Consider the following 72,089-nt stretch of genomic DNA (forward strand, 5'->3'; position numbering starts at 1 on the left):
AGCCCCATGCTATAGGAACAGGACTGCTGGGAGCAGTGCACTGCATGGTGCATGGCTCATCTTTATTTCAAAAACACAAGGTAGTGGAATACATTGGCCATAGGGTGTACATCCTAGGAAAATGCACTCACTGCCAGACTTACCCCCAGGCAGAATAAAGGACATAAAAACAATGGACACAAAAAAGCAATCACACACACACACACACACACACACACACACACACACACACACACACACACACACACACACACACACACACACACACACACACACACGTGTTATAGTTATAGTTAATTGCGGCACGGAAGGCAGATGGTGTGTACATATACATATAAGTTCCCCCTCATTCATTCCCCCTATGGACCTGATTCCGTAACGGGTCTCATGGTCGCAGCCTATGTATTTCCTGTAGGCGGAGACGTCACATCTGCGGTTTCCCCGCACCAATTGCTTCTACTACAGTGAATGGAAAAGTGACTGATGTTAGTCTGCCTGCCGGGATGCCAGGAATACCCCAAAGATGTATAAGTTTGTAGTATAAGGATATAATGTAACCTTAAGAGGCAGCAGGCATTTCTCTGGCAGAGAATGGGGATTGACACACATTTACGAAGTGAACACTTATGGTTATAGATGTGACGTGTAAATGGCTCAATTGAATAACAACATTGCTGTAATTTGCATCAGTTGAGTCCGAGTTTCAATGTATTGATTTATAAACAGTATGCAGGCAAATGGTTTGGGATACTTGGACAGTGGTTTATATGAGTTGAGTTGCTTAAAGTAACTTTGACTATCAACTTTCTCTGACTAGTGACTTTGTCTGTCTAGTATTGTTTCACTGGGAAAAAGAGTGTTAATGCTGTCTCTAAATTACTCCAAACCAAAGACATAGAAATGCAGAAGGCCTCAAACTAGCTGGAGAATATGATAAAGGTCTTGTCTGAGTACAGGAATGCTTTTGATGAGGCAAAGACAACAGCACAGACGCTTGCAGACAAATGGGGAGCTCAGAATACCTTAGAAAATACAAGAGTAAGAAGAAAGAAACGTCATTTTGACGAGCTGTGTGAAGATGAGCGACTATCCAATGCAGAAAGCTATTTCAGAGTTAATATTTTAACTTTAATATTTTATCTTAAAAAAAAAAGATATGCCCAACATTGGGATGTTAGGGTTTAAGTGGGCAAAGGTGCCTCGAAGAACCATAATTTATTTGTATAGGAACAATTTCTGATACAAAGGAATTGATTGATTGATTGATTGATTGATTGATTGACTAATCTAAAGATATTTTGAACTCATCTTACATTAACAACTCAGTGTCCGCCCTGAGACTGCAAGGTCGGGGTTCAATCACTGGCCGGGCCATAACAAAACTCTGAAAAATGGGACCCAGTGCCTCCCTTCTTAGTGCTTGGCACTCAGCATCATGGGTTGAATGGGGTTAAGTCCCTGCTTAGTGCTTGGCACTCAGCATCATGGGTTGAATGGGGTTAAGTCCCTGCTTAGTGCTTGGCACTCAGCATCATGGGTTGAATGGGGTTAAGTCCCTGCTTAGTGCTTGGCACTCAGCATCATGGGTTGAATGGGGTTAAGTCCCTGCTTAGTGCTTGGCACTCAGCATCATGGGTTGAATAGGGTTAAGTCCCTGCTTAGTGCTTGGCACTCAGCATCATGGGTTGAATGGGGTTAAGTCCCTGCTTAGTGCTTGGCACTCAGCATCATGGGTTGAATGGGGTTAAGTCCCTGCTTAGTGCTTGGCACTCAGCATCATGGGTTGAATGGGGTTAAGTCCCTGCTTAGTGCTTGGCACTCAGCATCATGGGTTGAATGGGGTTAAGTCCCTGCTTAGTGCTTGGCACTCAGCATCATGGGTTGAATTGGGTTAAGTCCCTGCTTAGTGCTTGGCACTCAGCATCATGGGTTGAATGGGGTTAAGTCCCTGCTTAGTGCTTGGCACTCAGCATCATGGGTTGAATGGGGTTAAGTCCCTGCTTAGTGCTTGGCACTCAGCATCATGGGTTGAATGGGGTTAAGTCCCTGCTTAGTGCTTGGCACTCAGCATCATGGGTTGAATGGGGTTAAGTCCCTGCTTAGTGCTTGGCACTCAGCATCATGGGTTGAATGGGGTTAAGTCCCTGCTTAGTGCTTGGCACTCAGCATCATGGGTTGAATGGGGTTAAGTCCCTGCTTAGTGCTTGGCACTCAGCATCATGGGTTGAATGGGGTTAAGTCCCTGCTTAGTGCTTGGCACTCAGCATCATGGGTTGAATGGGGTTAAGTCCCTGCTTAGTGCTTGGCACTCAGCATCATGGGTTGAATGGGGTTAAGTCCCTGCTTAGTGCTTGGCACTCAGCATCATGGGTTGAATGGGGTTAAGTCCCTGCTTAGTGCTTGGCACTCAGCATCATGGGTTGAATGGGGTTAAGTCCCTGCTTAGTGCTTGGCACTCAGCATCATGGGTTGAATGGGGTTAAGTCCCTGCTTAGTGCTTGGCACTCAGCATCATGGGTTGAATGGGGTGAAGTCCCTGCTTAGTGCTTGGCACTCAGCATCATGGGTTGAATGGGGTTAAGTCCCTGCTTAGTGCTTGGCACTCAGCATCATGGGTTGAATGGGGTTAAGTCCCTGCTTAGTGCTTGGCACTCAGCATCATGGGTTGAATGGGGTTAAGTCCCTGCTTAGTGCTTGGCACTCAGCATCATGGGTTGAATGGGGTTAAGTCCCTGCTTAGTGCTTGGCACTCAGCATCATGGGTTGAATGGGGTTAAGTCCCTGCTTAGTGCTTGGCACTCAGCATCATGGGTTGAATGGGGTTAAGTCCCTGCTTAGTGCTTGGCACTCAGCATCATGGGTTGAATGGGGTTAAGTCCCTGCTTAGTGCTTGGCACTCAGCATCATGGGTTGAATGGGGTTAAGTCCCTGCTTAGTGCTTGGCACTCAGCATCATGGGTTGAATGGGGTTAAGTCCCTGCTTAGTGCTTGGCACTCAGCATCATGGGTTGAATGGGGTTAAGTCCCTGCTTAGTGCTTGGCACTCAGCATCATGGGTTGAATGGGGTTAAGTCCCTGCTTAGTGCTTGGCACTCAGCATCATGGGTTGAATGGGGTGAAGTCCCTGAGACATACGTACTAGCGTCATGTCCATGGGATGTACATGTACAGGGGGTGTACATGTATACATCAAGCTGCCTCACGCTACAGAAACAGGAGATGGGCTCCTGCCCTATGGGTCTCAGAGTCAGCGTCTAGAGAACCAAACCATGACACAAGAGAAAAGGTCAGATAAAAGAGACATACTGTATGTCATGTTTGGTCAATGTGGATAGGGCCGTTTTCTAAGACAGAACAAACACTGAGGTCTACCACTATCTACCACTGCATTCAACAGCCCGATTTGTAAAGACATTACCCATCCATCTTGAAATCAAATATTGAACTACATCTAATGTGTTTCATTTAACACATTAGGCCTAATGGACACAGCTGTCTGACTAAAGTAACAAAACCATGTCCTCTTTGACTCAAAACAAACCCTGCTTCCCAACCCGTTTGAAAAAAAGGATGTGCTTTTGGCAAACAATAACACTGAAATGACAAACCAGACTATGATACGCTCTTTTTTTGTAGCTAGCATACTAAGCTTCTCTCTCAATATAATGTAACAGTTTGATGCAGATGCCTCCACCCACGCATGTATAGGTCCTCGTTGCCGTGTGTATTGTAGCAAGCACACTGAAATACAATAAACCCCACAGACAATATGCAGCTGCATCCTGACATTGGCGGCATGACAAGCACTCATACATAAATAGGGTAATCAACATTTCATGGGTTTAGATCGTTAAATATGCATCAGTGAGCCATTCATGGCAGGGATCACTGTGCCTGGAACAATAGCAACCCACTACAATGTGAGCAGTATTGAACAAAGAACTCTATGACATTGGCTTATAATGCATTGTGTCGATATAGAACTTGGCATTGCATGCAAGCTGTTTTGTTGTTATGTTATTGTGATAGTTGTGATGATTAAACTGCAGGAAAGAAAGTGTGTCCACAGACACATGTCATACAACTACTGTATGAGGACGTCTATTTAAAATTGCTCACACAAATGCAGTAAAACTCATAGATCTACTAGCCTGACCAACCTTCCCGGTCGAGTGGATTCACATTATCATGTGTCTTCTGCAGACCAGCCTGGTCCCAAGCTCTGGGTGGCTGTTTTGTAGGAACCAGAAAGTGGAACAGCCAATCAGTGTCTGGGTTCAGGGCCCTGTGATTGACAGACGCTGATTGGCTCTTCCACATTTTGTCTGATCTGCAGAAGACACATGATAATTTAAATTCACGCGACCGGGATGGTTTACCAGGCTACAGATCCACATGCTTGAAAGGCATCTCGATGCAATGCGTTGTGTTTTAGTTCTGCTATTTTTGACATTTCTGGAGTATTTAAGTGGGTATTGAACCAGAAAATTAACAGTTTTGGTCAAACATATTTTTTGCCCGACACTGATGATATCAACCTTTTGTACAGTGTATGATTGAATCAGCTGATGACTAATTTTGAGAGAATGGAAAACTGCCATTGTTCTGGGTAGAGGAGAGGAGAGGTTAATACAATAATAATACAATACTGCGACAGAAGGCAGTAAAGCGGAGGATCAGTACAATAGAGGACAGAAGTCTGGACGTTACTCTCTCATCCCCTGGTTGCCAGAAGTATTTTCTCTATGGAGAATGAAATTGGGTTTCTTGAAAAAGGTCTCATAAATATATATAGTTGTTGTTGATGTTGTTGTTGCTGTCTCTGCAATATTGACGGGTAGGTGACGTGTAGGCTATCGTTTACTATAGTCAGTCAGTCATATTTGATCCAGTCTGTTTCTACTTACCGTACTTACTTAGGCCTACTTACGCCTGACACCCCTACAGGGGTATAGAGCGTTGCAGTCCCGTCCCCTACCAGGGCCCATGAAATTATTCCCTGTTCATTTTCCTCATAGACATTGTGACGGCCCCTGTACCTTTAAGGAATGTGTATGCTGTTCTGTGTCAGGCGTGCTTAACCCAATTCCTTTGCAGTGCTGGACTGGGAGGGCGGAGCTGGCAATCTGCAGAAGGGGACACACCTGGCCAGTGTCCTCCCCAAACACTAAAGCACCTGCTGTGTTAATGTTCTGGTCTCTCCATTCCTCAGGCAGGCTGCAGAGCAGCCACACCAGAGCAACCTTGCTTTTGTTATGTTTTGTGAATTGGGCAGCTTGTTCCCTGCCAGCTTAAGTTGGAACTAAAAATTATTTGTTTGATTAACTTTATTCATTAATTATTTAATAAAATACTAATAATCGCTTCCACCCCAAAAGGCTGCAGCTCTCTGTGTGTAATACTGGTTCTCACCATCTAGCTACAATGCCATTTGCAGAGAGGAGGGTTAGAGACTCAATTCTGGTAAACCCCTGCCATCCACTCTATGGCGAGCTGCAGGATAGGGTGAGCACCATTAGTGCAGTCGCGCCCGGCAGCCGCCGAGAATTAAGGTCTGGCCCTCATCAAACCCTGTACACTCAAGAGTACACCCTTAGATCTCCATATACTGTATGGAGCTCACCTGTTCTGACATTCCATTATGTTGATCTGACCTCATCAAAGCCTGTACACTCAAGACAGGCTCCATATATGGCCAGTAGAGAATTAATTCCATGTTGATCTGACCCCCCCCCCCCCCCCCCCATGCCCAGCAGTCTGCCATCAATGGGGCGGATGCGTGCACGTCTTACTTGTAATAAGGTGTGTGTGTGTGTGTGTGTGTGTGTGTGTGGGGCGTGCGTGCATGCGTATGTTTGTGTATGCAGTAAAGTCTCAGGTGCCTGTATGTGGGAGAGCTACATATTATAGTACCGTAGGTGTACTGTGAAAATGAAAAGTAACAAGTACTGTAGGTGATATGGCCCCGACTCCAGGGGATTGACGTTGACCCCAGGTCACAGAATTAGGTTACAATAAAACATTCCCGACCACTGCACTGAGTTTGGTTCTTGTAGTGGAAGGGAGGTGGTTGTGATGGGAGATGGGGAGGATGAGGGATGTGAATTTAAGCAACAGAGTGAAAAAGTTTGCCAGTTACAGTAGTAGAGTAACAAAGTTTAGACTGCACTTAAGTACACTTGAGTAATCAAAACTATTTTTGGATACTTTCACTCCAGTATTCAAAGACAAATTGTTGTACTTTTGACTCCACTAGATTTCTAGGAAAGGTGAAAAGTGTGAAAATATAGAGAGCTCACAACGTGTCACATCTCCTGGGTGTCTCCATGTAAGTGCAAGTTTTTCAACCAATCATCTTGAGGAGAATTTCAGGGATATCTATATATGGGCATACAAAGGATGACTTAAGTGTCACATTGTCACATTGATGACTCAAGTGTCTATAGGTACCTTGGCTTTAGTGGGCACCATCAGAGTGAGAGATACCATGCTAGCCAAAAATTGTTGCACCCTGCAATAGGAATCATTAGAACAGCAGAGATCAAACAAACTCTGTGAACATAATACTCTACTGGAGTACACTGGCAATTCCTGGATCGTAAGACCCAGCCATCCCTGGCTAGATTCACTTCCCGTTGTGTTTGTACACAAAATGCGGAGCTGTAGTCAGTTATATTGCAGTCTGGCAAGGCAGCCCCACCTTCTTGCATGCAAACTCCCAGCTGTTGCTCTGCCAGACAGATCCTATGCTGACAAAGCAGCAATTGATGCTGATGTCACGGTAGTGGGTTCTGGTCCAGGAGGATATGTGGCTGCCATTAAGGCTGCCCAGCTCGGCTTTAAGACAGTCTGTGTTGAGAAGAATGAAACTCTGGGTGGAACCTGCTTGAATGTGGGTTGCATCCCTTCAAAGGCCCTTCTGAACAACTCCTACCTGTACCATTTGGCACATGGCAAGGACTTTGAAAGTAGGGGCATTGAAATATCTGGCCTCGTGTTGAACCTGGAAAAGATGATGTCACAGAAGAGCAGTGCAGTTAAAGCCCTGACAGGAGGCATAGCGTATCTGTTCAAACAGAACCAGGTTACACATGTGAATGGTTTTGGGCAGGTGACGGGCCATAACCAGGTGAGAGCCAAAGCAGCCGATGGCAGCGAGCAAGTCATCAACACTAAGAACATCATCATCGCCACCGGCTCTGAGGTCACACCATTCCCTGGGATCGAGATCGATGAGGAAGCCATTGTGTCCTCGACAGGAGCACTGTCTCTGAAGAAGGTTCCTGAACACCTCATTGTCATCGGAGCCGGAGTCATCGGCGTGGAGCTGGGGTCAGTGTGGCAACGTCTAGGCTCCAAAGTGACGGCTGTGGAGTTCCTGGGCCACATTGGTGGCATGGGCATCGATATGGAGATCTCCAAGAACTTCCAGCGTTATCTCCAAAAGCAGGGAATGCAGTTTAAGCTCAGCACCAAGGTCACAGGAGCCACTAAGAGGCCTGATGGCAAGATTGATGTGGCTGTTGAGGCCGCTGCTGGCGGTAGGAGCGAGACGGTGACATGTGATGTTCTGCTGGTGTGCGTCGGCAGGCGGCCCTTCACCAGTAACCTGGGTCTGGACAGTGTGGGAATCGATCTGGACGACAGAGGACGCATCCCTGTCAACAGCCACTTCCAGACAAAAGTCCCCAGTATTTATGCCATTGGCGATGTGATAGCAGGACCCATGCTGGCCCACAAGGCCGAGGATGAAGGTATCATCTGTGTGGAGGGCATGGCGGGTGATACTGTGCACATAGACTATAACTGTGTTCCCTCCGTCATATACACACATCCCGAGGTGGCCTGGGTGGGCAAAACGGAAGAGCAGCTTAAAGAGGAGGGTGTCCCATACAGGGTGGGGAAGTTCCCCTTTGCCGCCAACAGCCGAGCAAAGACTAACGCAGACACCGACGGCATGGTAAAGATTCTCAGCCACGAGGAGACGGACACGATGCTGGGCGCACACATCCTCGGATCCGGAGCAGGAGAGATGATCAACGAGGCGACGCTGGCCATGCAGTATGGAGCGTCCTGTGAGGATGTGGCCAGAGTGTGTCATGCCCATCCAACTCTGTCGGAGGCCTTCAGGGAAGCCAACCTGGCTGCCTCCTTTGGGAAGGCCATCAACTGTTAAGCTCACTGCATGCTGCTTACAGTACAACCTGAACTCAGAAGGGGTCATAACCCTTACATTTAGAGGTGAAACAATACAGTAACTGTATCACCAGCCAAAATTCTCACATGTCTCCCCCCTTCTCCGCTCCCTCCATTGGCTCCCGGTTACCGCCCGCAAAGCAACCAATGTCTGATCGGACCCTAGAACCTGCCGGCACGCTCAGATCAGCCAACTCAGCAAAGCTGTACCTTCACTAAAACCTTCATTAAAAGATTTTGAATTTGGGTCAAGATCTGGGGAGGTTTCCAAATACCTGTTTTTTTTTCTTTTCTTCAGGTCATCGTTATTCTGGCCAATGGAGTGAAAATAAAATATTAGCTTTACTCTGTCCATAGAGAGTACACAGGAATGGACTTGTTGTTAGGTTTCTGTGTGGCACATTGAACTGGACCACTGAAGCAGAGCAGAGGCCATCAGACCAGAGGGGCCTGGGCCATGTTTCACTAGCTCATTAAGGAGCCTCGTTAGACATGTCCTGCGTCATTAATTTGGGCACTTTTCCAGGCAGAGATGGATGGGAGAGATTAGCTTGGTTAGATAGTCTTGATGTCTCTCTCTCTCTCTCTCTCTTTCTCTCACTCTAATCTATTAGAGGCACGTATATGTGTGTGTTCTAGGGGCCATTAGGTCATACCTGGTGGCAAATACACTGAAGGGAACGAGAGAGAGAGAGAGGAGGGACAGGGCTAATGGCGCAGGTTGTGGCAGTTTAACGTAGACCAGGGTCAAAGTCAAAGTGTTTGTATGTAGTGGTTTTATTTTAACCCAGATTAAGTAGCCTATGATGTGGGTTGGGTGCATTCAGGACATAGCTCACAAACAGTAATAATCACAGCTATACAATACTATGCAGAGTTTGCAAACAGTAATAATCACAGCTATACAATAATATGCAGAGTTTGCAGACTGTTGAGGAAACGTTCTGCTTACTTGTCAAGTTGTCAGATGTGTTCATTGAACATTTTGAAACAGTGCTTGTCCCTGCTGATATAATAATGTTTATATTGTAACCAGGGGCTATAGATACACTAGACGGACCACAGACGTATTATTAAAATATACAATCTTTATTGGAAAATGCAAAATATAAAATATAGACTTTATTACGAGCAATTTATACCAAGGTTAACAATAAAAGTGGAGACAGATTAAAACACACAAGAACATTTCCCTATTACCAATAAAACCTACTCGGATAAAACCCACTCTGTGGAAACCACGACAGGTTGCCTTCATTACTAACAAATTACAATACAAACATTATACCCACAGAACATATTGCAAATAATTGTAACATAAGGAATACGGTACCTTTGCAGCGTGAGCTGCCATTCCCAAACTGGCTGCCGTTCCCAAACACTGTTCTACAATACATCTCAGCTCCGCTCATCCAAAGATGCTCTCTCATAGGAGTAAGTTAGTTAAACTGATCACGCATAGTCACCCATTCATACATGATATATGATATATTACATTGTTTGCACTCCTACTCCAGCTCAGTACACTAATCTCCTCAATATAGGCCAGACAGCTGCACTTAATCTCCTTCAAAAACAGAGCTAGAGAGAATGTGAGTGAAGCCCTAATATTATTTAAATAAAAATGTTGAATCGGTCAAAGTCTGTAGAAGTCTATATAACAGCGAATCAATGGGTTCCAGGCTAGCATAATGGTGAAGGTTGTCTCTTGACAACTTCACACAACCTATAGCTGCTTCCAGCAACAATGCCCCTGAAATCACAAGGCCACCCAACAGGCCAAGAGTTTAACCCGTTCTTCTTATGCTCGATAAAACACATTTAAATCTTCTGTATGCACTGCGTGAAAAGAGGGGTTAACAGGCAATTATGGGCACTAGATGTACCCGCAAACCTCAAGTTTAGCATGCAAAATTTGCTTGTAAACGCCCGTAATGTACCATCCCCCCTGGGGTGATGTACGGGGACTTCCCGTGGTCCGACCTCCCGTTAGTCCGACCATGCATTAAGGTTGGTGAACATGACATGCATTAAGGTTGGTGAACATGACATGCATTAAGGTTGGTGAACATGACATGCATTAAGGTTGGTGAACATGACATGCATTAAGGTTGGTGAACATGACATGCATTAAGGTTGGTGAACATGACATGCATTAAGGTTGGTGAACATGACATGCATTAAGGTTGGTGAACATGACATGCATTAAGGTTGGTGAACATGACATGCATTAAGGTTGGCGAACATGCATTAAGGTGCTTGTGTTATGTTTAGGTTAGGGTTAGAGATATGGTTAGTAAGGTTAGTAATGGTCGAACTAACGGGAGGGTACATTACGGGCGCTTACCTGAGTTTGTTGTTAAGTTTCCTGTCATATACACAACCGTTTTCCATGTTTTTTGCGCAGTGATGGTTAGTCTGGTTCTCTCTCTCTCTCTCTCGTTCTGTGAAAACAACAGATGAATGCAAAGCAGGACTATTATGTGTTATTCACACTGGGGGTTTGATAAAAGCGTCTTATTTTAACTGGTGAACCAGATGTAGGCAGGGAGAAATGTGGTTTTGTGTGTGAGGGGGATCACAGCATGGGGTCCTAGCTCCACCCTCAGAAGTCTCTTTCTGTGTCTACCCAACATTGTATAATTTTATCTCTTGCCCTCCTGCTCCTGTTCTCTGCCCCCTCGCTTTTCTTACCTTACTGTATCCTTCTCATTCTCCCTCTATTGTGTGTGTGTGTGTGCGTGCACATTGCCAATGGTGTGCATGGCAAATCAACCACTTCACTTCAGCAGGTGCAGGAGCTGCAGCAGGTGGAGAGAGTGTAGCATTGTAAAGCCAGGCACGCACATGAGGCTCAATGGACATGGCTAGGTTGTGTACATTTCAGTGCAAAGCCCAGAATGACTTTCCAGGTGAATGGATTTAACCATTCTTTGCAGGCCATTTGGTAAATCAAACTATTGCCAAACCTAGTCAGTAGAACAAAACGAACTTCTCTGTTATTCATTGAAAAGGTTTCAATGATGTTAGCGAACTAAACAAATGTTCTAGCAGCTTCAATGATGTTAGCGAACTAAACAAATGTTCTAGCAGCATCTACAATTCTGTATGTTACTGTCAAGCATAACTTTTGATTTAGAATTAAAAAAATGCAGCTGCTATTTGTTGTTGTCATTGAAACTACTCCCTTTATCGCTGAATGGTCCATTTTCCGGATGCTGGGTTCAATAGCCTACATTTTCAGTACACCTCCAGACTAATAGTCTGTCTGAGATTGCAAGACGTATTATACAATTTTTGCCATCAATGCGCAGCTATGTCTGTCCCTACATATGTATGCGTGTCCCTGTGTCTGTCCAAGCACGGAAATAGCATTTGTTGACCACCAAGTGTCACTGTTGCGCAGACTAAAACACACACACACACACACACACACATGCACGCACGCACACACGGACGGACGCACGCACGCACGGACGGACGCAAGCACGCACACACACACACACACACAGGGAGGATGCCAGGAGGAGGGCTTGTACAGTACAGTACAGTACAGTACAGTACAGTACAGTACAGTACAGTACAGTACAGTACAGTACAGTACAGTACCACTCAGTTCAGACGGGTCTGATTTTTTGTTTTTACAGCTGTTGTTGCAGCCATTTTTGTAGAGCCATATGTAAAATTACAGGATTTTCTATGATTAAATCTCTTATTTCATCGATGTTCCAAAGCAAGGAACAGGATGTTTTTTCTTTTTTTTCCTTCGTCCTTGTACAGTCATTATGAGCATTCTCATTTTGTTTCCCATTGAGTTGATGCAAATAAAACACAGTCAGCAGCCAACAGCTGATGATCAATTTCACACTTATCGACTTTACAACAAACTGCCTTCAGGCAACAACTCCATGCATCTGGTCTCTGTTTGTTCATCTGTTCACCTGTTCATACGACTACACTACACACGCACGTATACGCACGCACGCACGCACGCACACACACACACACACACACACACACACACACACACACACACACACACACACACACACACACACACACACACACACACACACACTTAGCAGAGCACATCGCATAAACATACACACATGCACAGGTGTGACAGTGGCTCAGGAATAGTTGGGGCAGCCACTAGTATAACGGAAGGTTCCCGGTTCAATCCCCGGCTCCATAAGTAACAGTCGAAGTGTCCTTGAGCAAGACACTAAATCCCTAACTGCTCCCGTGAGTAATAAGTTGCCTTGCATGGTTTCCTCCACCTTGATGTGTCAATGGGTGAATAATGCACATTGTAAAACACTTTGGACTAAATACACTAACTCCATGTACTGTATGTGATGTGCAACTAAGAAGGGAAATGGTTGATATAGGCAGACAAAAGACAGTCTGCCTGTCTAAGCCTGACAGCCATTGCTGCTCCAGAATGCTGTCAAACGCTGCCTGCCACACAGTTGTCAAGTTATGTCAACATACGTCAATTTTGACTTGACTGGTCAGAATGAATCATTGTCTGTGTTTGAAGCATGTTGACAAATGTCCACTATTCCCAGCTATTCATACTGTGTAATGATGTTGATAATTGCAGATCTATGCTCAGATTAACTTTTTTCCCCGTGTTATGGGGAATAAAACACATCTCGGATACCGGGCATGGCATCGATTGCAACGGTAAATTAATCTCGTTCTGTCGGGGGCGGCGCTGAACCAGTGTTATATGCTTGCATTATGCACACCTCACTTTCTGATCACTATGTGTTCACTAATAGCACTTTGTCCTCCTTGTAGTGCTGATCTATGCTGCTGAGATCTACGCTGCAGTGGACACTCCTCACCTGGCTGTCACTCAACTGAGGCTGCCGCCGCCCTGTCCCAGCTGTAGCTCATGCATGATTAGGGCGTTGAGTAAGGTGTGTTTGCAAACTCTCAGCAGATCCCCAGCAGAGAACACCATGTTGCCATTATTTTTGAGTTAAGTTTTCGCTCTTTCTTCTTTTCAGTTATGATGGGCTGGTCTGTGTATTTTCTTTCTGGTTAGTTTAGTTTCATGTTAGGTTTTGGTAGTTTATGGGAGTCTGGTGACTCCGACATGCACAGCTCACCAGGCTCCCCTCTTTTTTTGTTTGGTCAGCCCATCCTTTCTTTTGTTTTGTTAGGGCTTTAGTTAGGTCATGTTTTGTTGATTGTACAGTTTTTTCACTCAGTTATTGATTGCCAAAATTGATTATGATTTATGAATAAAATGTCATTGTACTGTACATTGTACAGTTATTATGTTATGTTATAGTCCTTGGTGTTCGAGGCAATTTTAAGGGTCCGTAACAACCAGTTAAACGCCATTAACAAAGAGACAATATGATGTAAACGACACATTATGACGTAAATTTTCCCTTCATTGTCAATGCGTTTATTAAACAAACTGAACTAAAGACAAACATTCAACCTGTGTATAGGAGGGGCTATTATTAATAATAAGTGGCCTACACTCAGAGAGAAAGGCAGAGAGGAAGTTAACAGGAGATTGTATTGTGACCCATTAGATGACTCCTTTCCCCTGTCTGTCACAGTCACTCCTGTCTTTCTTTACTCATTCTCTTTCTGCTGTCACTCCTTGCCATAGCAACAACAGGAGCTGAGAGGGGTGGAGCGACAGAGACACCTAGTGGTGAAAAGACGAACAGCAAACAACAAAAACAAAAATCTTTATTTTGGTCTTTCTGTTAAACCCTATCCCCTATCAGTGTGTGCCATGATTCAGGATAATTATGATATGCCTATCATGTATTAAGGCTGTATTGTGCAATATTCCTGACACTGACAACAATACTTAGTTACTCTATAGGGCATCATTGGGACTAATACTCATCAACTTGCATAATGACCACACTCAGGAATGTTGATGACCAAACAGTGGTGAAGCCTTTTTGTGAAAATCCACACCCTCCAAAATCTACATATACAATGCTTTCACATGTAATGTTTCTACATAATGTTTTTTTGTTTTGTTTTATGCAGTGGTCTTTACATCAATGAAGACAAGAGAGCCACATGTGGATTGAGCCATACCCGGACGCCAACCGACTGTTTGTCGGAAACATCCCTTACGACGTGCAGGAGGCCGAGCTCAAGAAGTTTTTTGAGCAGTATGGGATGGTCCTGAAAGTAAGTATCAAGAGTGGTGGGAAGGTCCTTAACTGTGGCTTTGTAGCGTTCAATGACTCTGTGCCTGTGCAGAACATCCTCAGCAACAGGCCCATAAGGCTGAACCTAAAGCCCTAACCACACCAAAGGGTCACCATGCAACTCCTTGGGTCCAAACGGTTGCAAGGAGTTAACGCTAAAACCGTCTCAACCCCTTTGTTGTGGTGTCTATTTCAAACACAAAGTGTTTTTTGACTGGGGGGTCATATTTTGACAGCAGCAACTTCTACATGAATAATGTCATAATTATTATTGAGACGTGTTTGATTTACGTCATATTTATTTGACCTAATTTCTCTGTTCATTGTCAATGGCAAATCTTGAGACGTATGGGGACAAAAGCCATTCATAGGAGGCCCTCAAAAAACCACACCTGTGTGAAGTGAGGGGCGCTCTTATCAGCATACATCATCTCATTCTGGCCAAAATATCCGATTTGCTAGTCTACATATGATGTAAACTCTCCTTTCATTGTCAATGGCAAATGTCACAAGAGTTCAGGACAAAAAAGCTGTATATATGAGGGGCTAGCGCAACTAAAAAAATGATATTGAGTGAAAAAAAGTAGGGAGTTCCTTCCCTTGCCTACTGGCAGCATGCACAGGAGATTTGATGATTGATCAAGCAGTTGGGGAAAGAAGAAAAAAAAGAATTATATAGGCTACTACTAGAAAATACTACAAATTCCTGAAGGGAAGCAAGGGCGAGTGTGGGCTTGAGTAGCTCTCTACCCCATGTTGATGTATTGACCGGACCCACATGGCTCTCTCTGTTCTTCTATACATGGTCATGTATGTCAAATTCTCGTTGACAAGTTATCCTCCTTCCCAAATGTGTACCCTGTTATCAACGGTACAATGTCTGCGTTTATGCGCGTCACCCGGGCTCGAATGTACTGTATGACCTCAGTACACACATATACATACTGTACATACATGTACAGTAGACATACACGTGACACACATGCACGCACGCACATGCATACCCTTGCACAGAGGAAGACAAAAAAAGTTTAAAAAAATTGATTTTCAAAATAATGTAAAATTTGTGGTTAGTGGTTAATGCACTTAATATCATATCATCATTATCGTGTCTTAGCTATTACATCTAACAGGGGCTTCACCAGACCATGTCTCACATGGTTCTCCATGGTCCCCCTCCCCGCTGATCAGGCACCCGACAAGGGTGGCACACCCTCATTATAGTCGTAGGGGGAGGAACTCACTATCCGCCTTGTCAGAGCGTGCCGAGCACGTCTTCCACTCCTCCACATTGAGACGCCAGTCACCACGAAGCCTTATGGGCCTGTTGCTGAGGATGTTCTGCACAGGCACAGAGTCATTGAACGCTACAAAGCCACAGTTAAGGACCTTCCCACCACTCTTGATACTTACTTTCAGGACCATCCCAAACTGCTCAAAAAACTTCTTGAGCTCGGCCTCCTGCACGTCGTAAGGGATGTTTCCGACAAACAGTCGGTTGGCGTCCGGGTATCTGGCTCCCTCCACATGTGGCTCTCTTGTCTTCATTGGCTCCACGTTGAGGTACACGTCATCGCGAAGCTGTATTGGCTTCTTGCTGAGGATGTTCTGTACAGACACTGAGTCATTAAAAGCCACAAAGCAAAAGTTAGGGACCTTGCCACCACTCTTCATTCTAAGCTTCAGGACTGTTCCATACTGCTCAAAGAACTCCTTGAGCTTGGCATCATCTACATCATGAGGAATGTTTCCCACAAACAGTTGGTGGGTGTCGGGGTACCAGACCCGTCGCACTTGTGCCTCCTCCTTCTTGGGTTCCCGCAATGGCCTGGGACCCCTAAGTACAGGTGGAGGGCCTTCAAATCTCTGTGCTAATGACCTCACTGCCCCGCTGGGCGGGAGATGCCTGGCAAGTAACACCGGGCTGTTTACCTTTGGAGCAAAGGGGACGCGAACAGCAGAGGCAGTGGAGGCGGACTCTGTGTTGGAAGCGGGCTCCTGGGGTTCTAGATCGTTGTCTGCTTTAATTTCCATGGCAGCAGGCTCTACTGCCTTAAGCGCCTCCGCCTCAGGTTCAAGGCTCGCCTTTTTGGCGCGAGAGCGGGTCATTTCCTCCACGTTGAGGCGCCAGTCGCCTCGAATCTGTATGGGCCTTTTCCTGAGGGTGTTCCACACAGATGACGGGTCATTAAACGCCACAAAGCCAAAGTTAAGGACCTTCCCACCATTCTTGATACTGATCTTCATGACTGTCCCATACTGCTCAAAGACCTCCTTGAGCTCGGACTTGAGCACATCATGAGGGATGTTTCCCACAAACAGCTGGTGGGTGTCGGGATACCTGACTCCCCATGCCTGTGCCTCCTTCTTTCCTTCTCGCACTGGTCTAGGGCCTCTAAGTACAGGCCGGAGGCTTCCAGGTCTCTGTGCTGCCGTTGGCTTCAGAGCCCCGCTGAGGTGGAGGTTCTTACTGGCGATTGTTGCCCATGGCACTGGGCCGTTTGCCTTTGGAGCAGAGAGGACCTGATTCTCCTCTTTGGGCTCCTCAGCTGGCTGGGGCTCCATTAGGGTGTTTTCGTTCATCTCCATGAGAGCAGACTCAACCTCCTCCTTGGCCTCCTTAGCTTCTGACCTCAACACTGAGGGCCTGCTCTTTGCTTCATCGTCTTCCTCACATGGAAAGTCTTTCTCTAAACAGGTTGTCTGGCCATAGACATGAGCAACCCTCTCTTCATTCTGTTCTACCTCTGCCTCAGACCCTTCAGGAGATTCTGTGTCAGAATCCTGGTAACGGGACAAATCGTTGTGAACATAGCACTTGAGCGCTACAGTATCCTTGGGTGCGAGCATGAATGACTGCTCAAACTTCCTCATCAGCTGTTCATTGTTAGAGACCTCAACCATCACCTGCACGACTTCACTTCTCTCTTCCCCTCTCCTATCTCTCTCCTTTCGCTCTCCTCTCTTGTCATCTCTCTCCTCTCCTCTCCTCTCTCTCTTCCAGGTCCAAAAGAAAAGAAAAAATGTAATTATTGCAACTAATCCACCAATAACAGGCGGGGTGGTGTTGTCCATCTTCTATTTTCTCTCTCCTTTCTTTATTCTTTTTTGCCTCTCTTATCCCTCCCTTGTCTCTCAGTCTCTGTCCTCGTATCTATCCTCTTTCAAATGTTCTCTTCTCTCGTCTCTCTCCTCTGTGTTGTCTCTGTCTTCTCTATGTCTCTCTTTTTCTCTATCTGTCACGTTCTTTCTCTTTCTCTCTTTCTCTTTCACCCACTCTGTCTCAGCCTCTACACTTTCGGTCCTGCTCTGTCAGCTCCGAAAGCTGTATGGCTGCCTTTAAAAGGACCACATTCATCAACATGTGATGTCACCACCACCATACGTCACAAAGGGCAAGTCATGGCACGTGTAACTTCCAAGTCCAAAAACGGTGGCTAAGATGGTAGCAGCATGGTAGATGCTTGTATGCACCTTTCTTAAAAACAGAAGTATCAGTTATTGTCTCCACCAGGCCGAAGGCATGGGGGAAGAGTATGCTTTGCACTCTGTCCGTATGTGTCCCCCCCACCGTCTGTGTACATAGTTAGGGAAATTTGTAAAATAAATACCACTAGCTTTATTCACAAAATGTGTTCATATTTGTTCCAACCCAATTTGTTCCAACCCAACTCCCTTTGGAAACATTGTGACAGCTGCTGAAAGTTGGGGTACCATTAACAACTTAAGGCAAAATATGTGACGTGTCAAATTAGGGTTTTTTGTCTCCAACGTGCGTGCGTGCGTGCATGCATGCGTGTGTGTGTGTGTGTGTGTGTGTGTGTGTGTGTGTGTGTGTGTGTGTGTGTGTGTGTGTGTGTGTGTGTGTGTGTGTGTGTGTGTGTGTGTGTGTGTGTGTGTGTGTGTGTGTGTGTGTGTGTGTGTGTGTGTGTGTGTGTGTGTGTGTGTGCGTGCGTGCGTGCGTGCGTGCGTGCGTGCGTGCGTGCGTGCGTGCGTGCGTGCGTGCGTGTCCGTCCGTCCGTCCGTCCGTCCGTCCGTCCGTCCGTCCGTTACCAGCTAATCTTCGGCACCGTTAACCTGTTGATGCCAAATTTTGCATACACACTCCCTGGATGCCAACGATGAAACTCTGCACTCGCCTGCATCAGGCCAGCAGAGAAGGCCTTGCTGGCCCTGACGGCACACCACTGCCCTAAACATAATAGTGAACAGCGACAAAGTGTAGTTTTCACATTCACAGAATTTACCCTAATGGCATCATACCCCAATGACTCCCAGTGACATCATACCAGTTGTGTGTCTTTTATGAGAAATTGTCTAGCTGCCATAACAGCTCAATGAGCTCTTTGTGGTCGGAGTAGAGGGGATCTAGCCTTTTACTATTTTGAAAAACATTTTAAAATAGTTCAAATAGAGCAGAGGGTCCAGATCTTATGCCTTATGCCAAAACTATTTAGATATTTTTAGGGTAAAAAGGCCCCTATTGTTTTTCTCTTTTTTTGCAGTTCTGTGCTGTCCCTTTCCACGAAATTCAGCAATATGGTAGACGGTAGTCATGGGAAACGGTCAAGAACTGAAGCTGACAGTCATTCGTCAAAGGACCTCTGACCTTTAGATCTCCCAATTATATGATTGAATGAATTATTATATACGATCCACTCTATCCACTCCTGGGAATTTCGTAGCCTGGTTAACCACTCCCCCTTGAAATTGCATTTCCATTAATTTGTGCGTTAGAGTATGAACCCTGCTGATGCATTGTTGGCTGCGGGAGTACAGCGTTGACAGACAACCCCTTCAGCCAATCAGCGTAACAAAACATATCTTGTCATCTCCAGTCTCCAACCAGTGAATGACTTTCATAGCTTGGCCCCCCATCTTATTGCTGCATGCAGCTATATTTTTAAGGGGTGCTAGCCCCTCCTATGTCCAGCTTTGAGGGTTTGTGTAAACACAAACATTGTCCTAACAGAAACATTGAATGCCATTGACAATGAATGGCCAGTTTTGAGTGTTTGTCCTAACAGAAACATTGAATGCCCACATTGACAATGAATGGCCAGTTTGTTTTTGTTTTTTTATAATTTATTTTCTTTTCACCCAGTGCCAATTATCTAATGTAATCCTGGGCGCTACACTTCCTCTGCCAACCTGGGGGGGCAGCGGACTGACCTCATGCCTCCTTCTATGCATGAGGAGTCCAAGCTGCTTCTTTTCACCTGACAGAGGGGAATTTCCCCGGCCGGACGTAGCGCGTGGAAGGGACACGTTATTCCGACCAGTTCCTTTCCCCTCCATCAGGCACCCTGAATGGCCAGTTTTGAGTGTTTGTGTAAACACAAACATTGAAGACAAAAGTGAGGACGCAAATTTTTATGATAAGAGCGGCCCTCACTTAAAACAGGTGTGATTTTAATTTGCAATTTATATGCTGACATTTCACTGAAACGCAGTGTACAGCAGTGTAATGCTGCAAGATGGATGCCGTGTCATTGTTAAGACGGTGCATTATTTCGATGGCACATTACTAACCCTGTCCCTATGCCTAACCGCATGCAAAGCCACGTAGACAAAGTAATATAATGGATTGTAGGAGTTACAGGCAGTCCCCGCAAGAAATGTCATGAAGAGTGCTGCTTTCTGCGTCCTTATGCGTACATCTCTGTGATGACATTGCACAGAAACCCTACTTCATTGACATGAGTCCCCCAGCGCTCTATACTATATTGTTGTTGTCGTGCAGAAACCTCTGATCTCCATATTTTAACTCTTTGTGCTTTTTCGTAAATTAATGCCCTACTTGATCATTGATTGGCATTGATCGAGTGGCACATTCAATGATATGCTATATATTTCTTTAATCCTGAAAGGTAACAGTTTTGGACATGGGGTGTCCACCCGACGATATACAGTATGTACATGTAGGTCATCTCCTTTTACAGCAACTCTCAACATGTGCTGAAGGTAGCCGACCTACAAGCTCACCTGCAGCATATATGTTGTGAAGAATTGTGAGCTTTTTAAAGTGTTGTGAGCTTGTAGATTTAGAGAAGATTGGCGCATTCGCATCCTATGGGTACCAAATAAGAACGATTGGATAAGAACGTGGATATAGGAGAAAAAAAATCGGAGGAAATTTGTTCGTACTACATGGCTTGGCAATGCAGCATTGCAGAGTAAAAAAACTAACAAAAACAAGTGGTTCAATATGAAGCACTTGTGAGCATATTGCAACCTTCCATACTTGGATGCATACAATGGGCATACTTGCAATTGACTGTTCAACTATTCTCCTGACTAGCCTATCCAGTGTCCTGCCAGCATCTCAAAACGAAAAGATGTTATCCAGATGGTAACTATAGATTGTATTCAGTCTCTTGAGGCTGAGTGCTGCATCAAAACAAAACAAGTTTTCTGAATGAAGCCCATTGTCTGATGTTAACAGCAGTAGATGTGGGTGGGGGGGGGGGGGGATGGTGGAATCCTGGCATGATGAAACTGGGTGGAACTGAACTGAGCTGGGCTTGGATGGGCCAGTCCACACTTAAACCAAGCAAGATACAATTCTTCATCAATTCCATATGGAGGTCACATACAGGGTAAGAGGCTTGGCAGTGGTGAAGATTCAAGGCGTTTTATTTGTCACTGATTTATACAGGTACAAGCAGCGTTGTTAGTTATTGTTGGGACTTATCCCGCAGATGTGTTGGTGGTTAACGTGAAAGGGGTACATGTCAAATGTCAGGCTGGTGGTGATTAACTCAGAACTGGCCCATTCTTGACAGCAAAGAGGCACTGGGAGCACAACAGCCGAAGAGACATCGTCAAAGTAAGATACTTCAATGATGAACTGAAAGGTCACTGGAGGTCACTGGAAAGGTCACTGGGTGCCTATCATTCCACGGCATAGAAATCAGTTCCTTTCTAAGACTTTTCTGTGACATGACACCATCCACCAAGGCAGAGCAGTGAGGCTGCTCCTACAGCTTAGCAGTACCTGCTGCTGTCTCCCTTGGGATGAGTCAGTGAACTGCGGGATTTGCAAACAAGCTTGTAACTACTGTACTAGGTTTTTAGTGAGTGTGTTTCCAGTGCACACCACGTGAGCACTCGGTGAAGCACACTAGGAAATTCTCTTCTAGCTCTACTATGCTCCACCACAACCTCACCTTCTCCCTCTCTCCCTTCTTCATTCCCCATCAGTTGTAGGAAATTCTCTTCTAGCTCTAATATGCTCCGCCACAACCTCACCATCTCCCTCTCTCCCTTCTTCATTCCTCATCAGTTTCTCATAGTCCCGCTCACACTGACGCAACAGATCTAGGATTTCCTCTTCCTTAAACCATTTCAGAGGATTATTCATTGTCTTCTGAAGTGAGGGAACTTGCCCGAGGAAGGTCTGAAAGGTCTCAGACTGCAGTCTCTCATACTTCTCCAAAAGAAACTTGTCCTCTGGAGGGTAAATTCGTTTGTAGTTACCCAGATGTAGTTTTTCATGCTCCTCCCTGGAGATCTGCTTCTGAACCTGTGCCAAATGCTCATTTAGTTCTTTTTTCCTTTGTTCCAACATATGCTTCTGTTTCTCCAAGCCTGAGTAATTGGCAGAGAACTTCTTCATGTAACCCTGTCCATAGAGCCTTGTCTGAGCCTCCACCTTCTGCTGAACCAGATTACGCTTCCTGTCACTAGCCTTAATGTTGAGCAGTTTAAGGGCATTGAGAAGCATCCCCTTCTTCACGTCATAATCTACCTTCCATTTAGTCCCAAAGCTCGGAGTTCGATTAATCTCCAGCAACCAGGGTTTGAGGTTACGATCCAGGATGATATCAAAACCCAGCACCTCAAAGCAGACATTGTCACTCCCTGGTGGCTGACCAGGGCGACACATGCGGTAGGCGTGCAATACATGGGGCTCTGCCACAATCAGAGTCTTAACTACCAGTTCAGAGATGTCGACCCAGAACTTGGCCACGTCATAATTCTTGGCACGGAGGAACTCGGTGAACCAGCCAATGGATCTCTTGTAGCCTTTGTCTGCTGCATCGCCATGCTTGAATTTCTCATTGTGTCTGTTGACCGAGTAGTTTGTTAGGTGCATGTAAAGCTGGCTCAGGTTGCCGTCATGGGGTGCATGATACTTTTCAGTGCACATTCGCACCAAGCCGTCATTGTAGAGAAAGATGCGTAGTGGATCACAGGAAGTAACCAGGACGTACATGCGTAGGTCAAACTTGTAGCCCTCCAAAAGGAAGGGCTTTTCCAAGTATTCCTGGACAATTAAGTGCTTATGAGCAGGTATGTTAGCACAGTTACGGCTCAAAAAGATCCCGCGACCCTCTGCTTCGTTGACAGGTTTGACAATTATTGTCTTCTTCTTGCCTTTCCTGCGCAAATCCATGATGTAGTTCTGGAAGTGATTGTACTCGGAGGGGAAGATCCACACCCTGGGGGTGAAGTTGTACTCATCAGGTTGACACTTGAGCATTTTGGCCATGTTTCTTGCCAGTAAGTCTTTCTGGCAGATCTCTCCCATGCCAGGATAGTGGTTTATTCTCTGGTAATCCTTGAGCTGAGTGATTGTATTCTTCTGCACCACTGTGTCTTTCCAGATGAGGTTGACCACCCTGTCCTTGTCCCAGATCTTGAGAAAATCCATTTCAGAGATAACTTTATGAACTATCTCGAATTTGGTGCCGCCCACATAAGCTGTGACAGTGCACTTCTTCTTGGGGCTTCTCTGGTAGAACCCTGTAGATATCCCATTCACGAGGGATGGGCCACCACATATGTTTCCTCCCTCTATGCTCTCCTCCCCTTCCATCTCCTCCTGTTCTTCAGGTGATGAGTAGGATATTTCACTTTCAGTGCTACTCCCACTGCTGAATTCATGGAGTTCCTCTGGTCTTTGTGTCCTGACTGTCAGTAAGGCAGCTTGCTCGGTTTGGAAATTCTGAAAGGCAGCAGACAGCAGCCCATCATACTTCTTGAAAAGCTTCTTGTCATCTGGAGGGTAAACACATCGGTAGTTCCCCAGATTTTGCTGTTCATGGTTGTGGATGGCCGCCAGTTGCTCTGTCAATCTTTCTTTACTCTGTGTCAGCATGTGATTCTGTTTGGACCTCTCTGAGGAAGTGGCTGACAGCTTCTTCATGGGGTCATGCACATAGAGCCGTTTCTGGGCCTCCATCCTCTGCTGAACCATGTAACACTTCCTATCGCTGGCCTTAAGGTTGAGTAGTTTGAGGGTGCTGAGAAGCACCCCTTTCTTGATGTCATGATCTATCTTCTGATGAGTCCTAAAGCTTGGAGTTCGATTGATTTCCACTAGCCATGGTTTGAGCATACTATCCAGCAAGATATCAAAGCCCAGCACCTCAAAGCAGACGCTGCCACTCCCTGGTAGCTGACCAGGGCGACACCTGCGGTAGGCGTGCAATAGATGGGGTTCTGCCACAATCAGACTCTTCACTACGAGATCAGAGATGTTTCCCCAGAATGTAGCCACATTGTAGTTGTTGGCACGGAGGAACTCAGCGAACCAGGCAATAGATCTCTTGCTGCCTTTGTCTACTGTCTCGCCATTCATGAAGTTCTCGTTATGCCTGTTGACTGAGTAGTTGGTTAGGTGCATGTAAAGCTGGCTCAGGTTGGCTTCGTTGGGTGGATGATACTTTTCAGTGCACATTCGCACCAAGCCATCATTGTAGAGGTATATGCGTAGCGGATCACAGGAGGTAACCAGGACATAGATGCGGAGGTCAAACTTGTAACCCTCTATCAGGAAGGGTTTCTCCAAATACTCCTGGACAATGGTGTGCTCTTGAGCAGGTAGCTTATACAATTTACGGACCAGATAGATTCCGCGGCCCTCTGCTCCGTAGGAAGGTTTGATGATGAACGTCTTCTGCTTGCCTTTCCTGTGTTGCTGTTTGACATGGTTTTGAAACTGAGTGTACTCAGTGGTTAGATTCCACGTCTTAGGAAGGAAGTTGTACTCCTGAGGTTGGCACTTGACCATTCTGGCCATGTTTCTTGCCAGCAAGTCTTTCCGGCAGATCTCTGTCATGCCGGGGTAGTGGTTAATTCTCTGGTAGTTTCTGAGCTCTGTGATTTTCTCGTACGGCACCAGTGAGTCAGTCCAAATGAGGTTGGCCTCATCCGCGCCCCAGGTTTTGCGGAAAGCCATTTCATTGATGACTGTATGAACAATCTCAAATTTGGCCCCAGCCACATTGGCGGTGATGAGATTTTTGTTTTTGCGGGAAACTTTCCTCTTCCCACTGCTCTGGTAGAAACTTGCAGGTGGCCCATTCTCGGATTCTCCTTGATCCTCTCCATAATCATTGGGATGAGAGGGTATGTCAGAGGCCAGCGGAGGTGGCCCATTCTCAGATTCATTGGGATGAGAGAGTATTTCAGAGGCCAGCGGAGGTGGCCCATTCTCAGATTCATTGGGATGAGAGAGTATTTCAGAGGCCAGCGGAGGTGGCCCATTCTCAGATTCTCCTTGATCCTCTCCATAATCATTGGGATAAGAGGGTATTTCAGAGGCCAGCTGAAGATTGAAGTCGCAAGCCTCGCTCTCCCCCAGACTCAGCCGGTGAGTTGTCTGGTCCTCAGTGACTTGTTCAGGCATTAGCTGGCAGAGAGCATTCTAATGAATCGTACTTTATTCTGTGACTCTTGCACACATGCCTGTGCAAGTCAGCTGTATGGCTGTCACTTGCCATTGAAAAACCAGATATTTCGACACTGTTACATCACTGTTACATCACAATAGGCATGTTGTGACCATGTGCAACCAACATCAAACAAGCTGTACCAGAAAATTAGCAATTAGCATTCCTGCAATATCTGAAGCTGATTTATTACAGTTTCTTGGACCCATGTCATTTATGGTTGTCGGGACAGGTACCGTAAAAAACTAAGTATTTGCAACAAAACAAAGATATATGCTATTTAAAGTGATCAAAACTGAATAAAAAGAGCCTAAATATAACCAAAATAATGGTGTACTCTATTATACACAGTATATACATCTCCCAATTACAGGGTGGGAGACCCGAAATACATGCATGTTATTACAGTATATTCAGTTAATTTCCCCAAAATATAAAAGTTCAGTTTGAGTGAACAAAATAATGGTCGGTTGTTTATGTAAATATAACTTTATTTAGAAAAGTACAACGTATTGACATTTACTACATAAACACCTATACGTCCACTGTCCATATGTCACCAACAATAGATTGCAAAAGCCTCTAATAGACAGATAAATAGTTTGAGTAAATAGCTGCACTGAGATGTACTCGTTGACTAAATCCATATACACATTAAACAAGTGCACTTGGCATTAAACACTGCAAAGATCACTGCAAATGAACACTCATCATGAACACCACACAGTAAAAGGGTCAGGTCAGTAATCAATTAAGTGCAAATCTGCAGTATAACCATTAACCAAGTATATCTCTGTCTTTGGTGGTACGTAGCCTAATTAACCCTGTAGTTAAGACAGCAAATGAGGACCCATTTTAAAGCCACTGGGGCTATGTTTGATCGGTCATAACACAGTCTGTGTAATACAAACATCATGAGGACTCATTCATTGCATTCATATATGTGCGCACGTGTTCTCAGTCTCAGTGATTACATACATATGGGCTCCTAGGCACTGAACCGCCTAGATTCTATAGGCGTAGTCGGATCTGAAAGACCCTCTTCTAGGCCCTAGAAGAGGGTATTTCAGACCCAACTATGACTAAGCCATTTTCTAGACCCTTCTAGACCCTCTTGCATAAACTTTGACCCTCTTCTCTGTTTTCACATATTGTGTAAGCTTGTAGCGCTGGACGATGGAACCAGAAAATGGCCGCCACTGCTATGCCTATTAAGATATATTTTAAGGGTGCAACATTTCATGGAACTTATTGAGTTAACTGATTATAAAAAAAATCACACTTGTTGAAAGTGAGGGGTGCTCTTATCATCATACATCACATTCCGTGCTCAGCCAATCAATCAACTGAGCACATTCGCGCTACAGACAGACATAGAAACAAAGCTGTTTTGAGGGGCTGGCGCTCAAAAAAAAATCAATAATTTAATACAATTGTTTGAATTAATAATAGGGCATATTATTACACATCTTTGTGGGTTTGAACTTTAAACGGGCATATTATTAGCACACAGCTTTGTGGGTTTGAACTTTGAACCCTGCCTGGGGTCGATGTCAGCAAGGACATATGTGGTCGCAACGGAAGTTCAAACGCTAAATTAAATGGGTTCAGATCTGAGCAAAGTCTCCTGAGGTGGTGTGTATGAAGCCTGTTCTGGACAGGAGTTTTGAGACAGATGAGGATTAGCTGAACATTTTCCAAATCATTTGGAAGTTATGAAAATAGAAGATTTGTAGTTGCAGCCCAAATAAATGGATTGTATGGAATGTCATGGGGTGGTGGTGCACTACGGTGTTGAAATCAGCCCATTTTTTAACTCTTTTGAAAATAGCAGATCTACAAGCTCATATTGCGTTGCATCGTGATGAATTGTGAGTGAGCAGTGAGCTTGTAGATCAGCTATTTTCAAATGGCTGAAATGAAGTGGTTAATGTATGTTTTGTAATAATACAAATCTGTAACTAAAGTTTGCAGTAAAAGTACGATATTTGGATCCAAGATGTAATGGAGTAGAAATAAAAGTATTGCACATTGAGGAAAAACCTCCAGTAAAAGTGGCTAAAAATTTACAGTACTTGAGTCAAATGTATTTAGTTACTTTCCGCCACTGCTCAAGCTCCACTGCGGCAAGGTCACAGCAAGAGGAGAGGAGATGGCCCTTATAAGGTGGGACAGTTGGTTCACTCACTTGACCCATCTATCTATAAGAGCGTGTGTGTGACTTTCACAAGCCGATTGGTGCCAAAGCTCTTCTGCTTTGCCTCCACATACTAGATTTATTTTCATCACACATCCTTTTAATTATTGAAGTCAAGATTTTAATAGATTTCACTGCAGGTCATTATTGTATATATGCATCCATTGAGCATTTTATTCTAACAATGCTAGGCTAAAAATGAAAGTCTATTTTAGATTAGACTTTGATTAGCGTTTGTTTAAACGTCTATATATAGACGTTTTGTATCGCATTTTTAGACGCACGTCTAATAGCCGTCTTTTGCTCAGTGGGATTGACATTGTTCCTGATGAAGTCTAACCTGACGCTGCCAGATCCAAAAAGCTTGCTACACAAATTTGTTTCACAGCTTATTTGGATCTGGGATCGCGGAAGCAAATTCGATGACGGGGCTGTTCCTTTTTTTCAAGATACATGGTAGATGATTGGATGGGAGCGTCTGTCTATCACCGTGTGGGCGTGCAAACACAACCAATCATATCGACGTGTCTATATACCGTCACATCCGCATCCCGCCTTTAGCTCACGCTGATTGGTTCGGTGCGAAGCAGATCTGACTCAGGGCTCAACTCTGTCAGAGATCCCAGATGAGTGTTGTGTTGGGGAATATGTTTCCGCAATACCGCCCTCATCTGGCAGCGTCAGGTTAGATGAAGTCAGGAACAATGGAAATAGGGAACACATGGCCACCCGGGCAATACACACCAGTAAGACGCGCAAACGCGGGAAGCGAACGCAGCTCGTACATATTTGGTTATGTCACCATGACTCAGCCATAACCATATAAGGAGTCCCCAAAGCAGCTCCATATATGGGCACAAAAGTGTGACACACGGACAGACAGACAGATGATCTGCTAGGTCTCATAGTAAGTGCTCACTGCGTTCGCAATTATACCTGCTGTCAACGTACCTGTTGTACCCATCTGTCTGTGTCCCTTTCATGTTCATACATGGAGAGGCCTCTCTGTATGTGACTTTATTATGGATGGAGGCATCGATCTGTCTGTCCCTATCTCTTTCATGCCCAATATATGGAGATCCCTGATGTCATCAGTATATGGCCATATATGGGCACATCTTTGGATCGGCTGGTATATGGCCATATATGGGCACATCTTTGGATCGGCTGGATCTCCATGCCTATGGACATATTGACATAAGACTTTAGACCTGCTGGTCTTTTTGTTTGTGATTGTTTGTTTCTTTAAAGGACTACTCAGGAAACAATCCAAATGGGGAAGCATGCATGACCCGGTTATGCAATACCCGTCTGAGTAGCCATTGTACATGCCTGCCTGTGTCCCTTTAGTTTCCATGGAGATCTCTGTGCCTGTGTCCCTTTTATTACAATATATGGATATCTCTATATATGTATGCCCATGACCGTTTATGCCCATATATGGAGATCCCTGATGCCACCAGTATGGCCATATCAGTTGGACAACCCTATCCGAATGGGATTCATGAATGTGATTCTCTATTGTTTTATTTTGTTCTTGTTCGCTAGCCAGAGTTATATAAACTAGAGGACGGACTGCTGATGGAAATAATTTGATCAGTTATAAATTCTATTTCTCCTCGTCATATTTGTTATTCTTTATCATATGTCTGGTTAGACTCTGATCTAGCCTCAGGGTGTGGTATGGACCCTTCTCATCCAATGAACAAACTACGAACAACAACAAACTGATTGTCCTATTTCTCTGTAATACTGAGCTATTAAGATCATTTCTTTGGGGTCATAATAACTAGTATAATTTTTTTTGGTTGTCATTATAGTTTTAAGGGTTTTGATCCAGACTTTCGGTCGCGGATACAATCGGCCGAAATGAGTTGTCTTCGACGGGTGGCTGGCATCTCCCTTATAGATAAGGTGAGTCACATCTGGTTAGGTTGCCTCTTGGGCGTCTCCCGAGAGGGAGGCCCTCGATGAACATCCCACTGGGAGGAGACCCCGGGGCAGACCAAGACGCAGTTGGAGGAAACACATCGACTCGCTGGCCTTGGAACGTCTTGGGATCCCCCAGGTGGAGGTCACTAATGTTGCTCTGGAGGAGAGGAAAGTCTGGAGCTCTCTGGTGGAGCTGTTGCCCCCGTGACCCGACTGCGGATAAGTGGTTGAAGATGGATGGATGGATGGATGATCCAGACTTTCATTATTTAGTCATTGATCAAAAGTATTCCCACCAGGAAGAATGCTCTACTTGCACATTGTCTTGATTTGGGCACCACAATTTTGTGTGTGGCCAAGGCTATGGACTTTTTATGACAACTTTTCTTCCGTGCATTAAAGTCAATGGCCAAGTCAATGGCAAATGACATAAGTGGGTGACTTCATTATCATACATCAGTGTTTCTCAAACAGTGATCCCGGGACCACCAGTGGTCCTTGAGGTGGTTCCAGGTGGTCCCTAGCTAAATGATGGAGAGTTGGTAACCAAATGGACCCCGAGTTAGATTATAGTTAAACATCTGCATACTTAAGTCTACACAATTAAGGAATGTAGAATAATTGATATTTTGATCAACGTTTGCCCGTTATCTCTCCTATGGTATACCACATCAGTACAGCATGGTATTGTGGACAAAATATATACAAAACGATAACAACATATTCAAAGTTTAGATCTGAGAAACTAAACCTCATCAAATGGTGGTCCGTGGCTCAAATGTTGAATGAATAATGGTCACGTCACAGTGTGATTTTGTATTTGATGGGAGCAGGATCCACTAATATAACGGCTGCCCTTTGTCTTCATTTTGTCTCACATCTGCCTCCCTGCTGTTGCTGGAGGATCATCTCATCAGTAAAAAAAATCACACCAAAAAGGTTATTTCTCTTCTCTTTATATATTCTTTCATTCTTCTTTCTCTTTATTTCTATTTTGTAGCAGTGCCAAGTGCCAACCGCTCCAACATGTAACTTTGTGTGTCTGTTCCTTATTATTACGCCCCCTGCGACGTCATTGGTCATACATCGCCATCAGACATCGTCGTCATATGTCACCATCAAGGCACCGCTCACTTAACACTGGGTGTGATTTTTGATATTATCTTTTTTGAGGGGTGCTAGCCCCACCTGTATACAGCTTTTGTCCCCACACATCTCAAGATTTGCCATTGACAATGAACGGAGAAAATATGTCAAAATTCCGCTAAATATGACGTGAAGTAAACATCAAAACATTAAATGCCATTGACATTATAGGGAAAATGTACGTCATATGTAGACGAGCAAATACCAATCACAGGCAACAAGCATTCTGATTGGCCAGTATGAGTTGATGCATGATGATGTAGAATGATAAGAGCGCCCCTCACTTCACACGGTGTGATTTTTATTTAATAATATATCCTTTCTCCTCTTTTTTCTGCATATTATGTGCTTGTTTAACAACACTGACACAGCCCTCCCTTTATTTGATCTTTTAAAGGCTTACACTGCGCTGTCACTGTTGACGATTTCTAATTGCCTATAGTCATCAAGCAGGACAGGTACGCACATATCTGCCATGCTGTTGCCATGGGCCTGCGCAGTGTACATCTGCATGGAAGAGGGGCCGTGGGACAAAGCGTTGATCTGCTGCTGATCCGGCATGGGCTGCATGTAGCCAAACTGAGGGTACATAAAAATCTGCTGCTGGTCGTAGATGTTCTGCGGCTGCAGCATCTGGTAGTGCTGTTGGACGAGCTGCCCCTGTGTCTGGGTCAGGGCGTTGTGGATAGGCTGCAACTGGGTCTGGACATGCTGCCCCTGGGTCTGGTACTGCTGCTGCTGCAGCAGCTGCAGCTGAGCCTGATTAATGATGGTGGGAGTGTCAGCTGGCAATATCAGCTGCATCCCTTGCATGGTGGTGGAGGTTTTGAGCACCATGGATTTGACACTGCTGCTGTTGGCGGTGGGCAGTAGACTGGATCTGTTTTTAAAACTCAGGTTGAAACTATGCTTATTGTGTTGCTCCAGGAAGCTCTCTGACTCAGACATCTCCTTCCTGAAGACTGCGGTGCTCATGCGGTCCTCCGTGGATGGCTCATGCTGCGGTGGCAGGTCTGTGGAGCGGAGACACGTGTCGATGAGGGCTTTGCCCTCCTCGCCATTGACCACGGAATCGAGCTTGTGGGTGGCCCATGAGTAACGGACTCCCGTCTCACTGACCAGCAGCACGACAACCTGGGTTCCTGTCAGAGTGGCGAGCTGTTGGGCCTTCTTTATCAAACCATTTTTCCTCTTGCTGAAGACTGTACGTCGCCTGTGGAGGTCGTCAATGAATGCATTTTCTAACTTTACACGCCCGCGTGACCTCTTCTTGGGCTTTCTTGCCTGTGGGACTGCAGTCTCCTCCCCTCTTCCACGCATCTTCCTGGGCTGCTTCTTTGCCCGTTGGACTGCTGCTGCCTCCTCCCCTCCTCTCTCACGGTTCGCCGTCCCTCGCCTCCTGCTGGTATTCTTAGTTGAACCCATGGGGTTATCATTATCTGCCATTGACTTCGATCCATTTCCTGGGCCACTATTTATGGACACGACTCCGTGCATAACAACTGCCGTGCTGTTTACAGTCTCGCTCCCAACAACTCCAGGATTGCGACCTGTACTGTCCCTGTCTAAAACCGGCCCGTTTGCTGCTGATTGTGGCAACACAGTCTGACTCAACATCCTTTTATGGAACTGGGTCCTCGCGTAGTTCACTCTCACTGTTACTTGCACTTCCGAAACATTCAAATAAGTGTGGCTGTGAAGTTGCCTTTTAAAGAGATAAACTCCGCGACGTCACCTTTTGTCACAACAAGGTCACAATTCGTGAACATCACCGTGACGTGTCTGCGCAACGCGATGCCAACGCGAACATATAAACGAAACAAACAAGCAGCATGGATTGGTTTCCCAGGAGGAATAAGGTTTACAACAACGTATAATTATTAGCCGATGATGCCGATCTACAAACTCACATCAACTATTAACTGCTTTTAGCCTTTTACACAAGTAGTCTACATATGCCTACATTTCCGGACTTTTACTTGTAACACAGTATTTATAGTAGCCTACTTTTTCCACCACTGACCGCTAGATGTCACTGTAACCATCCACCAACCTCTCCAGAGAGAGAGAGAGAGAGAGAGAGAGAGCAGCAGCATCCACTCTCCAGCAGCAGCATCCACCGTCGTTATTCTCTCGTGTCTGGACCACGCTTCATTTACCAAGAGGAGAGACGTTAACAACAACCAACCAGAGGCTTGTTTTCAGGTAAAAAAAAACATCCCTTTCTTTCTTAAACACCATCATGTCGGTATAAATGTCATTGTTTGGGAATTGTGTTGTTGTTGTCGCTGCGTCTCGTTAAGATGGAGATGCTGAGATTGCAGAGGCGCTGTTGTGTAAAAGAAAGGGAGATATAGGCTATAATCACATCGTAGCCTATGGTTTTTTTCCCTCCTGGATTAGGCCTACATAATAATTATAATATTATAACGTGCGTGAGAATTAATGCAGTCATCGTTGGCTGTGATCATGCATGCGGTCTTAATTTTGTCATTTCTACCAAAGAGCGTCTTTTTCCTCATTGTTTGTCAACGGGGCGTTTTTTTCCCGTTTATAAGTACGCACTTGGCACAAGTCACGAACCGATCACAGTTTGAGCCACACACAAATATAAAATAATGAACGATGCGGATTTTAAATTAATAAACGTGATAACATGACGTGCTATTGATTTCGCATTTCTTTGCATTTGAACTGGATTGTTTTTGTAAGATGGAGGCTGTCTGCTGCTGCCCTAGTCATGGGCTGAGGAGGAGGCCTCCCACCTGCCTATAGGCTCAGTAGCTACTGTATACATTATTGAATGTAGACCAGGGGTCTCCAATCTCTCTCCAACGTTTTATCCCAACAAGGACCCCCTATAGCTCAGTGGTTCTCAACCTGTGTGGGTCGGGTGTGTGAGCATAGATATTATTGTGAGCTTGTAGATCTGCTATTTTCAAAATGGTTATCTTACCAAGTCTAATTTAATGCCCCAGGTCAAACATGGTTATTTTGGGGAGGTCACCGACTGAAATGTTGAGAACCATAGCATGGGGGAAGAATTGTGCCAAAACGTCTGCCCTAGCTGAGAAAGAGATGAAGCAGGGACTACATGTATAAAATTGTGTTGCTGTTTCATAGATTTCATATCCTCAAAGACTTGTTTGACAGCATAATCAGTGTATGTTGGATTCATGATAATGTGTATGTTCAAGGCATTTAACCCATTTAGACCTGAGGACGATTCTTTTATTTTTCTAAATGATTTTTCTGAAAAACCCATGTTCCTATATCAGTGGTTCTATTTCATGTCAAAGACCCCAAAAATGATATAGGCCTAATTGGCCGCCGGCCCCATCTGAAGCAAAGATTTGAGTTAAAAACATTTGTACTGAAAGAATATCTATTCAAAGATTTGTGCCGCGCTATTTTTTAATGAGGTCAGAATGAGGTCAGAATGGGGTGCTATAGGGTTTAAATGGCTTTCCTATCAAATAAGATTTGGCAGCCCCCCTGTAACTCTGAGGACCTCCTAGGGGTCCCAGACCCCCTGTTGAAGACCCCCAAAAATGTACACCCAGTGATACTGTGCGCTGCTTTATTAGACCAAATGGATAGTTCGATATGCATTAAACCAGTGAAAAACGTTTTCTGTTTTCACATGTTATGTCACTGTTAACAGATTTTGACCCATTGGGTGTGTGCATATTATACAAAAAACTAAATATAAACAAAATAAAACCCTTCACCTAGGGGGGTAAGGCTTTGTTTTGTGATTTTTGTAATAGCTCTTCCAATTTCTTTTTTCTTTTCGTTACTGAATACTTGGGGGTTTAAACATCCAAATTGAATATTCCTTATTTATTTAAACAATAGAGAGCCCATCTTCATATCAATTTCCATTGATTGTATAGGTCACCTTCTCCTTTGCATGCATGTCTTCCGCTTTATCCAACCTTGTTTGAGAGCTGTCATTCTCAGAATCCAAAAGAGATTCTTCACTTTGTAAACTTGTGGGTGTTTCCAACAGTATATTGTGATTTTCTAAGTTCACAGCTCTCCCAAATATTTGTTCTGTTTTTTGTGAAACTTGGGACCAAAAGATTTGTATTTTGGGACATGTAAGGAAAATATGGGTATGATTCGCATTATTCTCCCCACACTCCCTCCCAACAGCTAGAGTTTAGTGCGTACTAGAATAATAACATTTTGTGGGGGTCCTTGGCATGAAAAGGTTTGAGAAACACTAGATAATATTAGACAGTGTTGTCTAAGTGTAGAAGAGTGATGAGGGAGCAGAAATGCAAACAATACTTTAGAGTAAGATATTTCCTTGAGGTTGACTCGTCGATCATTCTGATTGTTAAGTTAGTTTAGGTTTGTTTTTCACTAAACTTTGAAGAAGGACCCAGCCGTTATCCACTTTAAAATGGTGTGATTGTTTGTAATGGTGTTGAAAAAATGCATTGCGCCTCAGTTTCCCAGAAGCCCTAGCAAGCCATGTGACAGATTATTTCACGTCATCAGAACCATTTGGAAACAAATATTTGGCGTCTCTCATTAGTACACTTACTGTAGCTACAGCGGTGCCCATTGGGCACTGACCTACATATTTGGAACGATGCAAGTTGGAAATGAATGCCCCTTCCAGTTATTATGTCTCTGTCCCTTTTATGCCCATATATGGAGTTTTGTCAGGCATGCCCAAATATGGAGACTAATCAGACTATGCAGTAGGCAGATGTCAGAACACATTGTGATGTCAGAACAGGCCAGCTCCATAATCCATAATATGGAGATTTAGGGGTGATCAGGTGTGATCAATTAGGCCCTGTCCAAAGCCTGATCTTCGGTCAACGTAATTCATAATTTAACCAGCACTGTGTATTTTGTCCATATGAACTTTCAACTCATCCTTATTTTATGCATGTCATAGGCAAACATTTTCTTTATTAATAAAAAAAAAAATAGTGAGCTTGTAGAGAGGTTGATTTCCCAACCCATCATCAGTGATGATTATTATTATGGTTATTGAAAAATAATGCATGATGCATAGGATAGGATTTTCAGTCAAAAGCCAGATTGAAGATTAAAGATTAAATATACGCCATAAAATGGAGAACTTGTTTTCTTTCTTTCTTTCTTTCTTTCTTTCTTTCTTTCTTTCTTTCTTTCCCCATGTCGTCACATAATGACGTACAGCAGTAACGCCCATGTAGACCTGTGTATTTATTGTCACACTTGTGGCTGTGTGCCTTGTACATGTGTGCATGTATATACTGTATATGTGCAAACAGTATTGCATTTGTGATGCGTTGCAATCTTGTATTTGCTATTTACTGAGCACAACGGAGCGGCGGTGACTCAGGGGTAGAGTGGATGGATGGTTTCCGCCGCCATCTGTGTATGAATGTGTGTGTGAGTGGGTGAATGTAATGCACAATCTATGTACAATCTATGCCTTGGATAAAGGCGCTATATCCACACTTTTCCTGGGCTGTGTGTGCTCCAGTTGCTGTTGGTTTCATTGGATATCATTGGTCATCTGACCAGTTTTATTGGCTTTCATTGGATCAAATCGACAGGAACTGGAGCACACACAGCCCAGGAAAAGTGTGGATAAAAATGCACCATTTACCATTCACAACACTGGCATGCAACTAAGTATATAACTGAGGCTATAACATAATTTCCCAGTACATCCAGATCAGTGATCTGAAGAAAACAAAATGTTTAATTTTCCTTTTGTATCCAGATTAGAGGCATAGAGGTATAGAGGTAAGTTAGAGGCATTATGCCATGGGGAATGCAATAATAATATTACTCAATGTTGATTCATTCGAATTAAATTAAGCTTGATCTGACTTTTCAACTGTTACATTGTCTATCTATATTACAGAGTTACAGTAACTATGGATTATGGAAGGAAGTGAAGGGTGGTGAGATGGTTGGTTGATGGATGGAGGGAGATATGGAGGAGGCTATGGTGAAGGGCATAAAATCGAGACAGGTGGATAGAGGATAGAGCGAGGGATAGGGATGGATATTAGAGAGGCATGAAGGGTGGGTCTCGGCCTCTTGTCCACTTTGCTAATGTAGAATACAGATTCAATCCAATTAGAGGTGTCAACAGCTCCTGATAGACCGGCTGAGTTGTAGCATTTTTAGCCTTGTCATTATGAGTACAGACTATAGCACTTAGGCAGTTAGCCTGCTGCCAGTCTTCATATCATCTGGACTGGCTGACTGTCTCTCGATGTCTTCCTGACTATGTATCTGTCTTTCTCTCCTCAGTGACTCTTTCTTTGTCCGTGTTTCTCTGTGAACCTTTATGACTTTCACTTGCTCTCCTGTACCGTCTCTATATTTGTCTCTCTATTCCTCAGCTCCTTCATGCAAACGGACACAGCCACACGCTGGCGTAGGAGCCAAACATAGCCCATACCTGGGGAGGGAGGGAGGAGGACAATTAACCCTTTTAAACCTTCTATTAAATCCTACCAGTTTTTCGGAAAAAACGTCATATTTAGATTTTATTAAATGTATATGAATTAATTAATTATTAATTTGACTATAATATAAGCAACATCTAAAATGACTATCCTATATTGAAATTGGTTAATGGGAGGACCTGCCGACGGGCATCACGTTCATGACTCAGCCATAATAGAGTGTCGCAGTCCTCCCCATGGCACGGAAGAGAATTTCCCATAATTTCTTCCCATAGACGTTTCAGAAAGTATTTATTTAAAGAACTTTAACCTTTAAAGAAGAAAAACTCTTATGTGTGTCCCTGTGTCCGAGCACGAAAATAGTGCTTGGTTGGTTTTCACCACAAATTGTCACTGTTGCGCAGCCTAACACACATACACATATTAACTGTATAATTGTATATGTGATGATTTTGGGTGTGACAGTACAGTACGATGACAGTACAGTATAGTAGAGGGACCCCCTGGGGTCATTTCTCAGCCGTTTCGGACGCAGGGCGGCTCACCGGAACCGGGCCGGCATCCTGGGCACGTTCCTGTGGGTCTGGAACTTCTCAGATTTTTTTGCTTCGTATTCTACTGTAGATGTAATATTGCTAATCCCCATTACGGTTTGCAAATAAACTACACAGCTTTTAGCATGACTCAATTTACTTCTTGAGATTAATAGAATGCACTAAACCTTTGGCAGACAGTATTGTTTATGGTTTTCTTAGCCGAGGTGTTGACTATGGTAACCACAGCACAATAAGCATCATCAATTTAGAGTAGGTGGCTGTGTGAACAGGGAAGAAGATCGCCTTTGACCTTCCATACTTTTATATCTAATTGGGTTCATTATCAGCCTACTACTTGTATCTCACTTGGAAAATATAATGTTGAATTTCAACACGTCGTTGTGGATAAATAATGAAGATGACAATGATTTATTGGTCTGCCAGAGATAATTTGATGTGTGCTTGCCAGTGTTGATTCCGTCAACTAAAACTAAGACGAAAATTGTCGTCGACTACCTTTTTTCACTGACGAAAACTAAATAAAACAAATAAAATATGTTGTTTAATGTTGTTTGACTAAAATGTTCGGAAGGCACTAGTGGACAAGACACTTGGTTTCATGCTGAATCTAGCAGATCTATAAGCTCACAATGCGTCGTGCTGCAACATGTGAGCTTGTAGATCGGCTATTTTCAGCAAGTGTAAGAATTGTAGCGTAAAAGTCATTACGGCATCAAGGCCCAGCAAAATACATTTTAGTCGACTAAAACTAGACTAACACTAAAACATTCCAGCTGACTAAAATGTGACTGAAACTAAATTAAAACTATTGAAGAGACTAAAATCAAAATGTGCTGCCATAAACAACACTGGCACTGCTTGTGTGCGTGTTTACAGAAATGAAGATGGTAACAAAATGGCAGAAAACCGTCTGAATGTTGTATTTGTGTCTCCCTCTCTCCTCCTCAGGCCCAGCAGCAGCAACAACAACAACAACATCATGACTAAAGGGGAGAAGCTGGAGGAGACAGAGGCCCAGCAGAAGGAGAGGCACGACCGGGAGGAGCAGGAGGAGGGCAGGGTGGAGAAGGAGGAGGAGGTGCTGACGGAGGAGGAAGAGGAGGAGGAAGAGGAGGACGAGGAGGAGTACGAGCTGGAGGACGTCGAGAGGGAGGAGGAGGAGGAGGGGAGAGCAGAGGAAGGAGGCGGTGGGGAGGAGCAGGAGGAGAGAGGAGAGGAGGATGTAGAGGCCGTGGACGAGGCGGTGCCCGGATTGCCGAAGCCGGAGGAGGGAGAGGCGGAGCCAGAGCCGGTGTCGGTGTCAGAGTACCAGAGCCCAGTCCATGAGCCACGCCGGAGACCCATGGTGCACCTGTCCGCACAGGCCCCTCTGCCCCAAGACTATTGTAGGTGGTGCCACCTTAAGTCAATGCCATACCAGTGGTTCTCAAAGTGGGTGCCGTGACGCGAGTCCAGGGTTGCCGCAGAATACTTTGATAATATTTGAAATGTATCAATATCACTTCATTTCAAGGTTTCAAGGTTAAATCACTATATTCTGATAGGAATATAGACAAAAGTGTTTGTTCAAAAACAGTCTCGCTGTCTCTCCAGCTCTTTAATAAATAGAAAATACATGTTCAGGTAAGTGACAACATTTAAGCCAATCAGGAGAGAGTAGCCATTCATGAGCTTAATTTTATAGTGTTATAGTTCCAATTGGATAAAATTGCTATCACAGTTTCAGTTTCTGAAAATGTCATTTCTGTTTAATAAAAAGCTGGAGAGACATGGAGACTGTACAATATACAATACTATATAGCAAGAGTACTATCACAATATAGAGCTTTTTAACTTATTTTAACCAAAGAAAATCACTAACACTACCCTCTATACTTAGTAAGACTCAAGACTGTTGTTGGGATCCATGACTGTACGCCAGTGTTTTTAAATCAGCCCCTGTCCTGGCTTGTCTTTCATGGTACGCATGCACATTGCGTAGCTCTTGTGCTGCTGATCCTAAACCAGCATAATCATCACACAAGGGCGCCTGTGGCTCAGGAGGTAGAGCAGGTCGTCCAATGATCCCTGGGTAGGTGGTTTGAATCCCGGCTTCTCCTGTCCACATGTCGAAGTGTCCTTGGGCAAGACATTGAACCCTACATTGCCTCCAATGAGTTGGTTGGTGTTAGCTTGCCACCATTGGTGTGTGAATGTGGGAAGTGAGGACGCTGGAGTCGACTGTTCGCCGCTTCACCTCCCAATGTATGAATGAATGAACCATTGTAAAGCAATTTGAGCACTTGGAAAAGCACTATAAAAGTGCAATTCATTATTAACACAGCCATTCATTTCGCTGCTACACTAACCTGATCCTAGGTCAGCCTAAACTATCACGCAAGTTAAACCGCACTTCAGTTCATTGCGTTTTCCCTCTGCAGCGCAGCAGAGAGCCCAGCGGACACAGAGAGAGAGAGACACACAGTCACACACACACACACACACACACACACACACACATAATCACACATTGATTGATTGAATATTTGATTAACAATAGCAAAAAAACCTGAAAGTACACACGTCGGTCTCGGGTCCTCTCAGGTATTCGGAAGAGCTCTAGTACAGTACCACTGATGTCTGGGACCAGGTCCAGACAAGATGAAAAACTCATTTTAAGCACACACGCCTACAGATCACTTAGCTCAATGGGATGTCATTGTCAATACATTCTTCCATCCTCTGTTGTGAATGGCTTTTGATTCCATGTGACAGTCAGTGTGGTCGATACAACATTTCATAGCCGGCTATTGATTGTGTTAGGCAGGGTTGCTGCTATTCAGACCGGCTCATTGGTATTCAGTCGACAAACAGCAGAATTGGCCAGTTCCTTTATACACTTTGTGTCCATGCGTGCGTGTGTGCCTGTGTGTGTGTGTGTGTGTGTGTGTGTGTGTGTGTGTGTGTGTGTGTGTGCGCGAGAACAATAAGACACAGTAGGAAAGTTGAGAGGGAGACAGAAGTAGCAGCTTTATTATAGTGCGTTTTCAGAAAATATTTGAAACAAGGCACAGAGAGAAAAGGCGTAGTGTATAGTTTTAGTTTATGACATATTAACGCCTAATTCTGAATTTGCCTGAATGTTCTAGCTGTATTATTATTTGCCTTTAACCAATTTTTATATACAGTAAGCATTACTGATGATTATATATCAAAAACCTCATTGGATAAGTACTGTAGGCAATCATAGCTGCTGTGCATTTCGCGTGGCTGTATTCAAGCGGCGGCGCTTGACACCACAGCTATAGTTGCCTTTCTACCGATTCATCTATAGTCATCACCAGAATCATCACAATATCAATATTGAGGTAGTTCGTCAAAGATGTGACAATATATTATTCTAAATCATACAAAGACACTTTTTTTCTTCTTCTTCAATGTAATGGAGATCTTCACTGTGCATTTCCAGTAAGATCCGGCCTCCATCCACAGTCAAGAGAAACCTTAACACCCAAGTCATTACAACAGAACTGATTACTGTTACTTAGTGAAATGAATGAGTCAGTACTGTTGGATTTGGGGGGGGTCTGGGGGGTTCCTGGAACAAAATGTTTTCATCATCTGAAAACAGATTTTGTAGAATGTGGTCTCAAGTCTTATGGGCTAATTCCCTTGTCCTTCCGTCCTGTCCTTCCCTGTCCTCTCTTATGTTTCTCCTGTCCTCTGCTCATCCGTCTTCTGTCCTGTCTTCTCTCGTCTGATTTTCTCCGCTCACTAACCGCCTCCTCTCTTCTCCTTTTTCTATTTTGTTCTTCAGACCGCCAAGGACCGTGGCTTTATTTCTCACCAGACCGACCATAAATAGAAGTCCACAGACACCCAAACCTTCGTCATGTTCTTGTGTTGTGTTGGATGTTCTTGTCTGTCCTTCTATGTTCCGTTACGCTGATGCACTCAAATTACTGCCAATCAGTCGGTGGTTTGAGATGATAATACAATCTATAATGTAAAAGTCATCTCTCTCTCTCTCTCTCTCTCTCTCTCTCTCTCTCTCTCTCTCTCAACTTTTCCCTCCAGCCTTTACGTTCTTTGATCCTAATGACCCAGCCTGCTTGGAGATCCTGATGGATCCAAAGACCACCATCCCAGAGCTGTTTGCCATCATCAGACAGTGGGTTCCTCAGGTCCAGCACAAGATAGACATCATTGGCAATGAGGTTAGGCATGCGCGCACGTACACAAACATGCACACACTTTACAATAAAGCAGAAGTGCATTAAAAATCATACTGTAGGGTCAGCCAAAAAAAACATTTCTGGCACAGGACACTGTACGAGTATAAATCAGGCTTGAGGCTCAGTCCTTATTTATGAACTAAGTAAGGGATAATGTCTGGCTAGCTGGCCATTGTTGGGAGATAATTCACAGACAGCGTGATTCGTGGAGGTGGTAATCACCCTGAAGGGTAGCCAGACATTATCCCATTACTGCTACTTGCATACAATAATAAATAGACAGTTGACACCATAGGGCTATAATATAGCCCTATTGTGTCAACTGTCTATTTATTATACTAGAATTTTGCGGCCGCTTTGCAACACCAATGCTAAGCCTGTTTGTCCAAAACACACTATCTGCTCTCCACGTTTCTACTTCGCCACAACCTAATATTAGTAACAAACAAACTATTGTTGTAGATTGTGAGAAAGGGATGTCAGAAAGCCAAGCGTTGTCAGTTTACTCACAGGTCACTCCTGTCAGCTAGGGTTGAGCTGCACTGCAGGGTCGAGCTGCTTAACGACGACACTGTCTGTCAGGCGTACTGTAGTAAATATAGGACTAATATGTGCATGGAATGGATAGTGCGTGAGTCTGGGTTCAGCGCACACATCTTATGGGCACATCTTTTATGGGCACATCTTTTCATTGGCTAGTGCGCACATGGGCACATCTTTTCATTGCCTAGTGCGCACATCTTTTTCGCACGTGACAACTTTAGACTTGTTATAATAGATGTCTACTTACATTATAAGTAACATGGGTTTTATTTAGGCTATTTAGCATAAAAAATATTCCGCTCAAGAAAGTAGTTCCTTTTAAAGGTTGTACCAGGGCGGGGCCTCTTTTACGGTGCTGATGTGGAAGTGCGGATTGATATGAGCCGAGTGCTCTGAGGCAGGCTTTGATCAAAGCTGCCGTTGATTAGCCATCAGTCTGTTATAGAGCAGAGTGGTCATTATCCAGAAATAACACCCCAATGAATTCAGCGAATGACCAATCAGAATCAAGCATTCAACCAAGCTGTGTAATAAAGTGGGATAACTGCAGTATTTGCCTCATTTTAGTAAGAAACAAAAGGATGGCCTGAAACATGACACCATGTGCTATAGAAACTCAACACAGACAGAAAGATAGATATTGAGTCTCTCCACCCTTAATGCTACTATTGTTACGGTGCGTGTCAAAGTAGAACCCCAAATGCAGGCAACACAGGCAGAGTACTTTGCAAGAGTTTTAATGAAGACAAAACTGAAGCAGGCAGGACAAAAACCATAAATCCATAGGCAGGTCAAAAGGTAAACAAAAGAGTAGATGTATCTACTGTCCAAAAAACACACAGAGGAATCAAACCAGAGGAACACTCGGGAAAGATGTACTGAAAAGCAGCAGTCCGGAAAACAAATGGTTATACTCTAGCCAAGCATGAGCAGAATGAGTCCAGTCTTATGGGTGGAGGATGATAGGGGAAGTTGGCACAGGTGAGTAGTGAGAGGGGAACAATTGGGCTGAGGAGGCAGTTGGAGACAGGTGTGTGTAGAAGCAAAGGGAGGGGGGAGTGGCCAAAGTGGAAAGATGGACAGGCAGGGAGCCAGACCATAACAACTATAGCACAGCTGGATAGAGCTACTGCTCAAAAGCGTAGATAGAGGTTGTGTGAGTGTGTCCGTTCGTGCGTACGTGGGGCTATGAGTGAACATGTAAGATTAACTGTAGCCTGTATTCTTTTAAAAAGAGGTTTATGGTGGCTCTCTAGTTACGTTCTATTTGTGCTATTTCTGTTCAGTGTTCAGCGCTGTTGGGCTTCTGTAATGGCTGGTCACCAGTGCATGCACGCACGTGTATGCATGTGTGTGTGTGTGTGTGTGTGTGCGTGCGTGCGTGCGTGCGTGCGTGCGTGCGTGCGTGCGTGTGTGCGTGTGTGTGTGTTTTACTGGCACAATGCCAGTGCTTGTTTAACTCTGAGGCAGTAAAACCGGACCTCTTAGGGTCCACTTTTACAGTTGCAGTGACACAGAGGATATGCAGTTCACTGTGACCCAGTTTCGCAATAAAGAAAAGCCAGTTAACTGTACACTACGTCTATGAAAAGCCAGTTAATTGTATGCTAAGTCTATGAAAAGCCACTGTGAGATCTGCCACTTTCACCACATGTCCTTCTGACTTGAATTAAGCACATCAGCATGTTTGGATGACTTGACTCATTTGAATAGCTCCTATTTGAGGTACGGCCACTGTCAATGGTGCAATATTCTAACTCTAATTGAATGTGTTGATTTTGACAGCACATTTTTATTTACTGCAGTTTTAGTCACATTTTAGTCAACTGAAATGTTTTAGTGTCAATCTAGTTTTAGTCGGCTAAATCATGGGTTCCCAAAGTGGGGTCCGGGGACCCCTTGGGGTACTTGAGGGAGTTCCAGGGGGTACCTAGCTAAATTAGAGATAGTTAGGAACCAAATGGACCCTTATGGGTCTGTAACTCAAAGTTAAATTAACAAAATTTACAATATAAATTGGGGTTCAGATTCAGTTTTATTGTGTTCCAATTGTATTGTATTTAATTTTTGAGTGGTGCAACCAATCCTACAACCAGCAATGTCTGTGTGTATGCGTGTGTATCTGAGCACGAGTATATGACTTATTAGTACCAGTAGGGGGTGCCAGAAACAGAGAGAGGGATAGTGCTGCTAATGAGAGAGAGAGAGAGAGAGAGAGAGAGAGAGAGGTGTGGGGGGTGATTGCACCACTCAGTTAATTTTTTCACTTTGTCCTGTATTCATCCTGTGATGTCTCTCACGTGATTGGATAACATTGGTATCCTGACCTAATTTATTTTCTTCTATTTAATAAAGAGCTGGATAGACAGTCATGATAGTGAAATATAGAACTATTTAACACTTATTTTAACCCAAAAATATCACTTACCAAGTGGTTCTGTTGTTTGGGTGGTAAATGAGCACGCTATCAGAGAGAGAGAGAGAGAGAGAGCTGCAGAGCTCATCTCCAGTGATGGACAGGAAGTGTCAGTGAAGCTCCCTGTCCTCTTAACCCATTGATGCCTGAGGCCGAATCTGGGAACGCCTTCTAGGGACTGACCTAAGGTTTCTGAAAACCTTCAAATTCTGATGTTTTTTTTTAAATAGTTATGTTGCTACATGTATAGCAATAGCTGATGAGACACAGAGAGTGCGCCGGCATCAAGGGTAGAACAACATATACGTTGCACCAGGCATCAATGGGTTAATACACTGCCAGTTCCTGAATGTTAATTTAACGCGGCAGTGGACAAAACGGACCTTAAATCCATAAAACACTGTGTGTGTGTGTGTGTGTGTGTGTGTGTGTGTGTGTGTGTGTGTGTGTGTGTGTGTGTGTGTGTGTGTGTGTGTGTGTGTGTGTGTGTGTGTGCGTGTGCGTGTGCGTGTGCGTGTGTGCGTGTGTGTGTGTGTGTGTGCAAAACATCCATCGCCACTGGATGAGAGGGACACGAACAGAAATAGAGGGAGAGAAAGAAAGTGAGGGAGAGAATGACGCCAGAGGATGAGTGTGTGCTGCTGTAGTATGACTCAGCAGGAGCCCATAGCCTCAGTATACAGACGAAACTGTACAACAACTAATGGGGTCATAACTGAGGTCCATATAACCTGCATAATTATAAATACTTCTACCTCATTATTATGGTGCAGCTTTGTTGAAAGCTTGACTTTGCTGTTTGCAATTACCTATACATTCCTGCCCAAATGGAAGCTTGTACGCTAAATCGCTAATACAATAATTGTTTAATTAGTATTTTTGGTGATTGACTGGTGTTTATGCTAACAGCTAGCCGCAATTATAGAGTTAAAGATGGAGTGCTGTGATTTTTTCATGTGTTTATGAGGTGACAGTACTTCATTAGACCCCTTGGTGTAGTTGTTACGTGCATTGATGTCTTCCCTTTGTATTTAGGGTTTCTTCTTGGAGGTTGAAACCTTGACCGTCAAACGTGCCTATGAAAATAACAATAATATAGTGACATCACAATATCATCCCCTCCCCTAACCCCTCCCACTTTATCATACAACACCACCCACCTTGCCTGGTGGGTGGTGTTGGGTGGTGATCCACCTGAACTGAAGCCAGGCATACTTATATACTTATTATACTTATGAACTGGTGGGCATGTCCACATAAAACGACATTTTAACAAATACTGTACACTTTTTTGAATCATGTTTTAGGGTGGGAAATAATCACGGCACTCCATCTTTAAATACATCTTCCCTCTTGTACTTATCTCCTTTCTCTTCTCTTCCCTCCGTTTCTCCATCAATCCATCTTTCTCTCCAAGTGAAAATGTTCTCTCATTCCTCTCTCCCAGATCCTGAAGCGGGGTTGCCATGTCAACGACAGGGATGGATTGACAGACATGACCCTGCTCCACTACTCTTGTAAGGCTGGAGCTCATGGAGTTGGTAAGTTAGATCAAATATAGACAGACGGACAGACCATTTCACCGCACCCCCATAAGAGCAACGTGCAACCTTTGACAAGTGCAACCCATGTGGTGAGGCCTCTGCTGGAGTTTGTACTTGACAGCCAAAGCAAAAATGGCACTTTCTGTCAGATTTAAACCTGACATTTCATTTACAGTTATGCACATTAGAAAGAACAGTCGATTTGAACCAAATGATGAATGCAATGGATGACAGGCACTATATTGACTGTTGTATATTCGGTTATGCTTACTTTGTTTGTGATACATGTTTTTGCACATGTTTGTGTGTGTGTGTGTGTGTGTGTGTGTGTGTGTGTGTGTGTGTGTGTGTGTGTGCGCGCGTCGTAGGCGATCCAGCAGCAGCTCTGCGTCTTTCTGCTCAGCTGATCTCGCTGGGAGCTGACGTCAGTCTTAGGAGTCGCTGGACCAACATGAACGCTCTGCACTATGCCGCGTACTTTGACGTCCCTGAGCTCATCAGAGTTCTGCTCAAAGCAGCCAAACCTAGAGGTACACTGCAGGCACACACACACACACATGCAGTCGTGCACGCAGATACACTAACATATACTGTAAACAACCCTCGTCATTATATGCAGTTATTTCCCTGGCCTTAACCACTTCAAGGGGGGCAAAACCCTTTTCTGATTTTGTCGTTTATTTTGGTTTAGGTCAAACTAAACGTTTGCAGCATGAGACTGCAAACACTGTGATGTGGCTACGTCAATCACGTTTACAATTGGGGTGTTAGAGATTTTGGTGTCAGTGCTGTCTCTGCTTGTACATTGGTACACCTATGCCTCACTGAAATCTAACACACCCATTATGAAAATGTTTTGCTTCAGTTGCGTTGCTTATTAGCCTGCAATGTTTTTTTTTTTTTTTTCTATCTTTTTGAACTGAACTGGAAAAACTGCTAAATCAGCCTATGGTATCCTGAGTGTCCATAGCTGAATTGGTAAAGTGACCGCCCGGGAGTCAGAAAGTCCCTGGTTCTCCCCCCCGGCCCCAATATATGTGTCGAAGTGATCCTGAATATGACACTTAAACCCTAGTATCTGCTCCCAGAGCACGGTATTAAAAGTGGCCACTGCTTCTAATAGTTAGCGTGGTTGAATGCATGGTTATATGCATATACTCTGAGTCCACATACCATCTGTAAGGATGTTTGGGATGCATGCATGCGCACACACACACACACACACACACACACACACACACACACACACACACACACACACACACACACACACACACACACACACACACACACACAGGGAATCCTAGTATTGATCCAATGGCATTTTATTTAACCTTCTCCATTGACGTCTCATGTGGTCTTCTCTCCTCACCTGTGTGTCTATTGATTGCAAAGGATATGGCAAAGGTATACATTTATGCACAAATATGAATAAATCCAAGTCCAACACAAGGTCCAATCCAATCCACTTTATTTATATAGCACGTTTCAAAACTCAGACTTTACAAAGTGCTGTACAGGAGAAAATAAAAACAAATGCACTACAGCTACCACACAGAAAAACAACAGCGAGGAAACAAAGTACAAACAGTGAAAACAAATGAGACACAATACAGAAAAGCAACAGAAAAGCATCACAGTGAGACAAACATATACAAGGACCGAAGGAACTCAAGCGGGGTTAAAAGCCAAGGTATAGAGGTGGGTCTTTAGGCGAGATTTAAAAGTCTCGATGGAGGGGGCCGATTTGACGTGGGAGGGGAGTGCGTTCCAAAGTTTAGGGGCTACAACGGAAAAGGCCACCGGTTAAATACCTGCAACAGCAACGTATTGTGTTGAAGTGCCCTTGAGTAAAGTTCTTGAGCAAAGTACGTTTTGACCGTTTTTAATGCTGGAGAACACACTGATGAGCACTCTCATGTCCACTGTAGAAGCATTATAGAAACCATGAAATGAATAAAAGACAGAATAAAGAGAAAGAAAGAGACAGAAAAATACCTTTCAATTGAATGATTTGATGTACTGTTTATTTTAAATCAGACTTGCTTTGTACTTTATGCAGGGCACAGAAACACAGCCTGTTTTGGGCCAGTTGTCCTGGATAAAGCCTAATTTATACTTCGCCACATGATGCGTGCCACGCATCGAAAATAGCGGATTGTTGGTCTGCTATTTTCCATGCCACCGTGCGACAAAGTACCGGGCTTTTAGAGTGTACAGTACATGAACCATTGCATTGTGCTAGCCTAGTTATGGGCTCCCTGAGACTTTAGCCACTTAAACCCACAGTCCCATGGTAGTTGTGGTGGTGGTAGAGCAGCTTTAATGGGGTGTCATAAAAAATAACGTGTGCGCCCAATGCCCACTAATGGTGCTGTGGTCGGCACATTCACATTGTCACCGCCGGCATAGTAGTCCTCCAGGACATGGTTCACATTCAGCCTTCCTCCCATCTCTCTCTCTCTATCTCTCTCTCTCTCTCTCTCTCTCTCTCTCTCTCTCTCTCTCTCTGTCTCTCTCTGTCTGTCTGTCTCTCCAACACTAATAATTAATCATATTTTGTTCCTCACTCCTTTGCAGTATTTGTTACTGTATATTTAGCCTAGAGTATGAAATGTGTCCCCTGCATTTAACTCATTCTAGCAGTGTAAATGGTGCATTTATATAGCGCTTCCAAGGCGCTTTACATAGAAAGCTAAATTGTTTTGCATAATAATAATTGTGGAAATAGCAGATTTACGAGCTCAAAACGCATCACTATGCAACACATTTTGATCTTGTAGATTATTTGCCCTGTGCACCTTTTGTTTATGAAGCCTAAAAGGTAAACAGAAAGGTGTTTTTTTATTCATAATGTTCCATTAAAGGGACACTTGACGTTTAGAAGATTTAGAACACTTTCCTTTGTGTAATATGTGGTTTTAGATATTTTAGATTTTAGCAGTGAGCCCATTGTCTTTGATGTCATGGACACTGGGCTCGCTTACCTGGACTGAAGTGAGTTGCGAGACCCTGCTTTGTATTTCATGATTTTGTTTCAGCAGTTTGGATCCTCAGCACCAAGAAATGGATGATGTGAGTTATGTTTTCTTTGAATGGTAACTAAATGACTCCCTGCATGCTCTGTGGTCTCCTCAGTGCTGAACTCGACGTGCAGTGACTTCCACCACGGGACGGCCCTGCATATCGCTGCCTCCAACCTCTGCCTGGGCTCCGTCAAGTGTCTCCTGGAGCACGGAGCCAACCCCACCGTCAGAGTGAGAATATAAGCATTGTTCTTTCAGCGTATACATAACATGTCACGTTTTGTTCGGTCGCAGACTAGACATGAACAGAGAGAGCCCTCCTCCGGTTGAGAACCATGGCTCTATGGCACTGCCATCTTGGCTGTGTGGGTAACATTAGTTCTGTGAGCTGATCTCCTGCCTCAAAGGGGCTATTTCACACAAGTGTGTTGAAATGGTTGATTCATACCATAAGAAACAGGAAAAGAACAATGGTATATTATATGTTTACTCATCAAAAGGATTTGGTTATGCTTTTGAATGACATACTGTATGAGCGATAACATTGGGTTATCTTAAAACCATCTCATATTAAAAAAATATGTCCCGGCGATATTGTCATGGAGGTGGCTCTGTATCATTTACGATAGTCAGTGACTGATATTCGATACAGTCGATACATGCCATCAATTGATGCTTCATATCCATATGAGTCAAATAGCCGTGCTCGTTTGTTTCTTTTTGGAGCACAGTTCTTATATGATGCGATATTAAACATTCAGAACTACAGAAATGGGGGCGGTGGAAACCTGTGACCCAAGTCGTATGTGTAAATTACATCAGACTTCGGTGCTCAATTGAATCCTAAATCTCTGTTCCTTCATTCTTCTTCCTCCTCCTCCAGAATGAAAAGGGCCATGGTCCGGCCGACGTGGTCCCCGACCCCATGGACATGAGTCTGGATAAGGCGGAGGCGGCCATGGTGGCCAAGGAGCTGAAACAGGTGCTGCTGGACGCAGTGCCACTGAGCTGCAACCTGCCCAGAGCCACCCTGCCCAACTACGACAACATCCCTGGCAACCTGATGCTGAGCTCGCTGGGACTGAAGCTGGGGGACCGCGTGGTGCTGGACGACATGAAGGTATAGCTCAGCGTGTTTTGTTTCAAACTCAGATGTACATCAATATATGATACGTAGTATGACCCAAAGTTTTGATTGTTGGTTGAAGAGCCCGACCAAAACATTGTGCGGATAATGTATTGGCTGATGAAAGGCCCTTCAAATAAGCATTGGCTTAACTCTAGTGTTTAATTAACTCCCTATTCTGTGCATGTTGTTAAATGTGAACATTTTCAGAAAAATTCTTAATTTGTACTCATGTACTGCATGCCAAAAATTGGACAATCTGCAAGCTGACAATGTGCTGTGGGTCGGGCTTTAATTGGGTATCATATTTGGCATTGGCATTGGCATCATTTGGCACTGAACGGTCTGTTCTCACTGTGTAGCTCCATAAAGACGAGAGCAGTGAAGACAGCTCCTCCCCAACCCCTCCTGCACAGGTTGGTATGGACTGTATACCCAGCTGTTGTGAAGTGTCAATATTAACTTCAGCTCCACTGTCTATCTAAAGCTTTCTCATTTAGTTTAGTTTTTAGTTTTAGTTTTTCTCTCCCGTAAAATACCCTACAGTATATACTGTGCTACTGTTTGCTAACTTGACATTGCTCTCTCTAAATCATTTAATTTGTATTTTATACCATCTCTCTCTTTCTTTATTGTTTCTTTTCATTTTCTCCTCTCGTTTCTCTCCTCCCTTACTCTGTCACCTCACCTCATCTCTCTTCCTCCCTGTTGCTCAATATTTGGCATGTTCTCCTTCCTGCCTTTGTACATCTATCACTATCCCTCACCCCTCTCTCTCTCTCTCTCTCTCTCTCACTCTCAGACGGGCACTCTGAGATTCTGTGGTACCACAGAGTTTGCCAGTGGTCAGTGGGTGGGAGTGGAGCTTGACGAACCAGAAGGAAAGAATGACGGCAGTGTTGGGGGTGTCCGATACTTCATCTGTCCTCCCAAGCTAGGTAACACCACCTTGTTCCCTCCATGCACTACGTCCTACAAGGGAAACATGGTTTTAGTCAACGAAAGTAACACTCGTGCTCCGTGTATCTCTCCCAGGTCTCTTCGCCCCGGTCTCTAAAATCAACAAGGTGATGGACCTGCTCCCCTCCTCCGTCACCTCCACCCCCCGCACCCCCCGCATGGACCTGGCGTCACGCATCTCCTCTAAGGCCAAGAAAGAGAAGAAGGAGAAAGAGAAAGGTAGGTAGTTAGGGTTAGGAGATGTTGGCACTTGGCAGTGTGAAGAAATTAAGTCCCCTCACATCTCAAATACAAATGTCACCCTGGCCTGCACATAATTCTACATTCATTCAAACTCCTAACTCTGACTGGGGAAGGAGTCTGGGAGATCGGTGGGTTATTGAGTCTAATGACCGTGCATCCTGATCCAAGAAGAAAATGTTATGTATAGCCTGTGGACAATCAAAATCAGTTGGAAATACGAGTAAGACGTGCAAACGCGGGAAGCGAACGCAGATCTTGGACCACGCCATCACACTCATGTCACCATGACTCAGCCATAACCATATAAGGAGTCCCCAAAGCAATCACTCAGCTCCATATATGGGCACAAAAGTGGGACAGACACACACACAGACAGACAGACATGATCTGCTATGTCTCATAGTAAGTGCTCACTGCGTTCGCAATTACATTTTGATGTGGTGTCAAAATTAAACATAATGTTGATATGGCACACTGACTGACTATGTTCTGACTGTCTAACTTTACTAATTGCGAACGCAGTGAGCACTTACTATGAGACCTAGCAGATCATGTCTGTCTGTCTGTCTGTCTGTCTGTCTGTGTGTGTCTGTCTGTCTGTCCCGCTTTTGTGCCCATATATGGAGCTGAGTGATTTGTGTCACCATGACTCAACCATAACCATATAAGGAGTCCCCAAAGCAGCTATACGTCCAAAACCCAAATATGTACGAGCTGCGTTCGCTTCCCACGTTTGCGCGTCTTACTGGTTAGAATTGTTATCCTTCCCTGTCACATTATTGCGAATGCAGTGAGCACTAACTATGAGACATAGCAGATCATGTCTGTCTGTCTGTCTGTCCCGCTGTTACGTCACCATGACTCAACCATAACCATATAAGTCCCCAAAGCAGCTATACGTCCAAAACCCAAATATGTACGAGCTGCGTTCGCTTCCCGCGTTTGCGCGTCTTACTTGTACTTTATATCTATGTGTGGTACATGGCATAAGGTTGTATATATATATATATATATATATGAAACATTCTGAAACAATAGGCGTAGTGTGGGGAGAAATTAAATAATGACATATATTAATAGTAATAGCCACATCGTGACTATTCTTGGTGTGTGCAACTACCAGCACACAACTAAGTATGAATCCAACTTTATTAACATAATTAACAATAACAACAATAGAAATGACTGTGATAGGCCTTCGTATTATACTAAGTATACAGTATCGTTGTGGGGACCGGTGACCGAGTGATTGGTTTCTGGATGCGTTTGTTTGAAAGCCACTGCGTAAACAGAGACACACAGGCACAACAGCAGAGGGAGCTCCACTTATCTTAACTCAACACAGCTTCGGCACAAACATGAGTCAAATTCATTCTACTGATATGACACCAAAATGTAGAATGCCCTTACAACTTAAAAAAGTGTGACTCCTAACCTCCTCCATGACCGGCATAAAATACCACCTGTCTGCAATTTGTAAAGGGACGTCCCTCTAAGTAAATAGCCCTCTAAGCTCTAAGCATTCAATTCATCAAAGACATGTGTCTGCATGTTGACGATGCGTTTGCTTCCTTCTCATGGATTAAAGTTCTCAGTCGCCAACTGATTTCAATCATTTGGATCCTGGAGATGCCAACATTTCTTCTAAGCAAAGTAGTATGCTCTCAATGCGACGCATTGAGAGCTTGTAGAATATGCTACCTTTGCTTATTTCAAGATTAGAGCATTTCAAGTGGTCAAACTAGCATTATGTGCTGAAGCATCTTCCATAAAACCCTATATAAAAGCAAACGTTAAAGCCTCAGACTGAGGTGATTTCTTCACCTGATTGGCAGTATGTAATTACAGGCAGGAATAATATGACTATAACATTATACTTTACATATTGTGTTAACGGCGCTAGTACTGTGGGGGAAAACTGTTTCAGTCATGAGATTACATTTTTGCTTTAATCCATGTGTTCTACCCCTCAGCCCAGAAGAAGAAGAAGACATCGGTGGCCAGTCTGGACCCGGATGGGGTGGGGGTGGAGGTGGGAGACCAGGTTCTGGTGGCAGGACAGAAGAACGGCATCGTACGCTTCTATGGCAAGACAGACTTTGCCCCAGGTGTGTTGTGCTGTGGGACGATTATGGCAGCTTTTCACAGGGATTAGAATCTTTAGAGATACACTGGATTTGACATATGACTGCTGATTACGTGTGTGTGTGTGTGTGTGTGTGTGTGTGTGTGTGTGTGTGTGTGTGTGTGTGTGTGTGTGTGTGTGTGTGTGTGTGTGTGTGTGTGTGTGTGCGTGCACGCATACTCGAATTCCGAGTAGAATGTGAGAAATAGACAAATCGAGAAAATGTTCACTGGTCCTCACGAGAAATGGTTGTAGATCTGCTATTTTCGACATGAAAAGAATGTGTGTGTGTGTGTGTGTGTGTGTGTGTGTGTGTGTGTGTGTGTGTGTGTGTGTGTGTGTGTGTGTGTGTGTGTGTGTGTGCGTGCGTGCGTGTGTGTGTGTGCGACAAATCGAGAAAATGTTCACTGGTCCTCACGAGAAATGGTTGTAGATCTGCTATTTTCGACATGAAGAATACATGTGTGTGTGTGTGTGTGTGTGTGTGTGTGTGTGTGTGTGTGTGTGTGTGTGTGTGCGTGCGTGTCCAGGTTTGTGGTTTGGTGTTGAACTGGACCAGCCGACAGGGAAACACGATGGCTCAGTGTTCGGCGTTCGCTACTTCAACTGTCTGCCTAAGTATGGCGTGTTTGCCCCGCCCTCCCGTGTCCAAAGGTGAGGAGATACCTTCAAGACATCTCAAGGTTCAAGTTTGGTTTTATTGTCCCTTGCGGAAAATTGGTTTGCAGCCAGGTAATAGTAAAATACACACATCAAACGACATTCAAAACACTAATTACAAAAGACTAAATCCTAAGAACAGGGCATCTCAAAGGCTACGTTCACATTTCAGGCCTTCACCACATTCAACCTGCTGTCCCTATTGTGGGCACAGGTGAAAATTGTCTAGTCTAGGGGTTCAGTTCCACTGCAGTGTATACGGCTTGGCGGAGTGTCTATATGAACACGATTGGTCGTGTTCGGGGGACACATTTATATGTTGTCACTGTTGTTGTATCTTACTGACTCACCTGCCAGTGAGGAGCCCCCACCGGGAGGACATAAGGCCTTCGTCCTACTCCTCCCGCCCAATACTCCTTACTGACAGGTGCCCTTGAGCAAGGCATTGAACCCCTACCATGAAATGTTCTATGAGCAGGGCCTGGCTGTAAACAAGTTCTTGAGCTTAGTCCAGTTACCCTGGGTAAACATGGTAACTTTGCTTTGTTTTGCTGCCCCAGCCCGTAGGAGTAGGCTACATGCAATGACCAGTATGACCAGTGTTACCTGTGTTGGTACAGAACAGTATCATGATGTGTTGGTACAGTATTGCTAGTGTAAAGTGACATGGTTTGTTATTGCTCTCTCAGAATTGGAGGTCCTGTAGATGGTTCACAGAACGACAACAACATGGTGAAGAAAGTGCACCAGGTCTCCAGTAAGTACAGCCCACTGTGTGTGTTTGTGTGTGTGTGTGTGTGTGTGTGTGTGTGTGTGTGTGTGTGTGTGTGTGTGTGTGTGTGTGTGTGTGTGTGTGTGTGTGTGTGTGTGTGTGTGTGTGTGTGTGTGTGTGTGTGAGATTTGGAAGCTTTTTAAGTGCCACCCATTTTATGTTTTCCATTTGCACTTGAAACAATGAAATCTTCTCTACTCTTCTGTGTCCTGACCTGTTCTGTGGGGTGCAGTACGTAGTTCAGACAAGTCATTGGTCCGACAAATGACAACCCACCTCATCTCCTCACCTAACCATAACCGCAAGCACGGGAGCTGACGCCAGTCCGACATGCGGATGAATGTCGGACTGCCCTGTCTGAAAAGCGTCCACCTCCCGTTCTGTGTCCTGACCTGTCCTGTGTGTGTGTGTGTGTGTGTGTGTGTGTGTGTGTGTGTGTGTGCGCCTCCTGCAGTGGCCCAGCCCAAGCGTAACTTCAATACCATGCGTTCTCCTAAAGACATTACATCTGAGAGCTCCATATCCAGGTACACTACATTACATCAGATGCACATGAAGCATAGTCATGTATCTCCAACCTGAATCACAATGATGTACATGTGTTTTGAGAAGAGAGAGGCAGGCAGACAGACAGACAGACAGACAGACAGACAGACAGACAGACAGACAGACAGACAGACAAACAGACAGAGAGAGACTAGTTGCTGTGCATGGCAAGCTATAGGGCTTTCCACAGCTACCCCACAACACAGCAGGCTGATCTTTCTTGTTCTATTCCAGGTTGCTGTTCTGTTGTTGGTTTCCATGGATGCTGCGTGCTGAGATGCAGTCCTAACTCCTTGTCCACTAGACCAGTCTCTCTGCTCATCGGTCATTATTTTGCTTGTTTTTTTCAGTCTCAGACTTATCGCTGTTGTCCAAAGTCAAATGTTACCATGGTGGACCACATCCCTCCTTCCCTTTTCTCCTTCTCTGTCACTCCAGTCCATTCATAGCTCCATTCTATAGCAAGATCTAGTGCAGGGGTATTCAATTAGATTAGGCCGGGGGCCACAACTGTAGAATGATTGTGTGTGGGGGGCCGCACAGTGTGCGCGCGAAGCGCGGAAATTTGTGGGTTCTCAAAATGCTTTTTGTGCTCAAACACGAAGATTTATGTATATTTCCGCACAGTAATGAGCAGGGTAATATGTCTATACAGGTATATGCCACCTTAGAATAGATGTAGGCCTAGACCTATTTGACAGTGCATAAACAGCATTGCTTTGACATTAACGACCATCAGCTGGACGGACACACACACACACACACACACACACACACACACACACACACACACACACAAACATTACATAGAGCAGTGATTCCAAAGTGGGGTTCGGGGTCCGGGGACCCCCAGGGTCCTTGAGGCAGTTCCAGGGGGTCCCCAGGGAAATGGTTTGGAATCAAATGGACCCTTATGGGTCTGTAACTCTGAGAGTGTACAAATGGAACCAAATGGACCCTAACAGGGTTTATTATTGTGAGAATGATGGCTTCCATTTTCGCAACTTTTCAGGACTAGAAAGCCTGCAGTTTCTATTAGCTTGGATTCTCCATTGATGTAACTGTTGGGTGGGTTTCTGAACTGCCCACAGCCCTCCTATGTGACACAGACCGAGTAGAAAAAAACGTGTCATTTTATCATGATTATTAGTGAGGACCTATTATATGAAGATAGGTTGAAAAGTGGTCCTTTAATGATTACTGTCATTATGGTAATCTCACAATTAATATCACACACACCATACCTGTAACTTCTATTAGCCCTATTATTATTCTCAAAAAAAAAAAAAAAAAACATTTTTTTTTTTTTTTTTTTTTTCAAAATTCTTCCAGGGGCCACAAGGAGGCGCTCCGCGGGCCACATGTGGCCCGCGGGCCGCCAATTGAATATCCCTGATCTAGTGCCTTGTATCTCAACAGCAAATGTCCTGCGATCTCTGTAAAACATACAGAGAATGTAATTGTAATTATGAATCCAGTACTCCATTGAAAGCAGTTCTTCCGAGAATTTTAACCTATAATTTGGCCCGCGTTTGTTTTAGGGAGTTCCCAATCGCTCACTTTTGCCAAACTGTCGTAGCTTGTTTCCTTATAAAACCCAGTTGAATTCAGTCTGTCAGGTTGTCTACAATAAGGCTAATGCTCACGCTGCTACAAGTTCTATTCTGCTGCTACCAGCCTTGGGTTGAATAGTCAAAATAGGGGAAATAAATGGTTTGTTCCATTCTGTTTATGCCAGATGCCAGATGGGTGGGATTGGTTTTAGGGCTGACAGCAAAGTATTTAACATATGGATGGTGTCCTGCGTTGAAAATAGCAGATTTATATCTGCTCTTTTTAGTGTGCAATACAGTCATGCTGCCTATCTGGAAAAGTGAACATTGGTTATTTGGTTCTCTGACAAAGACAGAAAGGCACAGTCTTGAAATTAATGCAATACGTTGAACACATCAGACATCAAAAGGTGATTACAGCCCTTTTGTCATGGAGCATAAAGTCAGTAACCTCAGATGTCAAAAAGAAAAACAGGGTCAAACGTACGTATTTTTCAGGTTTCTGTCACCATTTTGTATAGCTTTTTTTTAACTTCAAATTGACCTAATTTTTCCATTGCGTTTTTGGTCTCCAGTGATATGTTTCCTTTGTTTTGGAAACAACTGTCAAATATAATCGTATTTTACCGTAGAGTCAGTCTCAGTTTGATTTGATTTTATACTCTCCGTGGCTTGAATTTAAAGACAGTGGATTGATTCTAAAATGAAGCATCAGTAGCAAATCAGATGTGAAAGCATAGGGAATACACAGATCTAATCACCACCCATATCCCTTGATCAAATTCTGTTCCCAAACAGTAGTGCAGAAAATGACATTCGTGACTAAACACTCAATGGATCATGTCTGTCATTATTAAACAGTATATGACCAATTCAAACCATATGATGTGGTATGTTTACAAATATATTATGATTATAAAATCTTCACAAGTACCCTTGGAATATTTAACATCATGCTAATCAAACTGACAAACAGCCCTGGAAAGGAAATATTTCTGTGCAACGTAAATTTCTGTCCAATTCCTAGAAAATATTGTTTTGTAGTTCAGTATATGATCACTTAAAGTACTACCACTAACCACATCTTCAGTCATTCTCAGCTTTAAAAGTACACTATATGTAGTATATATATATAATACGGTGTGTGTGTGTGTATATATATATACGGTATATATATATATATATGATATAGGCCTATACACAATCAAATGGAAGTTGAATATACTATATAAAAATGCATATGTGAATGATAATCAAAGTCATACAGCTCTATGTGTCTAGACCAAACAGTACCCTCCTCTCCATCTAAATATTTTATTTTCCTTTATTTGTGTAAGAAAACAACTTTTTATAAAATATAAAATCTCCAGGATAGATTTAGATAGAACACCTGCTATTTAAAATACCTATTTTCCTTTACCTTCCCTCTACCCTGCCCTTCCTCGTCTTGTCTCCTCTCTTATGTTCTCCTCTCCTCTCTACGCAAATAAGAATTTGGTATGTTTTTTTAACGTGAGCATCCCCACACAAAAAAATAATTACTACTTAACCTAACGTTACATGTGCTTAATCTTAAAAGTCTCTCTGATTGCTTGCATTCATTGAAAACATCAATATGTACACCTGCAGTGTACATGTTCTGTGTTTGGCAGTGGTCCATGTCATGTGTTCCTTCTACCGCACACTGTAAACGCACTAGCACAGAGAGGACAGCATCCTATGCATCACTATCATTATAGAACTATACAGTATATCAGCTGCACCAGGGTGCCAAAGTGACACCATCTACTGGCGAAATGCTGGTAAATCTTATACTGGTTTGGCTGGAACGTTTTGAGTACAACACCAGTCACACTGAGGTAATTCCGTTTTTTGTTAAAAGCATTGGCTGATGATGTAGTAAATACAGCTGTTAAAGTTTGGAATCCAAGGAGTAAGGGGGAAAATTGGATTCTGTACCATTGGAAAGTACGTGTTTACACTTGTATGAATCGTCCTGTAGGTCCAAACTGTGGCTGACACAACTGGTTGCTCCTGCACTCTATCCTTTAAAACGTAATACTGTTGTGGCAACCGTTTGTTTGTGTGTTACTGCAGTGTGGATTCAGCTTTGAGATTACCATAAAACATACTGTAGAACCTAAAACTCCTCTGAGCGCGCTGCCGTGCAGTTTAGCTCAACCACTAGTATTTGAAGGTGTTAACAGTGAACACAACACAATACTACAGGGGAGAGGCTCTGGAATGGCGGCTCAACCACTACACTGTAGTATGTGAAGGTGTTAACAGTGAACACAACACAATACTACAGGGGAGAGGCTCTGGAATGGCACCACTTGCCGCTGGGCTTTCTATATGTGTCGTAGGCCTAATTCAACCAGATACCTGTGATGACGAGGTCCACACTTCCACCCATAATACTACTGCCACATTACAGCTGCAGGGCATACTGTATACCTGCAGAATTTCACCTCATGCTTGGTGAACGCTTGTAGATCGGCTATATTTGGAGGAAGAATATGGACAGTGAAAGTGGACAGGACAGTGAAAGTAGACGCACATGGACGGACAGTGAAAGTATACAGTGGACACACATGGACAGACAGTGAAAGTGAAAGGAAAAGATTGCCACCCTGACATCAGATCGTGGTTAGCAGGTTTTGCTATGCTTTCATCAGATAGAGCAGTGGTAGGCCTACTTTGGTTTTGAGGAAATGTGAACTTTCTTTTCTGCTAGTGAATGTATGCCACGTAAAACTGCCTCTGTTTGAAACCCAGCCCAGGACTGGAGTTGAAACTACAGGTTTGGATGTCGCCCGCTGTCAGTACTGAAATATTTTTTCTTCAGACCCTTTTAATTTCCTGAACAACCATAACCATATAAGTCTTAAGTTTAACATATACCTATACCTACACATAATGGTGGAGGACTTGTTATTCAGTGTGTCCACATGTTGGTAGCTATAGCTTCATATAGCCTCCCATGTGTGACTCATGTTTCCATACTAAAGAGGCTAATGAAAGAAAGCGCCAACACGTTGCCTGTGTCACTGAATGTCTGTTGTCTTTTAACGGCACACTCTCTGGTGTACGTATGTCTTTTGTACAGTGAATGTACAGTTACATTAATAGCCTATGTCTCAGTGAATCCGTTGACTTTTTAAAGGTGGTCTTCCTACCAGTGTGGCAGGATCTCTGGAATGCTCAGTGAAGTGTCATTGTGTCACACGTCATCTTACTATAGGAGCAAAACTCCATTTACTCCATTCCTCAGCCTTTGTTCAACTTAAAGCATTTATTTATGTCTGTGCAGCCCTTTAACGTTGTTAAGTCTAAATGTGCTCTTTAACATCAACAATCATGGAATCATTCTCATGCAAACTAACCTGACACTAATCCAACACGCTAGTTGTTTTTAACATACTCTTTTAGGTCTTAAAATATATAGCCTATATTTTGATAATTTCACAAAGTGTACTTTTTGTTTTACGGTTTTTATTTTGTAGCCTGTAGCCTGTATGTGTTAATAACTTATTCTGTGCTCGGTCGTGCAGTCCACGTGCGTGATACACTCCTGTTTTAAAGTGTGTGAACCCTGATGGACGCTATAGGGTGGGGTTGTGTGGGGTGGGATGGGTGAGAATAAGTATTGGACTTTACACTGCAGTCCTCATCAAAGTGAATAATAATTGCATGCTCTCTCTTTCATTCTATCTTTCTCTCTCTTAGTATTTTGGGGTTGATTATTTTTATTTTTTCCAACAGTGTATCTTCTCATCAGCATGAAAATGATTATAACAATAACAACGATGACCACTCTATGAATATAATAAAGAATTTGATGTTGTTTTCTACTTGCACTGCCCCATTGTCTCCTTTGCTGTGTGTGTGTGTGTGTGTGTGTGTGTGTGTGTGTGTGTGTGTGTGTGTACGTGCGTTCACCATCAAAGCTAGACTGCAATCTGTTAATCTGGTACCCTGACTACCATCCACACATGCATAAATGGTTGTAGTGCATATACACATTTTTTTTAGCCTATATTGCTCACCCCGACCGTATTGTGTGTGTGTGTGTGTGTGTGTGTGTGTGTGTGTGTGTGTGTGTGGTGTGTGTGTGTCTGTGTGCCTGCTGCAGTGACCCATCCCAAGACTTTAAACATTCTCCTATAAAGACCTATCTGAGAGTATATGATTATTATATTTCTCAACGCCCAGTCGGTTCAGTTGATTGCCAATTAAAACATAAGCCTATAAAGAGACAACCCATCGAGTCAGTTCATGTGCATTTATTTCAGTTCGGACAATTAAACAAAGTCAAGGCGTGTTTTTTGTTGGAGAGGTAATTATGGCGGTGCACATGCATGCAGTCCGTTGCGCCAATTAAGTGCTTCACATAACTTTGACATTATTGTCAATCAGCTGGCGTCCTACCCGAGTCCACCAGAGTCTAGTTGGTATAATATAGCCTACTATACAGATACAGATTGGTAACAATTATTACATAAACCTAAGTCTCTGATTGTTGCTTTAAGCAGTTGTGCTAATAGTCAATAAATAAAATAGCCCTACAGTAAATTCAAACAAACAATTACATTCTTGAAACACGTATCACATTGTCGTTGCTTGTAGCATTAGTGTGCTGTTGTAATTAAAGCAGTGCAGCAAGTCCATTTGGGGATGTCTTGAGCCGTGATGACCCAGGTAGCCGCCAGGTCAGCCTGGACAGCGGTCTGCCGTTCAGACGGAGGCAATCAGCCGATTGAATAGGCGTTATACTACCATATACATATGCCATACATAATGATACATTATGGCCTCATATGGCTCTGCTATGTGATAATATACTGGTAGGCGCAGGAGGCGCTTATATCAGCCATGTCATTGATTTCAGTGGAGGCCGGTGGCCTTAATTGGACGCAGCAGAGCTGGGGCGAGAATACGGAGAGGTGTCCACTCTGCTGCAGTGCTTCTTCTTCCTACGAGCCCTGCGGTTCTTAAACCAAACCTGGAAGGAAATAAAGGAGACTGTTATATTGTATACTTGTGTGTGGGGGAAGCAATGAATGGTGAATCTGTGCAAAGGCCGATGACGCGCGCCATCATCCGCCATGCGTAAAGCAAGGAACAGTTTGGCTTTTGGTTTTACGCACTCAATTTATATAATCATAATCACTTACCCGAACAGTTTCTTCGGTCAGGCCGGCGTCCCTTGCCAGTTCAGCCCGGTTCTCCACTCCGGGGTAGTCGGTGACCTCAAACATCTTGTCCAGGTGTTTAGTCTGACTTTCGGTGAACACTGTCCTCATCCGGCTCGTTGGACGAGGCTGTGGCCTCTCCGACGCATGCTGCTGCTGCTGGTAACTACAGTTATCCAGGTAAGACAACGGCTGTCGCCCTGCCAATACAAAACAACATGCATATAAATTAGTCATTGTCGAAACCGTAAGTTATAGCTTACATACAAAATCAATGTGCAGAACGAAAAACACGTGTGCAAAAAAAATGCAAATGAATTAAAACCATGACATTGCGTAAAGGCCTATAATTTCTTACCTGTGTTCATCGGGAAGCCTGCAGGCCTGCTGTGCAGAGTGTGCACATAATTCGGATAAAGGCTGAATCCTGCGTGATGGAGACCGTACGCCCCATAGGTCGGGTAGCTGTCGTATCCAAACCCAAAGTCCATCCCATGATATGGCCCACTGGCTGCACGGGGCATTGGTGCTGCTGGAGGCCTGGGCACCGACACGCGTCCAACATTATAGGAGTCCAAACAGCCCTGGCCGCTGGAAAGTCCATGGCAGTATCCGCCAGGTATATATCCAAGTCCAACGTGGATAGGTGCATGAGGAGGAGACGGTCCAAACCCAGAGCCAAGAATGCGATCGATGCTGAAGTTAGAGAACTTGGTGGTCGCTTCCATTGTAGTTCTCAAAAAGTGCCAAAGGAAAAAGTTGTCAGTGTGGAAAAAGTTCAGCGAGCACAAGTCTTCCTATAACCAACCCCTCACCTTTCCAAAGAAGAGTGAACTCTGGACCTGTCCATGTCCAGTCTTATACCCCCTGATCCAGTCCAGACATCATCAGCCCATCATCGTCACATCAAACAAGGTGCTCGGCGGGTCGTTAGTGCTCCTTGTGTTCAATGGAAGTCCACTTTGTTGTGTCTTGTCCAGTGAATCGCTCCTGAGTCCTGTCCACTTCAGACAGACATGAAGGGCGACCTGAGCCTTTGGTTCAAAGAACCAGTGACTTTGATCTGATCCAGAATCAAACACGAAACCAGTGATCATCATCTGACTGTCGAATTGTATAGTGTCCACTGATCAAGTTCAGTCGAACTCGAAACGACTTTAATTGATGTTATTTGTTAATGTAAGCTTACTAAGCTTAGCCTACTGTGTGTCTGATCTTATAGCTGCTTTCAATATTAGATTAGGCATATAGACTATAGCTATATAGGCTACTGCTGTTACAAAGCAAAAAATGTCCCAATGCGATTAAGTTAACTTAATACTTAATATAGCTACTCAATTAAAGGGAGTAGCTATATTATTTCCCCATATATTTTGTAGGCTACGTAGCCTATCGTGTTTGCATTATTTTGTTGATGATATTAGCCAGGTCCTAGACCTATTGTGTTAGCCTATATATATAATTTATTATGTGTTGATGAATTGAATAGGCTACATACATTTCCCGGACCTTTTTGTGTTATCCTTTTAGTGTGGATCCCACGATCAATTATATAGGCCTATAGGCATTGCAGTGGAGTGTATAGACATAGTGTATAGCATAAATGTATATAAGGATAGGCTTGCACATTTCCTGATCAACTGGTTAATGTGCCACTGTCATGTGAATGTTATAGATTTGCAAACATATATTCTGCAGCAAAAAAGCTCATAGCTACTTTTTCTATTGATTTTTTCCTAATTTGTTTGCCTTAATGCCTTAGTGGCACCGACCTAATTATTATGTGTAGGCTATATTCTCCTAAGAACCGTGGAGTATAGCCAATATGCATTATGCTTCATTGATCTGCCATTACCCATCAGATCAGAGAGTTTATTAGGCGACCAAAGCGATTGATCTTCTATTGATCTTCTCCAAGTCTGAAGGGCTGTTGGGTTTAAAGGACCACTTCACCACTTTTCAACCTATTTTCATATAATAGGTCCTCACTAATTATCATGTTAAAATGGCACATTTCTTTCCTACTCAATCTGTGTCTCATATAGGCTGTGGGCAGTTCAGAAAGCGGCTTTTTTTAAAAAATTATCGTGGGAACAATGGCTTCCATTTGCAACTTGCAACTTTTCAGGAATAGAAAGCCTGCAGTGTCTATTAGCTTGGATTCCCCATCATGACGGGTTTCTGAACTGCCCACAGCCCTCCTATGAGACACAGACTGAGTAGAAAAAATTGTGGCATTTTATCATGATTATTTATAGTGTTGATTCAAAAGTGGTGAAGTGGTACAAGAAATCATCAATACTTAATTTAAACTTTGGGAGGCTACTTGATATTTAGTAGGCTGTAGTATTGAATTTAATTCGTGTATAGAGTGTAGTGTAGCCTAGTAGGACTAGCTATAGTGTAGGGTAGTAGGCCTATAACATTATATTTACTGTTTTTATTTTCTCATAGCAACCACTAATTGCTTGACTGATGTGTTAATTTGGTACAATATGTGTAATGTATGCATGTGTTTTTGTCACAGTCACAGAACTTTTGTCATTCATTGTACAGTCTATGTTTCTATGTATTGTTCCCTGGTCTAGTTTTCATGGTTCTATGTTTGTTTGCTCCAGCTGTGTCTCATTTTATAATCAACCCTCATGTATATCAGTCTTGTTCCCCAGTCAGTCCGTGTTGAGTCATTGCATCCTGTCACCTGTTTCAGTCTGTTTTAAGTTGTTCATGTTCACCGGTCTTCTGAATTAAAACATCAATTCATGGTTTTGAACACTACCTGCGTTTGGGTCCTTACCTCACCTACACATGGCAGTTAGGCTAATGCCATTGCCATCATGAATGCTGTCGGATGGATTCACCACCTATAGCCCTACAGTGAACCCACACCAATGCCGTTCGTCCCAACCTGTGCTGTCCCGTAATTAAGGTAACTTATAGGTTAGTGAATAGTGATAGAGAATATTAATTGTCGCTCTCATCGCACCATGACTGTGAGCCCAACTTTATTCTGATATGTTTGGTGCATCCAGCAGATGGCGCCGTAGGCCCATAGCCCAGGCTACTCTACAGTGCACCCAACCTGTTGACCTACAGATGACTGACCCTCGTAGATGTATTTTATTTATTTATTTTATGCGTACATTAGTACCAGAACCTAGGCAGGATGGCTATGAAACCCAACATAGTGCTGCATGTGCTTTGTGTAAGGCTATAAAAACGGAATCGCTCCCAGCTGAATAATGGTATATCATGGGGAGGAAGTCTGCTGTTGAAGTTAAAGTAACTTGTACATTTAGTCAAGTATAGGCTACGGCACTTAAAGCTGCACAATGTAACTTTCCTTATCTAAAGGGTCCAAAACCGGATTTGAACCTATAGTTTCTTGCGCAAGTGCTGATCGACATTTTTACCATTGAGCTAATCGCCTGCCTGCTTGCTCAGGGGAGAAATTTAATCTTGACCATCAGGTTGAAATTTGTGTCGGATGTGTCCATGTCGTAATTTGTGTCAGATGTGTCCATGTGAGACATGAACTTTCGATCTAAATGTCTCAATAGAAGGGCAGGGAGACAATATACAACAGCCCCAAATCGTATAAGTTATGTATTAACATACTCTTGCTATATACTTACTACTTTCTCGAGTCTTTTGATAGTTTACACTCCACTACTTTATATACCTCTACTCCACTACATCTCAGAGGTAAGTATAATACGTTTTACATATAGGATTAGTTGAAATCTTTAGTCTCAAATTACTTTGCATGTTTAGATTATTATTGTCTTGTGAGCTTGTAGATCTGTATTTTCGAAAGGTTTGGGGAAAATCTTGAAAAATGTGACTACTTTTTCTTTAGGTCTTGATGCCAATAGTAGTCAAATCTTAAATACCTGCCTTCTACTCATAACAGAATATTTCTTCATTTGTGGTATCGCTATACTTTTACTTAAGTGAAACCTCCGTGTACTTCTTCCACCACTGTTGAAGTCCAACATCAGACACTCAGACTTCTTAAGAGGAGAGGCCTATCAATAGCAGATCAATGGCTTGCCTCGCGGGTAAACCCCTCTGATCTTCTCCTTGAACAACACACACCACCGGACTGGAAATCCTAGAATATCTCCATTGAGTCGTTTGGTTCCCAGACTGCAGATTAAATCATGGTACAATGAACATCATCATGATTGCACTGCACTGAGCCTGGTGTCTGTCTGAGGTCCCCTGCCACTGCACAGAGCCTGGTGTCTGAGGTCCCCTGCCACTGCACCAAGCCTGGTGTCTGAGGTCCCCTGCCACTGCACCAAGCCTGGTGTCTGAGGTCCCCTGCCACTGCACCAAGCCTGGTGTCTGAGGTCCCCTGCCACTGCACAGAGCCTGGTGTCTGAGGTCCCCTGCCACTGCACCAAGCCTGGTGTCTGAGGTCCCCTGCCACTGCACCAAGCCTGGTGTCTGAGGTCCCCTGCCACTGCACAGAGCCTGGTGTCTGAGGTCCCCTGCCACTGCCACTGCACCAAGCCTGGTGTCTGAGGTCCCCTGCCACTGCACAGAGCCTGGTGTCTGAGGTCCCCTGCCACTGCACCGAGGTTGGAGTCTGAGGTCCCCTGCCACTGCCACTGCACCAAGCCTGGTGTCTCAGGTCCCCTGCCACTGCACAGAGCCTGGTGTCTGAGGTCCCCTGCCACTGCCACTGCACCAAGCCTGGTGTCTGAGGTCCCCTGCCACTGCACCAAGCCTGGTGTCTGAGGTCCCCTGCCACTGCACCAAGCCTGGTGTCTGAGGTCCCCTGCCACTGCACAGAGCCTGGTGTCTGAGGTCCCCCTCCACTGCACCGAGGTTGGAGTCTGAGGTCCCCCTCCACTGCATTTAGCAGACGCTCTTAATCCAGAGCGATTTACATTAGGCAAGAACAAAAAAAGCATGGGAATACATCACATGATATAAAATGCATTTATCATGAAACATGCATAAGCTAAGAACTTAACTAGAACATATCTATATAATGACACCTATACATATAAACTATACATATACTATATGCTATACATAATTATGTATATGAAGTGCTAAGGCTACATATAATGCAATTATTGTGCTGTCTATACATGACATGCTATAAGTCTGTTTCAAATGCTATCCAAGTCTAAAAAGTGCTATCTAAGGGGGTAGGGTAAGTGCTATATGGGCCATGATGGAGTCTGAAAAGGTGGGTTTTCAGACGGCGGAGTGGGAAACAGCCTGGGCAGCATGTAGTGCTTCTGCGACTGCCAGCAGGGCAGTTTCTGTCGAATCCGGACTGGTTGGGATCCAGCAGGTTGTTCTGTGAGACATGGAGAGAGAGAGAGCTGGTTGGACAATGCTTTTAGACAGAAATGAAAGGAGTGATACCTGTCTGTATCCCATCTGACTTGAGGGCAGATGGGACGCAGCCTGAGGTTACTGAGGTAGAATAAAAAGATGAACACACAAAAGACAAAAGTCTCGGCTACATTGAAAATGAGGGCCTGCCCCTCAACTGTACTCAGAAGTACTCAACTGTACTCAGAAATTCCATAACTTACAAAACACAGAACACAAAATGAAGCATTGTAGATCTGCTATTCTTCACTATTTTGGATCCCGGGCCATGGGTCTCGAGCTAAAAGGTTTGAGAACCACTGTTCTAGGGTTTAAGTGGTTAACTGGGTTGTCAGAAATGCCATGCAGCCTCTGGGCGGAGTGGCGTTGACCCTCACCCGAAGCTCAATGTGCCTCTTAATGGATTTCAAATCGCTCCATTATCCGATCTTAGCAATGAATGTTCGTGGACAAATAGGCCTGAACTAGCAGGTTAATCACGGCTGTGTTTAACCTCTCCTTTGCTATGTTACATGTGCTGGATGTAATGACATGCACATCGGTAGAATAAACACCTCTCTGTCTCTCTGTCTCTCTCTCTCTCTCTCTCTCTCTCTCTCTCTCTCTCTCTTTCTCTCTCTCTCTCCCTCCCTGCATGCCCTCCCACTTACCAGCAACAGTGTGTGTATTGACCACCAGAGGGAAGTAGAGACAGCGATACAGCAAATCATTATCACAGGCTGCCTGAAGTAGTTAAGTAACATCATGGTGGACACTCCTCCCCACCACTGCCATAGATAGACCACTGCCACCAGAGGCTGTTGCTCTCTCTCTCTCTCTCTAATACTCATCATCTTCCACTCTGTCTCCATCTGTCTCTCTCTACTGATCTTAATGTGTCACTCGCCCTCTTTCTGTTTGCAGTATATGTCTCTAGACCAGTCTACTATAGTATTGGATCAAGACCGCTCTAGGAGGGCATCCTTCCTCTATCACCCTGCCTCTGCTGTCCCCCAGTCTGTATCACCCTGCCTCTGCTGTCCCCCAGTCTGTATCACCCTGCCTCTGCTGTCCCCCAGTCTGTATCACCCTGCCTCTGCTGTCCCCCAGTCTGTATCACCCTGCCTCTACTGTCCCCCAGTCTGTATCACCCTGCCTCTGCTGTCCCCCAGTCTGTATCACCCTGCCTCTGCTGTCCCCCAGTCTCAACGGATTCGATTCGGATTCCAAGACGGCCGCACTGAGCCACAGCAAATAATATGACCTATAAGGAATTTGCTGCCAATTTGCCAAACAGTCTGAACATTAAATCGATTAGGGGAGTTTCCTATTTACCATAGCCATTGGGATAGAAATACTTGCATCTCACCTGGGGAACAACATGATTCTGTTCTGTTGTCTACTAGCCTTTGTAATGATCCAATTTCCCCCTCCTCACATATAGACAAAGTCAAGCCCAACCGTATCTTCATCATTAATCACTCTTCAATCATCTAACGGTGGATGAATTGGATTGCCATGGAGAGAGAGAGAGAGAGAGAGAGAGAGAGAGAGATTTGGATTTTATGAATGCAAGCAACATATGCCGGAGAGGGGGGTTAAACACACTGTGATTATCTTGATAGCTTGGGCCTATTTGTCATGATTGCATAAATATGCTGATGAAGTGATTTTAAATACATTAGGGGCACATGAGCTTCAGATGTGATGTGTTGTGAGTTTATGCTATTTTTGTCACACAGCACCGTACATAACAAGTAACCTGCCTTAAGTTGGAAGATGTTAACAAGCAATTGCTGAATTCGCTTTTTACTTATAGTTTCATTGTACAGATATTCTACTGTCAGACGGACAGACGGTTCTTAGTTCTTAGTGTGAGCAGGTGGCCCGTGTACACAGTATGTACACTCTCAGAGTTAGAGGAACACTCTGGATTAGAGCGTGTGTACATTGGGGGTTTGCCTCAGTCACCTCACTCCATCTCCCTTATGCTAATCCTGGCCCGTGTCCCAGCCCCACCCATTGCCTTCCAATGACCCTGTGTGCACACACACACACACACACACACACACACACACACACACACACACACACACATGCATGCATACACGCACACACATAATCAGGCACAGACACACACACGCGCGCACACACACTTATATTTGATTGGATTTAATTTGGTATATTTGGAGAGCTGTGTGATTTTAGTTTTGCATCCCGTTTACTGTCATCATAGTAGATATATCAACGCCCACATGGGGAGAAGGTGTGCGTGCGTGCGTGCGTGCGTGCGTACGTGTGTGTGTGCGTGCATGTGTGTGCGCACGGGCGGGCGCGCAAACAAGGGAGAGAGAAAAGGTTTGAGGTGGGGGGGGGGGCAGCAGTGGTGTGTGGGATAGGCAACCTTAGCGTTGCGATTGGTCAGTTTGTGGGAATATATTGTGCTCTGATTGGCCGGTTTGGGTCACAATAGGCTTAGGAGATTGGATGGCAGGGAGACAATAGCCGTGCCATTGGTCAGTTTGGAGAACAATGGACTGTGTGAGCACTGAGGCAGAAAGGTGAGGAGGTCAGGGTGTGTGTGTGTGTGTGTGTGTGTGTGTGTGTGTGTGTGTGTGTGTGTGTGTGTGTGTGTGTGTGTGTGTGTGTGTGTGTGTGTGTGTGTGTGTGTGTGTGTGTGTGTGTGTGTGTGTGTGTGTGTGTGCGCGCAATTCATGTGCCCGGGCTTACACACACACACACACACACACACACACACACACACACACACACACACACACACACACGTGTGCAAACCTACACACACGTGCAATGTTTTAATTTAACACATTGCACACTCACTCCCCTCCCAGTCATGCCGGTCCCCACAAACATTATGAACTGTCAGCCGGTCCATGGTAATAGAATGTACCAAGAAAGGAATGTATGCAATTTGTCTTAGTTCAGACAACTATCATCCTCTTTGTGACTGACAACCCAGTCCTTCACCCTCCCAGTCTGAGATTTGATAGCCGTTTTTCTGCTATCAAATCACAAAGGTCACAACAATAATTACATTTTCTCATTTGACAATCTAATTCTTGTTTTTTGTCTGTCCATCTTCAAGCCTATATCCATCTTTCAATCAGTTGTTTTGTAGCTGCCTGCCTGCCTGCCTGCCTGCCTGCCTGCCTGCCTGCCTGCCTGCCTGCCTGCATCTGTCTGTATACGTCTGTGTTCTCGGAACTGGCTGCTTGCTTGCAGAGAAGTAATTCAAGTGAATGATCTCTCATGAGCTCTCAGCACCCGGACCAGATGAAAGCTCTTAGGAGTAGGACCACAACAGAAGATTATTTTATTCACAGCAGTGACAGCCTGTTGGACAGTCTGGTGGCCTGGCTAGGCAGTCTGGTGGCCTGGCTGTAGGCAGTCTTGTGGCCTGGCTAGGCAGTCTGGTGGCCTGGCTGTAGGCAGTCTGGTGGCCTGGCTGTGGGCAGTCTGGTGGCCTGGCTGTGGCCTGGCTGTGGGCAGTCTGGTGGCCTGGCTGTGGGCAGTCTGGTGGCCTGGCTGTGGGCAGTCTGGTGGCCTGGCTGTGGGCAGTCTGGTGGCCTGGCTGTGGGCAGTCTGGTGGCCTGGCTGTGGGCAGTCTGGTGGCCTGGCTGTGGCCTGGCTAGGCAGTCTGGTAGCCTGGCTGTGGGCAGTCTGGTAGCCTGGCTGTTGTTGGACAGTCTGGTGGCCTGGCTGGTGGCCTGGCTGTAGGCAGTCTGGTGGCCTGGCTGTGGGCAGTCTGGTAGCCTGGCTGTGGGCAGTCTGGTGGCCTGGCTGTTGGACAGTCTGGTGGCCTGGCTGGTGGCCTGGCTGTGGGCAGTCTGGTAGCCTGGCTGTGGGCAGTCTGGTGGCCTGGCTGTGGGCAGTCTGGTAGCCTGGCTGTTGGACAGTCTGGTGGCCTGGCTGTAGGCAGTCTGTGTGCTCTGGTGGAAAGTAACTATAAGTACATTTACTTAAGTACTGTACTTAATTACATTGTTGAGGTACATTTAGTTTACAGTTTACAATAATTCTACTCCACTACATCTTGGATCCAAATAGTGTACGGGTGTAGGCCTACTTTTACTCCACTCCAATGTAATTACTAATTACTTTGTAGATTTGTATTATTATTACAAAGCATACATTAACCACTTCAGCCCAAAATACACGCACGTATTTCATTTTATGTACTACAAGTATTGCCTATGCCTATAGAGCGTGCAGGCCCTTCCCCTTTCAGAACAACGAGTGGCCCAGGAAATGAATCGCAATGCATTTTGCCCATAGGCTTTTCTTAAAGTATTTATTTAAAGACGGTTACGCCGCGGACAAAGCCAACTCGGATCGTGACAAATCATGACAATGAACACTATGTTTTGGGCCGATCAAATAATTTATAAGAAGAAAAACAAAACAAATAGTGTTGTCTCCTGCCTTTATCTTCTTCTTTCTAATGATTTCATCGGCCCAAAATATTGT

The 72,089-nt window shown here is 44.3% G+C and overlaps 3 protein-coding genes across 3 annotated transcripts; 2 read left to right on the plus strand and 1 right to left on the minus strand.

Moving 5' to 3' along the window:
- Positions 1 to 6,652: 6,652 nt before the first annotated feature.
- Positions 6,653 to 8,176, plus strand: LOC308321795 (dihydrolipoyl dehydrogenase, mitochondrial-like; the record flags this gene model as incomplete). Its single annotated transcript, XM_080772885.1, has 1 exon — positions 6,653 to 8,176. One exon carries the CDS (start codon positions 6,653 to 6,655, stop codon positions 8,174 to 8,176), a length of 1,524 nt encoding a protein of 507 aa, XP_080629011.1.
- A 13,409-nt stretch (positions 8,177 to 21,585) lies between these two features.
- LOC308321796 (tubulin polyglutamylase TTLL7-like) lies at positions 21,586 to 25,032 on the minus strand (the record flags this gene model as incomplete). The annotated part of the gene is made up of 2 exons (XM_080772886.1): positions 21,586 to 22,840; positions 24,371 to 25,032. 2 exons carry the CDS (start codon positions 25,030 to 25,032, stop codon positions 21,586 to 21,588), a joined length of 1,917 nt encoding a protein of 638 aa, XP_080629012.1.
- A 7,392-nt stretch (positions 25,033 to 32,424) lies between these two features.
- On the plus strand, positions 32,425 to 56,804 carry clip3 (CAP-GLY domain containing linker protein 3). Its single transcript, XM_080772461.1, has 15 exons — positions 32,425 to 32,555; positions 38,290 to 38,726; positions 41,398 to 41,537; positions 45,962 to 46,055; positions 46,427 to 46,588; positions 49,197 to 49,315; positions 49,968 to 50,204; positions 50,573 to 50,626; positions 51,013 to 51,148; positions 51,246 to 51,389; positions 53,387 to 53,521; positions 54,069 to 54,192; positions 54,888 to 54,955; positions 55,425 to 55,497; positions 55,751 to 56,804. The coding sequence occupies exons 2-15, from the start codon at positions 38,321 to 38,323 to the stop codon at positions 55,803 to 55,805; spliced, it is 1,947 nt and encodes a 648-aa protein (XP_080628587.1). The 5' UTR covers positions 32,425 to 32,555; positions 38,290 to 38,320; the 3' UTR covers positions 55,806 to 56,804.
- The last annotated feature ends 15,285 nt before the right edge of the window (positions 56,805 to 72,089 follow it).

Source organism: Protomyctophum bolini (assembly GCF_963924005.1).
Source record: "Protomyctophum bolini genome assembly, chromosome: 9".
Taxonomy (NCBI): Eukaryota; Metazoa; Chordata; class Actinopteri; order Myctophiformes; family Myctophidae; genus Protomyctophum; species Protomyctophum bolini.

Excerpts from the sequence above, each read along its gene's own strand:
- clip3 (XM_080772461.1), top strand. The coding sequence starts at position 38,321 with ATGACTAAAGGGGAGAAGCTGGAGGAGACAGAGGCCCAGCAGAAGGAG. Across the intron at positions 46,589-49,196 it reads CAAAGCAGCCAAACCTAGAG|TGCTGAACTCGACGTGCAGT; the intron begins GTACACTGCAGG and ends TGGTCTCCTCAG. Across the intron at positions 50,205-50,572 it reads TGGTGCTGGACGACATGAAG|CTCCATAAAGACGAGAGCAG; the intron begins GTATAGCTCAGC and ends CTCACTGTGTAG.